Source organism: Olea europaea, chromosome 1, assembly GCF_002742605.1.
Source record: "Olea europaea var. sylvestris chromosome 1, O_europaea_v1, whole genome shotgun sequence".
Classification (NCBI taxonomy): Eukaryota; Viridiplantae; Streptophyta; class Magnoliopsida; order Lamiales; family Oleaceae; genus Olea; species Olea europaea.
This window is the reverse complement of record NC_036237.1, coordinates 15,292,985-15,365,073: the sequence shown is the minus strand read 5'-3', so window position 1 is coordinate 15,365,073 and position 72,089 is coordinate 15,292,985. Positions and strand designations below refer to the sequence as shown.

The following is a 72,089-nucleotide window of genomic DNA, read 5'->3' as shown; positions in this document are numbered from 1 at the left end:
AACTTCAGTGGTTAGAGTTTTCCTCCCATATTCAATTGCATTTTTAACATCTTTATACTTATCACTTATTGAATTTAACAAGACCACAGCCAACTGATCTTTTGAGAGTTTCTCATCACAGTCGGCTAGGTCACGGGATAGTCTATTAAATCTATCAATATTAGCCTCAAGGTCAAGAGATGAGTCAAGTTTAAAACCAAAGAATTGTTTTAGAAGATACACCTTATTTGGCATAGATGTAGTCAAGTATGTATCTTCCAACTTTTTCCACAACTCAGCGGCAGTCTTAGTCTCACCAATTTCACGTAATACATTATCAGATAAATGCAGAAAAATTGAACTCCAGGCAGTTTCATCAAGTTCAATTTTCTTGGTTTCTTCTAAATCATCAGGCCATGTTTCATCAATGGCTTTAGCACACTTTTGTTGTAACAAAATTGCCCTCATTTTCTGGCGCCAGAGACTGAAGTCTCCTTTGCCATTAAAAACATCCAATTCAAATTTTGTATTTGTCATTTTAGAAAAAAAATTTGAATGTAGTTTCAGAATGTACAGATCAAATAGACACTTCACAGTTATTTACAACTCAAAATAAATTCAAGTATCACCACTCAGGGGACATGAATATACTGTAATTATAAGTTGTAAAGTACTCCAATTATTTCATAGGGATTGTTCAAAGTCTAAGAGTCACAACATGTTTTTTCACAACACAAATTACATTTGAGCAGCAAGAACCAAGATTATACGCTAATTAGTATCACAGCAGTGTAATAATATCAAGACCTTTGACTTATGTCAAGGTAACCCTCAGATTCCAGAGAACTCTTAGGGTTTCTGGACAAAGGAATTACCGAGGTAGTCGCAGATCACGAGATTAAATCACAGTAACAGCAGCTCAAAAATTTATACAATTAATTTGCAGTATTAATCGTAAAACTAGAACAATCTCACCAGATCCCTTCAATAGGGTTTCAAGAAATAACGAAGGTTAGGAAAAGCAAGTGTCACAGTTTCAGATCTACACGAGTTAGAGTCAAGAACCTCCTTCCGAATGCTCTGATACCACTGTAAAGAGGAGGTTCCACAATATTAGATTTAATCAACAAAGAAAAATACACCAAGACAGTAACAAGATGAAAGTATTAAAGCACAAAATCGGAGATCTCATTTAAGATGCCCTAAGGCAGTAACAAGATGAAAGATTCGGACAATGAATAAGATGCTTCTTCCACCATCAGACCACTATGAGTGTTAATCACACACCAAGGCTTAGATTTTAGGGTATTTTCGCACTCAGACCAAAGATCACCCAAGATCATAGAAGATACAATCTTCTCACTTCACAAATCGGTTTACCGAAGAACACAATACACTTCTCAGTGATAATCACTCAAGATTACAAAATCAGTTTTGAGCAAATGTTGAAAATCAAGAAGATCGTTGATTTTCAGAGAAGAAGAAGGAGATGAAACTCGAACGGCCAGAGTAAAATGAAGAATCTAGAAGAATGAAACAATCACGTGTCTCAAACCCTAGGACTCTCCTTTATATGAGTCACCAGATGGTCAAGCATCCAACGGTCAAGGAACTGACACATGGCATCATCATGAAGATCCAAAAGGAGAAACACGGTTTTGCAAATATAAGTGCATTTTTGTTTAAGGGATCATCTAACACGTTCAAACAGCAAATAAAAGGTCAACTGATCAACTCACACTAATAGCATCATTGTGCCATACCCTTTCATTAAGATTTGAGATTTTATCTTAAAAGGTCAACCTTGTTAAGAGGAATAGCCTAAAACCTTGTAAGTTGATCTATATTTTTACCTTTATTCGATGTGGGATTTATGTCCCTTAATAGTAAGTACTTTAGTCTATTTTTTGGTGAAATTTTGATATAAAAGATTATTTATTTTAGTTGTAGTTGCTTTCTTATTGTTAAAATACACACATTTACAAACCATAAGTTTGGGTGCATACATCATACCTCTAAATAAAAATTATATGTGTGTGTGTGTGTGAACATGCTCATAATAACTCATTTGACATGCGTATAGAAATACCTTGTTTAGTCTAGCATAGATTTTCTATATTTAACATGAACTCCCCTGCATAAATTAAGATTTTCAATAGTCCAAGCAAATAGGTATTTAAATAAAGGGAACATCACATAAATCCTCCACTCAAAAATCACATTTCAAAACTTACAAACTTTTAAAAATCTTTCAAAGTTCATGTGATAATTAAATTTATTAAATATTTAATTATAATATAGTATAATTAATCTACCTAGCCCACCTCGCATCCAACACACCTGTCCATTACATCAAACCCTTCTCTTTCTCTCTTTACCTATGGTGACTACTTCGTCGACCCTACCCCACCTCGGACGACCTCTCCAGTGACTACTTTGACGACCTCTCTGGTGACCACTTCGACGATTGCTCTGACGACCCCTCCGATGACTGCTTTGGCTCCGACTCCGACGATAGAAAAATCTCTAAAAATTGAAAATAATTTCTCTCTCTATTCCACTGTAGAAAAACCTCCAAAAATTTATCTATGACCAGAATTATTGTTTGTGGCTATACCTGTGTTTTATGTGACTATTTGTGACCAAATTTGTTTTCTTGGTACTATATGTGATCGTCTAATTTGTAACTTTATTTAACCAATTTATTGACTTATGTTATCTGTAATCAATTGTGACCAAATTTGTTTTTGATGTGACTATTTGAAACCAAATTTGTCATGAGGTCACCATAAACAAATCCGCACACATCTCAAACCAATATTACAATCCACCACGCCCCCAGGGCATATTCTAATGGTGCAAAAGATAGAAATAAAGTAGTTTCAACCTTGCTGCTAGACGCAGTGTGAGGGTTTTACTCCTAATATATGGAATTGGACTCTTTGTGGGCACCGGTGTACATGCAAACTCTTATTCCTTGGTTTGCTGGGGCACATCTTGCGATTTACCTCCCTCACACTGCTCCAAGGGCGGGATGGTGGGGGCCTTCAAGGTTGGAATTCAACCTTTAATATCACAATCTACCACCATTCATTACCACCATCACATCCATTAAACCACCATTAACACCTTTAACGTAAATAGACAACCATAGATGTTAAATTCACTTCAAATCCATAACAACAATCATCACCATCATAATTTCCACCAACGCCTTCAAAAAAACACCAACCAAACCATCGTATTCTCAGATGTAGATCAATAGAACTGTAAATTTACATCACCGGCAAATCTGCACACTACAATCACAGATCTGGTCGCAAACAATCATACTCTTCAACTCATCCCTTCCTAACTGAACCCGTCTCCATCCCCACCCCACTTGACTATCATCAGCATTACCCAAGATCGTCACCACCGTCTCCACAATCAAATAAATGAGAAGACCCCAATCATCGTCACTACAATCACCACCTCCTCCTTCATAGTCAAACCAACACCATGTCATCAAAATTGCCTTCGCCCATACATATCACCTTGTATAGATTTCCCAAAAAATGAATATGGTTTTGCATCCCACTTTTGTAACATTCCGTTAAAGCAAGAGTTAAGGGAGATTTCTCTCATAGGAAGAAGAAAGTGGCCAAACCTTTTGTAATCGCCACCACCTCCATAGTAAAAAAAAGGTGAGAAGACCCGCAATTGCCTCTACAACATTTTGTCAAAGGAAGAATTAAGGGTGATTTATCAAGCCAAAGAGCAACACATTTACTTTCTCGTCTGAGAATTCTAATCAAATTCCATGGGAATTCTAATCAAATTCCATGGGTTCAAGAGGGAAAAAAATTGCAGAATTTTTTGTCATCTTCATCCCCAGAATCTCAAAGAAAATGGAGATTGAAGGATTTTTTAGCCACGGTGGTTTTGGTCTGGGAAATGATGATGGATTTGAGAAGAATCTAATTAAAGGATAGGGCTGAGGTGGTGTGAGGTGCATGGTGGAATCTAATTAAAGGATAGGGCTGAGGTGGTGTGAGGTGCATGGTGTGGGGCACCTTGGGGCGAGGGTAAAAGCACCTGAATCTTGAAATATAAATTTTTGTACTTTGATATATGAAATGTAAATTTAAAGGGTCGGTTTCTAGGTAATTTTCCCTTCAATAAATATTATTGTTAATCAAAAGTTAAAATGCATTAATTATATTGACAGTAATACCATTTACTAATTTTTAAGTAAATAGGTTTTACTCATAAGTAAAAGTAATGTACTTAATATTTTAAAAAATAAAAGTTACTTTAAATTAAAATTAGAAACATAGTAGTGGAGGTCCTAACTTATTGTCTGAATTACAATTTTGTCCTCACTCTTTGAAGAGGAACTTGTTCCGACCTTAAATTTCTTTGGATTATATAATTATGAAGTATTGAGTCCAAGAATTCCTTCTTAAAAGAACAATCTTGCTATCAAAAGTATGAGCACGAGCCCATGTATATTGACTAAACCAAAGATAGATCATCATGAAAGTTGACTATCGAAAGCAGTGGCAAATCCAGAATTTTTGGTCAACTAGGACGGTTGTCCACCATCCGCCGTCATTTTCTACTTTTCATTCAACCAAAAAAGGGTCACTAGATGCAATTTTTGGGTGCTTTTGCATATGTCCAAAAGACAAACTTAGCCATCTTTCTTCCACAAACAACGTATTAAGGAGCATATTACATAATGCAACTAAGTCTAGTGCATTTTGGTTTATGAAAAGAATATAACAAGAAACCAAGGATAAAATTCAAATCATTTTTATAGCTTCAAGTGTTGAATTATTATCTTTCTACACACAATTCCGAAGGCACCAAGCTTAAGAAGTCATGAGATAAAAATAGAATCTTCAAACGTACATAAAAGCCTGTTCAATAACATAATTCAGCACTACCTATTAGTCTACCACCATAATTTGAAAAGAAATAAACAATTGCACGAGAACAGCAAAAAATACTCAGAATTTAGTCCAAAGGGCTCAAATCATTTAAAGTCTCGTTCAATAATTATAATTCGTGCGAGCACAAAAACAACTATCCTCCAACAAAAAAATTCCAATAAAACAAACATACACACATGTACAACAAAACATCATCAGTGCTAAGACATAAAAACCTTGTATAGACACTGTAAAATAACTATCATACACCTACATATAAATTTGCACTAGTAAATCATAAATCATAACTCGTGACTCACACTTTCACAGTCATAACATAAATCATAAATTATAAAATGATAAATAAAAAAATAAATTAAAATCTAAAAGAACAAAGACCAAAAATTGAAAAAAGAAAAGGCAGTCAACTAAGACTCACGGGGTCAGTAGCAAAGACCAGAGAAGCTCGTTCGCGACTCGGCGCAGCCAATAGCAGGTCGTAGGGGCATGGTAGGGAGGGATTGAGATGGGGTTTGGAATTACAATTCGTTCTCTCAATTTGCAATTGAATTAAGGGTGTGTTTGATTGCGAATATGAAATTTGTATAGAAAAGAAATAAGTTCTAAGCAATTGAACTTATTTCTATGGAAATTATTAATTAACTGTGTTTGATTGATTTAATTTTCAACCTAGAAATTATAATAATTGTCCATTTTTTATTGGTGGGTAGATGAAACAGAAAGGGAATAAATGAGAGAGAAAGAGAGAGTCAGTTACTTGGAAAATAAAAATCACCCCTCCCTAAAAAAAATATTTTTCTTGTTTTTGAGGAAAATATGTCACGTGATCAAGAGTTGGAAAACATTTTTTATGAAAAAATTGCAATCAAATATCCAAAAAGTAGGAATTTGAATAGAAAAATGACGTTTTGCATAGAAAATAATGCCAATCCAACGCACACTAATTGTTATAATTACATAATATATACCCAGCAGCTACATCCAATATTTTGGGCCTACATTTAAAAAAAAAAAAAAAAAGGAAAGAGAGGCCCAACAGAAGAAAAGGCCCAGAATTAAAAAGAAATAGTACCTGTCATCTTCCAAGTTCCTCAATTCCTCTATGCGCGGCGCCTGAACTTTAATCTTCACGATTCTCCCTTGGCTCCGACAACAACTGTAAATTCTAACGAAGCCAGCACACACTACCGCGCTCTCCTGCTGAGTGCTGGCTCCGCCACTAATCGAAAGCCTTTTGGTCTCATTTAGTGTTCACAACTTGTGGAACTATAAGAAATAGCCAACAACATGGTATTAGAGTAGAAGCCTAGGTTGATCTTGTGAATTCATATTTCATCAATGTGAGAGCTCAAAGTTAACATGCTCCATAAGATTGTGTTCGTTTGAATCTTGAAATTCGAATGTTTATTTAAGATTTTAGATGGTTCAATAGCTCATTTGAACTTTTTAGATTCTAATATCATATGGAATTTTGTAGTTTTATATTAAAATATCAATCTTATTGGGAAGAGAGATCTGAACCTTTAAACTATTTTTCACATATTTAAATAATGTAAAACTTTAAGCTGGATACAATCATTCAAAGTTATGTTAAAATATCAAGTGAGACGTGCATGTCTGCCTTTTTTAGGGGTATACTTGCTGAGAAGAATGTGCACGGACTAAATTTAGGAGCCAATAAGATAAAGTTTTGAGTGAGCGAAATCCAATGGATTCCTCGAGCCTTTGCTACCTTCTTGGATAGGTCATGGTTCAACGTGTTCATTAATTTAGCTCATATTTGACGGACATTATTGAGAAAAATGATATTTTCAATAATAATATTTTGGAGAATTCGTGGTTAAAAAGTAGAAAAAATTCGAATTTACGTGTAAAATATTTTATTATATGAATATGTGATTGAAAATGAGTATAAAAACTAAATAATTTTATTCTAAAATGAGACAAATAAGGACGTGATATCAAGCTCACGGGCGGTGCTAAAGTTACTGTACAACTGTGGCAGACACGTTTGAAAAGAATGCTACTCAGACCATTCTAAAACAAATAAAAAAGAGAAAGCAAATGGTATAATTTTTTGATAAATATGGAAAAGGAACTAGATAGAACCCTTTTTTGTTCAGGAAAACTTGCACTTTTTGTTCCCAATCTTTGCCAAAGGTACAAATCTATCATCATTTTTTATTTAACATAATGAATCCCTAATCTTTTAATTATGAAAAGAATCAAGCTATAAGTACATCGAGCTTGAAAGCTCGGTGTACATTAGACTCACATTGGAGGGGTCCGCGCCCAACGTAATGAATCCCTGATCTTTTAATTATGAAAAGAATCATGCTATAAGTACATCAAGCTTGATAGCTCAATGTACATTATACTAATATTGAAGGGGCCCACGCATTATTTTATTGGGCATGAGCTCCTCACGCTTGTGAGGAAAGTGTCAACTGAGTTGTCAAACTCGACTGTGTAAATGCCTTTTTTGAATTTTTAAGAAGTCCCTTTGCAATCAGTATTTTCTGTATATTTTCCCTTGGATTCCCTGTCCGGTTATGGTTCACGGTAGAATTATATACGCAACTAGGAGATAAACGAATCAACGGTTGGATTTGGAGAAGAAAATTATCCAACGGTATAGACTGAAAATAGACAGCTTTAACTGTCCTTAACATCAAATCAGATCAAATCAATCAATCAATCATGTTTGCTTGTGCAGTCCATCAAACTTTTCAGAGTAGCCAAATTCTATGTTCCTTAGCCTACGATTTTAGCCTTTGAATTAACCACAAACCATCGTGCCCTTGTTCGAGCTGGGAAAAAATGTAAATAGTGATTTTTTATTTTTTTTTAAGAAAATATATGATTAAAAGATAAAAAAAAAATCGATTTATGTATAAAATTATTTTATTAAAAAATATGTAATTAAAAATAAATTAAAAAAAGGGGGGGCTCAAACAAGGACATATGTAAAAAATACTAGAGTTTGTTTGGGAAAAGTTTTTAAAAAATATATATTTTTTAATTATATATGTTATGCAAACTTTAAATTTTATTTATTTTTTAATTACATATTCTTTGAAAAATCACTTTCAACTTTAAAAAATACTCCCAAATAAGCTCTTAGTAAACCCAAATTATTTTTTTGTCTAGTTCTCAAAATAATGGACTTCTCTCTCATAAAAATAACAAGAAAGTTGTTGGAAATAATCGAAGAAATTAAGGTCCGTTTGAAAGTGATTTTGAGAATTGATTTTGTGATCGTTAGGAAAAAAATGGGAAAAAGTCAAATTTTACGACTGAGTAGTGAAATACCAATCAAAAATCAGTTTTTTGGAGGTTAAAAATCACTCCCAAACAAGCTCTAATACTAGGTTCCATTTGGCAAATCCAATTAGATGGTATAAATTTTTAATATAAAATTATATTGTTTCACAATCATTATTTGGACAAAATGAAACTTTGAATATTAACTTTTAGAGAATGTACAATTAAAAAATAAGGAAAAAAATTTAAATTTACGTACAAAGTATTTTATTATATGAATATGTGATTGAAAATGAGTAAAAGATCCCACACTAATTTATGATTTTATATTGAACTCTTTGTACGGTCTAATAACTTGAACCAGGTAAGTGGAATTGACCGTTTCAAAAAAGAAAAATAAAAATAAAATTTATAGATTGTATGGTATTGTATATCAATTATGTGTGTGTATCATAAAACTACAGTTTTTTTACTCTATTTATTCATATTGGTAAGTTGGTTTAAAATTCCTTTTGAGTACATCCAAATGTTCAAGTCCCTATCTATTCATGCTATGGCTATGGAAAAAATTACCTAATTTGTAGGTTAAGTTGAATCGTAATCATATTATGAACAAAATTTAAATAGGAAGTGAAGATAAATTAAATGCATCTCATATTAAAAGGTTGAACCCCAATCCTTGAGAACCCCCATCGTTCCGTCACTAGAGTTTTGTGAGGGATGTAAATCGCGGGAAGTATTCCAACAGGCTAGGGAACAAGAGCTACCTATACATTGCGCCTACAAGAAGTCAAATTCTATGTTTCAGGAATCGAACCCCCACACTACGGCTGCCAGCAAAGCATGAGATAACCTCAATCCTATTCCTTGCACCACTAGGTTATGCCCCGAGGGACGATTAAATGCATCTCATATTGATATTACTTAGAGTAGCCATAACAATTTTTAGCTATTTTAGAAAAATTAATAAATAAGGGCGTTTTTAATTTCTAAATAATATTTTAGTTTTTCAATTTACTCTCTCTTTTTTTCTTTCATCCTCATCTCATTATCTAATAACTCAACAAAGAGCGCGACTTGGATGCCAAAGCCCATATACCATATGATTTCTCAACATGATTGAGAATCTTAGGAGTTCAAATTTAGGTCATGTATGGGTGAAATTATAAGTTCTTTATAAAATTGAGATGCAATCAAGTGAAATATAATAGTAAAAATATATGACTAAAATTTATGTTTGATTTTGAAAGATAAATTAAAAACTAGAATTGGGCAAAATAGGAGGCCTGTTTGACAACCGTTAATTTTTCTTATGATTTACTACATGATCATTTTCAATTATACATTTACACAAAAAAATATTCTTCGTGTATACCAAATTTTTTTTCTTATTTTTAACCGCACATTCTCTTAAAAATCACTATTCAAAATCTTTTTTCTACAATAATGATTGTCAAATAGGCTCCTAGCGTGGCATGCTTTCGGAACTCGTGAGTCTTGAGATGCTTTATTTACGCTATCAAAGGCTAATATGACAATGTTCTAATTATATTTGGTCAATGAAATTTTATGTATTGAAATTTTGCTCGAATTGAGTCGAATAAATCATCATAAGTCTTTCCCAACATTAAATCAATTATTCTGTGTGTATAAAATAATATTTGACAGAAAAATTCCAAATTACTGACATGGGGTCCAAAGTACCCACGCACTCCTCTCATTGTGTGTGCGGTGTGCCTTGTTTAACCTCCATGAAATCAATTTCGTACACAAAGTCGTCCCCAGGGCACATTTTCAAGTGGTAAAAGGGGAAAGTGGAGAAATTCAACTTTGCTTGAAGTTGCCGCGTCAAGGGTTCGAATCCTGAAATATGGATTTGGCTTTTGGGTAAGTGCAAGTGTACAAGCAGTCTTCCACTCTATATCGTTGGAGGCATAATCTGCGATTTACCTCCCTCACGATACTCCAAGACAGGGGAGGTGGGGGACCCTTAAGGTTGGGGTTCAACCTTTTAATTCTGTACACAAAATGCAATTGACATTAAATTAATGATTAGAATTTAATAGCTTTGAATATTTATTATACTTGTAAACCAACTAATAACAAAATTAATATATATTTCGTATATATTCTTAAATAATATAATTATAAGATATAAGTAAAATTTAATATATAAAAAATCCCCTAATATTTGGGTCAGTTTGAAGTCAAAGAAGTTTGGGAATAAGGCACCTTTTGAATAAGATTCATGCTTATACTAACAAAAACAAATAATAAAGTTCATATTCAATTAATGTTACATGGATGTTCACATGTTTAGTCTCTATTTCGAGTTTGATTGAGGTTTATATGTCTTTTTTCAAAAAACAATCTTATACAACAAATTCAACACTCAAATTATAGTATTTTTCACTTTCATAAATTAAATAATTTAGATAATTATATTGATTTATATTTGATCTTCTACAGTGTTTTCACTCAAATTTAATTTTTTTCATCAAATATAAGCAATTAATTCCATATATATCTACATTTTGAATATCGGAAATTAGACTGAATTCATTGTTTTTAAATTAGTAAAAGAACCAAAATAAACACTATTTTTTTACTACAAGTGGGCTGTTTGATGTACCTATTGAAGCTTTAGTTTTTTTTTTTTTGGAAAAGGAATTTTCCATTTATTTAAAGAGGGTATTTTTCTTATTCTAATTTTATATGATAGAGAATTTTCCTTTACAGCAGCATGTTATACCTTATTCATGCAAATCAATTAACATATTTTAATAAACTCGAGTAAAGGTAGAATAACTTTATGTTGTAACTTCTTCTAACAAGTTTGAAATCACAGTCTTCTATTACTTAATTCAATTTTTATTTATTTGTTTGTTTATTTATTTAAATAGTTTGGCTTCTTTTTTGATATATCCTAAATCATCGTCTCTTTCATATTTTACCTTATATATATATATATATATATATATATTTTCTAGTTAGAAGTAATAGAGGGAGAATACTGTAAAAAAAAATTGTTGAACTATGAGAAAATATATTACTAATTAGATATTCATATTAAAAATTTAGTTATACTTGTAAATCTTCGAATAATTTTCACTCGTTCAATATTTAGCATGATTATTTTGCACAATCCTAATATTCATTATGCCACTTTTCTTGAGACAACCTTATCCCCACCTCAACCTTTCTTGTTTCGTTATGCATCACATGTGAGCCTAGGAACAAAATAGATATACCTATATTGCCGGCCTTTGTGGATTACTCTATTGAGATCTACCAACGTGCTAGGAAAGGTGAGGTAAGGGATGGTCGTTATTGCGGAGGTGGAGAAGATAATAGAGCCAAAATTCAAAAATGAAGATTAAAATTGATCTTACGTTGAAGGTTGGATAATATTTATAAAATTTTATTTCGAGTATGCTAGAACATGATTTGAAACTTAACTTTTATCATAAACAGAAGTGCTTCCATTTCTAACCCTTTAAGGTGGTAATGTGACAATTGTCCCCTCAAACTTTAAATAGTTTTCCTTAGAAAGCTTCTATGCATGTCAATATAATCTATTTCCACTATTCATTTAAGTGTGGTAAGGGGGGAAAAAAAAGGAATAAAATGTTTGGAGGTGAAGAGAGAGATTCTTTTAATTTTTTGAATTAGGTTCGAGTGCAGAAAGCAAAAAGGATATGGGATCAATTGTTGGTGCAGTTAACCCTTACTGTGCATTTTTATATATTAGGGAATAAATGGGCATAATCCCCAATCCTAATTACGGCGCAAAGTTAAGATTGTCTTAAAAAGATACTATATGTGCATATGAATTTGCTCATGCTTCAAATTTTATTAGTAGTTGCAATTCAAAATAACACGCAAAAGCTTATACTACAATAAAGTAGGACTTAAAAAAAAATATATATTAATAGCACTACCTTTTTATTGTTGGTAGTTTGTTTTTTACATTTACAATTGGGGAACGGTAAAAGAAGTAGTATGAGAAAATTTAAAAATCTTACCATCAGCTGTGATATTAAAATTCGATACATGTGGCACCCGGGCCATAACTTAGTGATGCAAAGAACAGGAGTGAGATAGTCTCAACTTTGTTGACAGCCGCAGTGTGAGGGTTCGATTCCTGAGATATGAAATTGGACTCTTAGTGGGCACCAGTGTATAGACAAACTCTTGTTTCCTGACTTATTAGAGCACATTTCTCGATTTACCTCCCTTATGATGCTCTAACGATGGAACGATGGGGACACTGAAGATTGGAGTTCAATCTTTTTAAAATTCGATACATGTGTGGTGCTCTAGCCTGTTGCACCAATGTCAATCATGCAATAAAGTTTTTAGTGCTGAACTGCGGCTGTTTTTTATAGTAATAAATATTATATATAGTGCACCTGAGTTAGGTAACGAAATTTAGCCCCTGTTTGGTTTCATTAAATTAAACTTCATTTTTTTCTTTCTCTTATCAATCATATATTTGTTAATAAAATAATATTACACGTAAAGATTTTACCTTCTTTTTCAACCACATATTTTTCCAAAAAATTACTATTTTCCTCGTTAAAATGTGGAATAATGGAGCCCAAACAGGGTAATCCAGATGCAAGGTATCTTATGAGAGGATTGCTCTTCATTTCTTTTTGGCAATCACGAACTCAGCTTAGTAGAGAAAAGTAAAGCTACCTTAAGTCAATGAAAAAAACCAAGAAACAAGAAATTAAACAACTCTAAAGAATTACGAGCACAATGGAAATTTCAGAACATGCTTCAAAGTTAATTAATGAAAGTTGAAACTGAATAACTGTTTCTCAATCATTTGGTTGTCAATGCTATTTAGTGCTTTGGAGACTTCTCCATGGATAAGGATGATTTGGTTCAAGCCTAAATCATTTATAAATGGCTATAATCATATTTATAAATGGCTAAAATCATATTCAATAACACATGATCCAATGAACTCACGAGTTCTATTGACTTATCAACTTTTAATTTTTATCTATTTATAAATCCTTTCCAAACAGAGGCAATGTAGTTTTTTCTTATTCTATTTGAGAATGTTTGAGAAGTGTTCATGAATAATTTAAATTATAAATAGATATAAGTGAGTTGCGAATAATATTTATGGATCTTTCAAAATGCATGGATAAAAAATAATTTGAATTTTTATACTTAAAAAATATATTACTAAATGTAGCCCAAAAAATAGTTATTGCTTTTTTCAATTTTTTATTTTAACTAGTTTCTCTCCAAATTATTATATTATTTGTCTTTATTGAAAATTGAAATACTTTGAATGAATTTAATTATAGAGAGTGATTTGACTCTCGAAATTTGAAGAGCAAAAATCATTCTTTATTTTTAAATATTAATTTGAAGAGTCTATTAAACATAATTTTAAGAGTTGACTCTTTAAAATAAAGAATAACTTATATTTAAATAGTCTCTTGAAAATGTTTTAAAACAAAATGAATACTAATGCTACAACAAGCAATAAGTTCAAAAAAATCAATGGAAGTACATAATTAAGAGCAAATCCAAGTGATTCTTTATACGAAAATAATCTCTAAAGCATTCATGCTTAGCTTATGTTAAGTATCGACAACATGTCACAACATTTAATTGATAAATAAGTTAATGGTAAGTCTCATGTATTTAATGATTCGCCAATTAAATGGTGTACCATACCACCGATACTTAACATAAGTTAAGCACCGATGCTTATATATATAAGTAAGAGTATTTTATATAATAGATAGCATATTTGAGTTTAGAGAGTAGACATTTTTATACATTTCAACGGTACTCTCTTTTTGGATTCTTAATTTGACCTTTCTCAATAAATATTTATTGATTTATTCTTATATTTTATACATAATTTTTTATATGTCAATGGCTAATAATTTAAATGTGATTTGAATAATTCAAGAAGTTAGTAGTAAAATCTAAGCTTATTAGATGCAATATTTGTAAATTAACATTTGTTTGAGTTCCATTATTTTCATTAAAAAACATTTTTCAACGGTGATTTTATTTCATTTCAACCACACATTCTTCATTAAAATAATATTACACGTAAATTAATTTTTTTTTATTTTTTATTCACACATTTTTTATTAATATACTATTTAAAATTGCATTTTTTTGGCAAGCAGGAAGCTCAAACAAGGGCTAAAATAAAGATCCGTTCTTTATTTCAAAAGGTTAAAATAAAAATTCTCTTATAACTTATTTTAATATTAACTCTATTATATTTTGAGATTTTATATTCAGAAAGTGTGTTGAAATGCTCCGATTTTAGTAATGGAAAGAATGGGCCTCACTCTCATGAATTGAGCATCTCTCTTCACGAACACCACCATTTCTCTCACTTCATCGAAGTCTACAAATCTCCACACATACATAATATAGATATACACTACCTTGAATTTTAATGTCGTTGTGTTAGAGAAACAATTTTCTTCTTTGATAATTCTTGTGATTTCAAGGGTCATATGGATGAAATGTATGGCTTTCATTCGACGTCTGACTATGCAGACGAGGCGTTGATGTCACCGGAGAATCTGATAATACCGGCGGAGTATCATCAGCAATACTATAGCCTTATCTCATCATCAGTTGATCATGAACATCATCGAACAGGAATGGTTGGATCCGATGATTTTGCTGGAAGTGGTTTCCAGTATTCTGTGGTATCAGATGTGGCGTCTGTTAATATTCAGAGGGAAACAGGCCCTGGGGATGATCAGGATGAACAGGGTTCGAGCTTGATCAAGACTAAAATTGCTTCTCATCCATCATACCCCAAGTTGCTTGATGCTTATATCGATTGCCAAAAGGTTTAAGCTTTCAAAACTTGCTCTAAGGGCTTTTCTTTTCGTTTGATTGTATGATCGAATATTGGCCTAAAGAGCCATCTTCTTCCTCGTCAAATTGCAGTTTCAAGTTATATTTGATCATTAACACGAATTCGGCTGCATATTTTGTTCAATTTCAGGTTGGGGCACCCCCAGAAATAGCATGTTTACTGGATGAAATCAGACGAGAAAAGGACTTCTGTAATCGAGATGGAACTTCTACATGCCTCGGAGTGGATCCTGAGCTCGACGAATTTATGGTCGATCGCTCTTACAATCACACAGTTTTTATTTTTTATTTTTTAATTTTCCGCCTTCAAATTTTTCTGTTGAACTTCTGGTTTCAAGTTGTATCAAGTGTTGAATCCTTCTTGTTTTCTAGGAAACCTACTGCGAAACATTGGTGAAGTACAAGTCGGATCTATCAAGGCCTTTTGATGAAGCAACGTCGTTCCTCAACAATATTGAAACACAACTGGGCAATCTTTGCAAAGGTGCGCCTCTCTCCCACGCACACAGTGCTTCAGTTTATGATGTTTGTTCTTCTCTGTGTTGTTCTTGTGTAATTGCTAAAGAATTTTGGCGCAAGTTTTTATAATCAAAATCCTTGGCTATGAAATAATAACTAACCAAAACCCTAACAATGGAAGAATCCACTTTCTTGAGTTAGGGACTGTTTTTTTATCCTTACAGTTCTTACTCTGATTGAATTTGTGAATCTGAAGTGTATTATTTGGGTATAATTCTAATAAGCGTCTTTCCTGTTAGTATAGGAAAGAGTTCCTTAGAAGTTTGAACAAAAAGTCAAGGGAGTCTGCCTTGCAACAGTGATGAAACCTTTCCCTTTTTCAGTTTAGTTTCATGAAGGGGTTGATTCACTGCTGTTAAAGATACAGAAATAATTCCATAATATTCTTCTGGATCATAATATTATCTGGGCTAATTTTATGACTGTCTGAATTATTTCCACAATAGTTTGGTTGTGCAATTAGCCATTGATCTAATTGTTTGAGGTATGTCTCTTTTAATTGTTTTCGACGAATAAATCTTGGAAAAGAACCATATAAGAGAATGCAGATGCTCTTTTAGCTCACCGAAATTTGAATACCATGTCAAAGATGACATTTTCGTAGTCTAAAATTTGATAAACTCTATTCAAGTGTGGCTGAAATATACTCCTCTTGATACATTTTTGGTTTCGTTTTAAATTACTTGACCACAGCTTTGGCCCAATAAGATTTATGATATTCAAAAATCTCGTTGCATTTTGAATGGTCATAGACCATTGTTCTAGTATTTAAAGGAATTTATTTTTTCTTCGATCTGTGAGATAGAATATAGTGTGACAACTATGATTATATGGTATTTTGTTTTTTCTGTCGGTTGGAAGGTTTTTATTTGATTGAAAGACATGTTGATGAAGGTACTCTTATGTTGTACTTAATTGTTTGTTCATATTCCACCACTTGCCCAATAAATTAAAATAATAAAAATACTCTTCCAGTTTTGAAGTAATTGATCCGTATCTTGATTTCTTGAAATGTGATGTTATTGCTTTAAAAGATGTCTGATTACTCTAAAAAAATGTTTCAAGTTCCAATGGATACGATTGGCCAAGTGTTGATGCAAGATATAAATGAAATAAACATTGGGAAATGTCTAATTTCCAATTCGTTGGCAGTTAAAGCTATGTCTTCTCTGTAAGAAAAGTCATGTAGGCAGTTATAATTTATAATAAAATTAAAGAAGATCATGGTATCTGACTGGTCTCACGTGACATTCTTGATCTTGTGCATGCTACCTAGGTTTTGCATGTTTTACATCTAATTATTTATCTTATGATCTCCTTAAGTTTATAGCCTGGCATAGTTTGTGCGGTTATATAATGCCGACAATGTGTACTTCAAGAATGTTAAGTACGATTAGTACATCTATTTAATTTGGTTGCTTATACAAATCCTCACTTTGTTTAATCTTCAAATCTACATGAACTGTATAAAGTTGCACTGTTTTATGCTTCTTTATCTGAAAGAAAGCCACCGATTTTGTTCATCACGAGGGTTGTGCATTTGGCATTAGTATATTTATGGCAACAGCCTTAGAAGTACAGTGCTAATCTGGTGATGAATATAATAGAATTATCGAGGAAAGGGTTGTCGATTAAGGTATAATTAAGGCTGGTAATGGTTGAAAACTACAATTAGTACTTTTTGTTTTAAAGTATAAGTTAACTTTTCAGTTAGCCTCGTCTCCCCATTCTTTTTGTCTCCTTAATCTTCATGCTTTACACTTGTAACCTGTAGCAATTTAGATTTTATGTAAAGATGTAGATTTTCGCTCGAATGTTGTATTAACATTTATTTATATGCATTTATGATAATTTTTCTCTTCAATTAATGGTGGAGGAGAAAGCTGTGGAGGGATACTTAGTTGTAAAACTAATACAGGTAATTCTAAGGATTGGGAGAAGCTGTGAGAAGTTCAGTTTCAATAAGACATGATTAAGATATATATATTTTTTACAGATTACATGAAGAATATCTTTGTAGAATGATAGGACTTGAACACATTCGTGACATTCTTGTGTAATAGTCATATATGGAGTGTTAAGAAGCTGAAAATCTTTGTCCAAATAAGTAGGATTTACTAGCAATCTCTTGAAGCTACACTGTTGGCCAAAATTTTCCCTTGTGATATCCTCCTTGGATCATTTTGTTACAGACTCTCAAATTACACGAGGGTTTCGATAGTTCTTAATATGATCATTGTTTTCTGCAAGTTTTGCCTATGCCGGCATTGTTGGTGTCTATTCATTAGTCAAGTGTTAGATACCTTTATAGTCGGTTTTTGTGCTGTTAACGAGGCTATCGATGAAACTTAAATGAACACAAAATATCAATGCCTATGTCTGGACCAGAGTGGCTGATTATCCTCTTGGAATCAACATTTTTGCTTTCAACTAGCTTATTGGAAGTTTGTTAATCCGACCAGGTATTTTTTGCAGTAATAAGCTCTCGTTTGCTATTTCACTTTTTTCGAGTTTCTTGACTGTTCAGTGGGTCTTAGCTGATAGTACATATTAGATTTATCATTGGGATATTTTATCTTACAAATCTATTTACTGTCTCCTCTCATTTGGTCATGTTTATGTGGACCTTCTTGTATAGTTTTGTTACTGTATCTTGATATGATTATTGATTTGTGCACAAGTTTAGAATTCAAGCATATTATGATGCTTGTGCTATGTTAGATGTAGTTGTATTGCACACTACCAAAATTAGCCATCATTTCGCTTTTGGGAAGATTATTAAAACCCTGTTTTACTAAAAAGAGTTGGGAAAATGAGTTTTGAAATAGTGATATTTTTGGAGAATGTGAGTTTAAAAAGTAGAAAAAATTTTGAGTTTACGTGCAAAATATTTCATTGGGAGAATGTGTGATTGAAAATAAGTTGGTAAAAAAAAAAATTTGGAGAATGGTAGACAATCAAGGTTAAGCGTTTCTTTTCCCCTTGGGAACAGGACGTTCCTAGGCTCAGGCCCTTTGGTTAAAACTCCGAAAGGACTTTTTCCTACGGGTTTTTATCAAAGTAACCACTTTCCTTCCTTAGAGTCGTTATTGGTAAATGGTCATCAGAGTTTGTGAACCATTCAAACCGAGGATCCTCTTTGTTACCAGACGACAAACTTTGACTCGTAAGATTTAATATCATTTTCTTTATAATCGTGTCAATTAAAGTCGAGTTGTGACACTTCTCGAACACACTCTAAATGAATAGGGAGGGACATGTAGATGATAGATGAATAGTAGAGAGGAGGGTCCATAGAAGTGTGCAGGAGTATATAGTGAGGGCATATGGATAGACAGAAAAGGTGGGGTACCCTAAACTTTATTGGGTAGCCCGGATAGGACGGGTGGTTAACTTATATGGACGCCCGGGTTTTGCGCTTCGGGTTGGCCCACTTCAGATTTCAAATCAAACACATTTTACTCTGTAAACGCACTGAGTTTGTTGATAAACAAAACCTCTTTTGGCTAGTCATGGGCCTTCGTGCCGGATGATATAAATAAAACGTGTTTTTAGCCAAATAGCGTTTTCAGTTCCTTTTATGTACATTTGAGATTGCGGTTTAATTATTTTCTTTTATTTTTTTCCCCTCGAATAATTGATACCTTGATTTAAAATTAACCTTTGACGTGTTTGGTGTTTTGTTTTAGATGGGTTATAATGAATAAATTGTGTCATCTTCTACTTTAATTTATTTGAGCCTCATGCATATTTAAACATTGTTTTGAGTTTTGACATCATTTCAATCATACATTTTTCAATAAAATAATATTATACACAAATTTAAAAAATTTTCTTATGTTTTAATCTTATATTTTTCATCAATATACTATTTAAAAATACATTTTTCTCCCAAAATGGGGCTCAAACAAGGGATTGTTTAATAATGTATCTCCTCTATCTTACCAAACAAGGAAAAAAAAATATAATTAGCCAATAATCGGTTTTGTATAGCCCATTTTTTAGTGCTTGTTCGGTAGAAATTATATTTTGATTGAGATTAAGTGTAATGGGTTTCACAAAATATGTAAATAAAATTAATAATTAACTTTGACTTCACATTATAAAAAGATTGTAATTTTGCTTTATTTTATTCAGCAATTTTAGTTCTTTTTCCATCATAGTGAGAAAACGTCCTAGGATAAAATAAGCAACTTATGAAGGTCATAGCAATTGGCCTCCGTTTGGTTTTGATTTTTCACCAAAAAATTAATTTTTTGATCGTTATTTTTCTAAGTCAGTCGTTATTTTTAACTTATACATTCACAGATGGAATTCACTTTTCTCTTTAATGGTGAAAAAATTGATTCTCAAAATCACTATCGAATAGGCCATTTGAAAAGAAATGGAGAGAAGTTGAAGCCAAACATTTTAGGGTTTGGCCATTCAAACAGAGTCAAATCACAGACCCTATCAACAGGACATGAGTCACCTCGACCCTTCATCTGAATCTCATTTTTTTATCAAAGGCCAGGCCGAATCACTTATTTGATACTTAAATGCTTATTTTTTAATCACTTATTTGATGCCCCACATATCCCATATTGTTCTCTTTTTGGTGGGAACAAAAAATTGACCAAATTCACCACCCACTTCAGTGGGCATTTAGATAAAGAAACTGTGTGGGGCATTGGGGTTATGGAGTTCCATACAATTGATTTTCTGGTGCTGTCTCTTCGATAAGATTTGTCTTACAGTCTGCTCAGGCACGACATAGTTGTCTAGGAACCGGGACCCATAAAAATACATAATTAAAAATTATAGAAAAAAAGGCCAAATAAAAATTACTATAATATTATTACTGATTCAACGTAGCCATTTTAAAATCACCAAGCCCTGTTTCACAATCGTTATTTTGGAAAAACAGAATTTTGAATAGTGATTTTTTGAAAAATGTGTAATAAAAAAAATAAGAAAAATCTTTTAGTTTACGTGCAGAATGTGCGGTTAAAAATAAATATGTAGAAAAAAAAGTTTAAAAATAATGGTTATCAAACAATGGCAAAGTATGATATAGAATATAGGTCCAAGTTCAAGTGTGTTATTCATTTATGAAAACCGTGCACATGTTATATTTTTTTGATGTATTATGAATTCGGTATGCAAGAGAGCAGAGTTGTTGAAAAGTCAAATTTAATGTGGAAACTTTCTAGCGAATTAAGCTTTTAGACGAGATATTGAAACAATAATACGATCTTCTTTCATGCTAAGAGGTGTTGATGCATTTTGGTATTGGTCCCATGCGCAGTTGTGGTTTGCACAATGAAATGGTAAATGCATTATGTTTAGTTTTTGCATTTAGAGCTTGCTCTTTATGTACTTGTCCATATATATACGTAAAATATTTCAATTTCATTAACTTAAATGTATGCAATGATTATCCATATCATATTCAAGCAAACTTGAGGGTATATTTTTTTGTTTGATTTCAATTACTTCTTATGACTTGTTATGTACTTAAAAAACATTTACAAATAGGAAATTGCTGCTCAAACAGGGATAAAATCCTGTGTTTGAATCTAGGGGCCGAGCTGGCAAAACCTCGACCCCCGTGTGAATCACGTAGCCCCCACATGATTGAAGATCAAGGGCTGAGGTGTTGCCACCTCGATCTCGGATTTAATCCCGGGTTCTGAAGTTCTGTTCTTACAAATATTTGATATTTGTCATTAAGCTTTGTATAGTACTAATTAATCCCATGTTTGATAACCATTATTTAAACACTTTTTTTACATACTTATTTTCAATCTCACATAACGAGATAAAATATTCTGCATTTAAACCAAATAATTTTTTCCTACTTTTAATCACACATTTTTCTAAAAATCATTATTCAAAATATTGATTGTCCCAAGCAATGGTTGTCAAAATAGGGGCTAAGTCACTTTAAGAAGGAGAGATTGGAGAGGATCCAGGATTTTTTCATGGCACGTCTTGTTGAACTTGTTGTTGGCTTTATTTTGTGCTCCAATGTTGATTATGCGGACTATGTTGATTTTTGCTCGAAGTAACAAAACCATCATCTATGGTTACCCTTTTTAATTCTTTGGCTAGATGATGGTGGTCTATCCTCAGACGAGGAGTTCAGTGGAGGAGAAACAGAAGTGCAAGACACACAGGCTAAAAGTGATAATCAGGAGCTCAAGGATAGACTCTTGGAAAAGTACGGTAATCATATAAGTAGCCTAAAGCTAGAATTTTCAAAGAAGAAAAAGAAAGGAAAGCTACCGAAAGAGGCAAGGCAAACATTGCTTGAATGGTGGAAGGTTCACGATAAATGGCCCTATCCAACGGTTAGTATACATTCAGCCTTGCATTCGCACAAATTTGTTTTCTCAACTCTTTGGCAAAATTGTGCACAATACATTCAGGGTATGTTTGGATAGGACCAAACGGGATTAAGGCATTCAACAAAACTTTGCAATGGGAGTTTTTGTTACTTTTTAACATTTTATTACGCGTTCAAATTTCACATACAGGAAGCTGATAAAATCTCTCTGTCCGAATCAACTGGTTTGGACCAGAAGCAAATCAACAACTGGTTTATAAATCAAAGGAAGAGGCACTGGAAGCCATCAGAAAACATGCAGTTGGCTGTAATGAATAGTCTTTCTGGCCCATTTTTCTCTGAAGACTGAGCAAAACATGCCCATTGAACTGAAAATATTACTGGATTCTAATGTTTGGCTCATGTATATTTTTAGATCAAGTTATTACCAGATTACTGGATAGAAATGTTATGCATTTGTATAATTTAATACTTGGGGAAAAGACTTTAGTATTTATTGATGAAGTTCAATATTGAGGCTTGCAATATTTTTTAGAGGCTTGACTGTCTACTTTTGTCATTTTTTTCGACCCTGTTTGCTTATATCTAGGGTACTAGATAATTAATTGTTTTGGAATTAACAATATTTACTATGATCATGAAATTCCGGTGAACAACTCAAAAATTACATAACTCTTCAACAAAGATGTCGAGTCTTTCGAACGGAGACCAACTAAGATCTGTAAAAGAAAAAAGAGTAGACGAACATTACTAGGATCCAGACTACCAGGAACTCCCCGCTAGTTTATTTATGCCCCTTTGTGTATGGTGAAATTGCAAACAATTATGAAGCGAAACCATTAAGAGTCTAATTAGAACCGTTAAAAAAAAAAAATTGATAATAGACCTTAATCTCAGCTCGATTGACTCTTGATGAATACTTCGAGTGGTATGAAAAGAGAGTGTTCTTTCTGTTAGCATGAAACTTATCAAACATAGACAACTCGTACATGTTATGTAAGATCAATTGAAAAAGTAAAAAATGTACCATCCTATCGAACAATTCTTAAACCATACCCCCCTCTCCCCTATTAATTGCTAGACTTGATCAAGGATAATATTCCTTTATCCCCGTTTTGTCCTTGCTCTCCCAAATATTGTACGGCCATGTCACACTAGAAGTAACATAAATTCTATTAAGTGTACTACTTTTAATCAACATGGTTTTGAAACCAAACCTAGCTAGGAAAATGAGAATGTTGATCATTGCTTATTGAAAACCCTAACCACGAGGTTACCCCTTTAACTAGTGGCAGAGGGGGTTGGAGGCCAGGCGGGGGAGTGGTCATCCATCCACTGGAATTTGGCAAAAAAAACATATTTTTCTTAAATAATCTTTATTTCGGACAATTTGTTTGGAAAATTAATTTCTTTTATTCCTTGCTCCATTATCTGATAAAGAAACACAAAACTGGTGTTGAAGATGAAAATTTATGGATACTATAGGAAAAACCCAAAATTTGCTGTGACTAGTCTATATATATAATAAATTGAGGCAGATGATAAAGCTTTAATTACATTTTTCCAGCATTATTACAAGATTAAACACCAAAAATAAATGATTCTCATCTCACTCATCATCGTACATAAAATACCGAGCAAGCTCCACGGCCTCACTTTTTGTGCCGTTGTTGCCAAGCAAATAGATACTTATTGGGACAGTTTCTTGGCCAAATTAGCAAGAGGAAAAGTTTCGCCAAAGTTTGAAAGTTCAAGGCTTACACCGTATCTAAGGCAGCGTTTAATTTCGTTTGTAATGTGCCATTGTCACAGCTCCAAGTGAAAGCATATTTGATTCAAGTTCTTTAGCGAGTGATAGTGTTGCACTAATGACATCTCCAATGGGGACTTGCTGGTTGCTCCATTGACAATAGTGTTGCAAAGGCCCTTCGTTTTGAGAGCTTTTGCTGAAATGACTGATGTGGAATTGTGTTGCTGCTTTTGGAAACTGGAACAAGAATTAGCCAGGAAATAAATAAATATTTTCTTTGATTCAATTATTGTTAGATGTTCACGTGAATGTAAAAGATGGATTTAAAATTTGTTCAAATCAATATTCAATTTCTTGGTTAGATTTTGATCACTAACCACCGGCTTTTAATTCATGAATTTCCAACTTTTAATTCAAGAACTCGACACTTCCAACCATCAAGTCTTCTATGATATCCTCAAAATATAGACTACACGATATATTGGCACCTTTTCAATTAAGCTCTGTTTTTAGGAATTAAAAATCAGACTTGTAGTAGATTTTGATAGAATTTAAGAAAATGTGTAGTGGAAAAGTTGTAGATCCAATGAAATATATAATTAAAACTAATTGTTGACTTTGACTAAAATGAAAATCTGAATTTTAATTTCTATCGAAACAAGAGCTATGTACAAAAAAAAAAAAAAAAAAAAAAAATTCCCCAAATTTAGAGTTGAAGAATCAAGAAAAATCAAGCAATTTTTTCCAGTTTTCTTTTGCAAAGAAAAGGCCCCATTAAGCCCTCTAATTAAGTACTAGACTGGGAGTTTCAATCCAAGTCTCATCATGCCATAGATAGTTTAATTGCACATTTAGATCCTCAACCTTAGTCTGAATCTTTCAAAATAATTGTAATTGAGTACAAAACTTTATAAAGCTACTGCTGGGACCTGCTCGAACATATATTTTTCAACCCCCAATAGTTAGATTATGTTTAGTCTACCCTAAACCATCAAATCTAATGATTAGTCTCCTTTTTTTTCTTTTTTTTTTTTTCGTTAAAGGCAAAAGACTGCACTATCAAAATATATAAAATTACAAATGTTAAAATATCTACAATATTTTCTGTGACATTGTGTGTATGTTTCATCCTCATTCGAGTTTTGATAATTAGGTGGGGGCAAAAATGACTGCTTTTCTAATTTGATTATTCTCACTAACTTAAGTTGCATTTTCTTCAATGGTTGAAAGAAATATATCAATCACTTAACCAATGTGCGCGAATTAGTTTTGGAGTGATTGAATTTGTAGAAGTAATATGTGTTGATTCCATGCATGAATTGTATTTGTGGAGTGTTTTTGTCTATAAGGTGGAAACTAGGCATTGATTGTATGCGAGGGCTCTAATCCAATTACTCGTTCTAATAATGGGATTCATAACAAAGAATACACACACAAACACACACTATAATGGGATTTATAAGGAATTGTATGACTGTTCTTAGTTTTCTATGGCTAAATACCACCCAACTTACAATGTATGGATGAGTAATTCAAAGTTCTCTTTCGATTGATTAAGGCATAGATACGTTTACTTAAAAACAGATAGTGTTCAAGGAAGTTTTTAAAATGAAAGGATAAACACAGAGAGATTGATTCATAGGTCAACAACATATTGTAAAACAAATTTTGTGTGATTCAGATTTCGATTCTGATATAAATCTGTTTAGTGTTATTTGACTTCATATTTAAATGGTATAATTTTAATTATATCTATTTGTTTTATTTGTTTGCTTAGTCCTAATTAGAAGTAATGGGAATTCATTTTCTGAAGTTCTTTTAGATGAAAGTCCAAGGAACATCTAGGGATAAATTAATGTTGATCATGGCTTTAATTTAAGAATAATGTTATTCATAGTCATCCTACGTGATAACTTATTATTTGAGGCATTAACGAATAACAAACTAATAACAAGCTATCACATAAGATGACTATTGACAGTTGCTGACTATGAATAATATTACTCTTAATTTAATTCTTATTTTGAGGATTGATTATTTATTATTCCCTTATTTCGTTTTGAGCTTAATCATTATTAGAATGTGTTTGTAATTTACTATTGCTTTCGAAAGATTTGATATAAATTAGTATAGAATAGTAAACAACATAGGGTCCTATTATAGATGAATATATCATTATGCTCTATGAAATTGCTGGGTAGTGATCTTTGTGATTTAGCTCATGCTTATATATTCGTAGGTTAATTAGAGATAATTAAGTAAATAATATTATATATTGACCTCGAAAGAGGCTATTGATTAATATCGGATCACTGAATTTCAACGCAGGGCTATAATATATGAAAAGTGGTAATTGATAATTTTAGTGTTTTATATGAAAATGGTGGAAATTTTAGTGCTTCATATGATTATTAAAATTGGATAATTGATTTTTAACCTAGACAACAATTAATCAATGACGGATAATTTTAATCATATGTTTCATAGGACATACATCTTTTCAATCATACATTTCATCGACTTTTATCAAAATATATTCTATATCGATTGTGGTAAACTAATAATACTATACATGATGTAATAACTTGCATTTATATTTGAAATTAATTCAGAACTACCTAGAAATAAAAGTTATAAGAGTCCAGAAAAGTAATTGCACCCTTTTCTTATTTATGATCATTGTCTCATAAAATTTAACTAATAGTATTGAAAATGCTTATTAGACGAGTAATTCAATAAGAACTTTCACTCCCACGGTTAGCGGTAAATTCACACTTGCAAGTAGCAACAAAATATCAAGCAAAAACATACTACAAATGTCATAAAATAAAAATAAGAATGTTAATAAGCACTGTGTTAGACATCATGTTGTCAAACGACCTCCCGGACGATGATGTAAACCAGTTTTATTAGTCGACATGAATGACTGAACGATAAATTAACACCGAATAATGGGATAACCCGACTTAACGTTGTTTTACCTATTGGATGGCTAATAAACCTTTGTGGCTTGTTGGTGTGCTATTGGGCCATAACCCTAGTCGAGCCTACTTACCATATGTATAACTTACCTTAGTTTGTCATTGGTCTACTATATATATTGGTAACTCTCTTGCCTTCTATTTGTCCCGTTTTGAAAGAACCCGAGAGAGAGAGAGAGGCTGCCTTCTTCTTCATGCACCCTACTGATTGATCTTCTCTATCTCTTGCTTGTGTCTTTGTGACCCTTACCTATGTGGTATTCATCCTTTGTGAGTGAGCAAACAACAAGCAAAAGGAAGAAGAAGCAACCATAGGTAGAACGTGAGGCGGCGGTCGGGTACCTTCGGTTTTGGTGTTGATTAGGTGTTTTAAAGGTTAACTGAGCCCGAAAATCACCTTGAGCAGCTAGAGGAAGATCCTAACATCTGGTATCAGAGCGTGATTGGCAAAAATCGGCTCAAAATCGGTTGATTTTCGCGTATTGTACCCGAATCTGAAATTCTTCAATTACTCACAAACCAAAGCTCGGTTGGACAAACGAAGGCCATACCCATTACCAGCAGGTCGAGGCATCCCTGGTGAGGCGGCGCGTGGGCGGCAATCCGACGAAGCTGTCTTCAGGTAACTTGCTTGTTTCGATCTCCTGAACACGCTGATATACTTTGTTTTGTGTTTCAGGTTACACAGAAAAAGTTGGATGATTTTGCCCCTGGTGTGACGCCGACTGAAATTGAACAGCAAGCTCGTTTTTCTCCACTCTACGAACTCAGATAGGTCCGCTCTGGTAAATTGGCTTAATCCATTTAAATTTAGCAATAGCAAGATCATCGTGTGGGGTGATCGTTAGGTTTTGGGGTTACCGTGAAGGAGTAACCATTGCTTGTGCTAGAACTAGGATTACTTACATTAATTGAGTGCTTGTTCTTTTGATTTAAGTGCTTGGTATTTCTTGGTGGACATAGCGTTTAGGTTCATTGTTACTTTTGTAAAGAATTAACAAGATATTACCTTATCACGCTTCCCAATACTATTTCGTATGGTTTAATTAGTGTGTTAACTAATGACATTTGGGAATATTTAATGGTAAAGGGGACTTCTCTATTTGGCAACAAAAGATGAGAGGTATATTAGTCCAACAAAAGGTGTCAAAAGCCATCGAAGGCAATTTTGCACCTGACATCTCAAAAGAACAAAAAGAGGAAGTCGATGAGCTTGCCTATACCTCAATAATATTACACTTGTCTGACGCTATCTTAAGAAAAGTGGGAAAATTAAAAACCACCAAAGAACTTTGGAAAAGATTAGAAGACTTATACTTGCTTAAATCTACACCGAATAAACTCTACCTACTCGAACGATTCTTCAGCTTTAAGGTGGATCCTTCAAAGGATCTCGACGACAATTTAGATGTATTTAACAAATTGGTGCAAGATATTGTCAATTGTGACGAAGCCGTGTCTGAGACCTATAAGGCTATTATCTTGCTCAATTCAATCCCGGACTCTTATAAAGAAGTTAAGAATGCCATTAAGTATGGTAGGGACACGTTAACACCTGAAATTGTCGTGGATTCTCTTAGGAGTAAAGAGATGGAAATGAGGGTTGAAAAACAGGATAGGAAGAGTGGAGAGTTGTATATGATGCGAGGTAGAACTCAATTTAGGCAAGCCAGTCATGATGGATACTAAAGTAGTGGCGAATTAAGTAGTAATAGTTGGAAAAAAAAGGGGAATGGTAGACCTAGGTCAAAGTCTATAACTAAGGCTAGAAAATGCTATGGCTGTGGAGGCACAGGGCATTTTATAAAAGACCGTCATAAAGAAAGGGGAAAACAAAAGGTTAAGAAAAGAGATGAGGTAAATGTGTTATCCTCTACCTCCGATACCGAAAACGGTGAAGTCTATGTGAATACACTACTGAATTGAATCTAACTACTAATTCTCACATGCATGAATGGATATTAGATTCTGGTGCGTCTTTTCATGTGACGTCTGAAAAGAACTGGTCTGAAAACTTGCAAGAATCTAATGATGGGCAAGTAGTTCTGTGTGATAACTTTGCCTATATAATTGCTGGAATTGAAGATATAAAGATAAAATTTAACACGGGTTTTGTGTACATGTTAAAGCAAGTTAGATACATTCCTGAATTATTTGGGAATTTGATTTCAGGAGGAAGACTTGAGAAAGACAACTTCACCGGTAAAATTGGAAACGGTATGTTTAAAATGATGAAGGGTGCGTTAATCTCTATTAAAGGAATCAAGAAAAACGATATTTACATCACTACTGGGGAAGTGATTAGAGGATTAAACTCCTCTATTTCTTCTGTCAAAATCGATCACACACATACGTGGTATAGAAGGCTTGCACACGTAGGCATTAAGGGACTTAAGCTACTTAATGAAAAATGTGCATTTGGTAATGACTGTGTGTCTGACCTATCGTTCTGTGATCACTGTGTTCTTGAAAAGCACCATAGAGTGTCGTTCTCCACTAGTACACATAAGGCTAAAAGCATGCTTGAATATGTGCATTCTGATCTGTGGGGTCCTGCTAGTAATCCTACATCGGGTGGGAATAGGTATTTCCTATCTATCATAGATGACTACACCAGGAAAGTGTGGGTCTATCTATTGAAAGACAAAACTGAAACCTTCCATAACTTTAACAATTGGAAGAAACAAATGGAAAACCAAACTAGCAAGAGGATCAAATTTGTAAGGACAGATTACGGCCTAAAATTCTGTAATGCTGAATTCGATAGGATGTGTAAAGAAAGTGGAATAACAAGGCACAAAACGGTTCCTTATACTCCCCAGCAAAACGGGGTAGCAGAAAGAATGAATAGAATCATACTAGATAAAGTGCGCTGAAGTTCTAGGGTTCCTAAGTCATTTTGGGGTGAAGCCGTTGTAACTTCCTGTTATCTGATAAATTTGACTCCATCGGCTGCATTAAATGGTGATACTCCACATGAGAAATGGTCTGGAAAATTGGGTGACTACTCAATGCTTAAAGCGTTTGGCTGTGCTATCTTCTCTCATCAAAGTGAGGGAAAATTAGAACCTAGAGCCAGGAAGTGTGTCTTTCTAGGATATCCCGAAGGGGTTAAGGGCTATAGGCTATGGGATAGAAGCCAAAAAGGAGTTAAGATCATCATGAGTAGGGATGTCACATTTAATGAGAGTGAGATGCCTTGTCTAAGGAACAAAATCGAACCTGTAAGTGAAACTGAATCAGGTGAAGAAAGAAATCGGTTTAAAGTGGAGTTAGGAAAATTTAACACATCAGTAGCTAGTACTTCGAGTGAGGTGGAGATTCAGGTCCAAGAACCTGAAGAGGAAAATGAAGTAGTGATAAAAGAGCATCCTGAAGAAGAAAATCCATTAGCTAACTATAATTTAGTTAGGGATAGAGAGAGAAGACAAACGAGAGAACCTAGGAGGTTTGGGTTTGAATCTGAATTGGATTTTGCATACGCTAGTTACGAAGAACTAGTTGATAGGGAGCCAAAAACTTTTGAAGAGGCTATGAATAGTGGTCAATCTAAGGAGTGGCTTAAGGCTATGAAAGAAGAGATGAGCTCTCTAGAAAAGAATCAAACTTGGGAGTTAGTATCGAGACCTAAGAATAAATCAATCGTTGATTGCAAGTGGGCCTTTAAAGTTAAGGAAGGTACTAGTAGTACAGAACCCTTAAGATTTAAGGCTAGGTTAGTAGCGAAGGGTTACACACAGAAAGAAGGTGTTGATTATAACGAGATTTTCTCACCAGTTGTCAAGTACACTACTATTAAGGTCATGCTCGCATTGGTTGCGCTCTTTGACTGGGAACTTGAACAACTCGATGTAAAAATCGCTTTTTTACATGGAGAGCTTGATGAACAAATCTTTATGAATCAACCAAAAGGTTTTAAAGACAAGTTAAAACCTGATTATGTGTATTTTCTGAAGAGATCCCTATACTGTCTAAAGCAATGACCTAGACAGTGGTACAAGAGGTTTGATTTCTTTGTACTCACTATAGGATTTCAAAGAAGTAAATTCGATCACTGCCTATACTTTCAACATAACGAGACTGATAACAATTATTTGTTCTTGTTGCTCTATGTGGACGACATGCTTTTAGTTGGATCATCTCCTAAGTGGATAAATAATATAAAAGCAGACCTTAGTGGAGAATTTGACATGAAAGACCTAGGAAAGGTTAAAAGGATTCTAGGCATGGAAATAGAATGAAATAGGTCAAATTCCATCGTATTCTTGCATCAGTCTCCATACATATCAAAGGTGTTGAAAATGTATAATATGAGTGACTACAAACCTGTCACGTTGCCTCTTGCAAACCATTTTGTTCTAATTAAAGAACAAGCTCCCTGTAATGAACGTGAAGTGGAATACATGAGTAAAATTTCATACTCAAATGTGATTGGTCCCATAATGTATTTGATGGTTTGCACTAGACCGGACTTAGAATTCGCTGTTAGCACTCTCAGTAGGTACATGTCTAATCCAGGTCCTGAACATTGGGAAGCATTAAAGTGGCTTTTAAGATATTTGAAGGGTACAAGTGACGTAGGTCTAAAATTTAGTGCTAATAAGGAAGACGTGAAATTAAAGGGTTTTGTAGATGCTGACTATGTAGGAGATAGGGATGGTAGGAAATCAACTTCCTCTTACGTATTCACCTTATCAAATTCGTGTGTTAGTTGAAAATCACAGTTACAACACATAGTTGCACTATCCACTACAGAGTCAGAATATATTGCCACCACTGAAGCAATTAAAGAGGCTCTATGGCTTAGAGGTCTACTTCATGAACTAAGTGTCTTGAATGAGTATGTGGTCTGTATTCTGATAGCCAGTCATCCATACATCTGTGTAAGAATCCTGTTTTTCACGAACGCACTAAACATATCGATGTTAGGCTACACTTCATTAGGGATATAATATCACAAGAAGTAGTAAGACTTGAAAAAATTCACACACAATATAATCCTTCGGATATGGGCACGAAAGTACTGCCACTGGTAAAGTTTAGAAGTTGCAAGGAGCTTCTAAACATCGGTACAAGTAAATGATTTCCAATTTTATCGATTTTCTGTTAGAGGTGTCACTAATGGAAAACGTTCTCTCTTTGCAGGTCCTTTGACATCAAGGTGGAGGTTGTTAGACATCATGTTGTCAAACGACCTCCCGGGCGATGATGTAAACCAGTTTTATTAGTCGACATGAATGACTGAACGATAAATTAACACCGAATAATGGGATGACCCGACTTAACGTTGTTTTACCTATTGGATGGCTAATAACCCTTTGTGGCTTGTTGGTGTGCTATTGGGCCATAACCCTAGTCGAGCCTACTTACCATATGTATAACTTACCTTAGTTTGTCATTGGTCTACTATATATATTGGTAACTCTCTTGCCTTCTATTTGTCCCGTTTTGAAAGAACCCAAGAGAGAGAGAGAGAGAGGCTGCCTTCTTCTTCGTGCACCCTACTGATTGATCTTCTCTACCTCTTGCTTGTGTCTTTGTGACCCTTACCTGTGTGGTATTCATCCTTTGTGAGTGAGCAAACAACAAGCAAAAGGAAGAAGAAGCAACCATAGGTAGAACGTGAGGCGGCGGTCGGGTACCTTCGATTTTGGTAGGTGTTTTAAAGGTTAACTGAGCCCGAAAATCACCTTGAGCAGCTAGAGGAAGATCCTAACAGACTGTTTGATGGCCATTATAAAAAGAAATTGGGGGAAATGATATTTTGAATAATAATTTTTCTGAGAATATGTGGTTAAAAAGTTGAAAAAATTTAGGTTTACGTACAAAATATTTTATTATGTAAATGTGGGTTGAAAATGAGTATAAAAAAATAAAGGGTTTTGAAGTAATTGTTGTCAAATATATTATTATTTGGGGGAAAATAGTGTTTTGAATAGTGATTTTGTTATAAAATTGATTTGTAGAATATAATATTAAGTATAAACTGTGCGACCAAATCAATAAATAAAATTACAGATTTGGGAAATATATTGCGATAGCATATACTGAACAAGAAACAACCTGAAAATTAACAATAAATGAAAACTACAAAAATGTATGAACAATAGCAAAGAGAATATGCAACCGAGGCTTGTATAAACACAGTGTCATTAAAACAAATTTGTTTCCTCATCGTACGTGCTTGAGGTTTCTTCTGAGAGTCTATCTTCCAGGATGCAACCGAGGCTTGTATAAACACAGTGTCATTAAAACAAATTTGTTTCCTCATCGTACGTGCTTGAGGTTTCTTCTGAGAGTCTATCTTCCAGGATATAACGAAAAATCAGTAAAAACTGAGCACTTAGTTTTTACTTCGATGAATTGGAATTCTATCAGAACAAGACCACCAAAATTTTGGACAACAAAAAATGATTTAGCAAACAAAATTGGAAATTGTATAAGAGAACTTTGTGTGTTCTGTATAGGAGGAAAAAGACTGCATATATAAGTTGTAATATAAGGCATAATAGCTCGGAGTTAAAAGTGTTATAACATCTAACATCAACATTAATCCGATTGTATAATTTTCAATTACATAGGTAATAAACATAGAACCCTGCTTGGAATACAGAACCCTGCTTGGAATACAGGAATTTTTTATCAAGGCTTTTATAGGTACACATTTGGCTAACTCTCATTGGGAGTTGAAAAAAAACTGCCAATACAGGGCTGCCATTTCAACCTTGTAAACTGCACCCTGGCAATCTGCCCTGTACAAAGGGCAAAATCCATAAATATAAGAGTTCAGAAGTTAAAAGCCATATGAAAGAAAAAAATTAAAGAATTTATAGGAAATAAAATTGAAATGTGGACACTTTCAATGGGCCAATTTTTGCTTAGTTCAGTCTGACATTTGTATATGCATGTTATGCTTGTACACAAGTTCAAGGTCCAATGTACAATTTTGATCCTTGATTTGCACCTCCATGCTCACGCACGTGGAGAGACCCTCTATATTACAAATGTTTATATCATTCCAAAGTGTAATTATATATAAAGTGAACATAGTTGTCCCTTCAACACAAAATCATCTTTCAATGTATCAATTTTAAGCTTCAATTTTTCATTCACCCAAGCATCAATTTTTGGCAAGTAAATATATGATTTCGATATTCTTCTGGACGAGAATACAAGTCAACTTTGATATTCTAAAATGATCGAACGGGTCCCATTCAAAATTATCCCAAAAGTAGTCGACTAGTCAGCTATTTTCAACAGATTTTCAAGAGGACGTATGGTTATAAAATAGGAAAAATTTTAGCTTTACATACATAATATTTTATTGTATGAATATGTAATTAAAAATGAATATGTTGTAAGATCACGCTAGAATGTTGTAAGATCACGCTAGAACACTTTGAATACTACTTGTGAGTTCGGGTCTAGGACGCTACACACTACTTCAGCTTTTAAGATTACCAAATTTACGTTCCAAGTTTCCAACTAGTTCGACCTTACGTGCGGAATTGTTTAATTAAAGTAACAAGTCACTTTTAATTAGTTTTTAGATGATTAAACATACAATCCAATTTTTCTAAGTTTGAATGCCACAAATAATAATATGGAAAGCAGTAAAAATACAAGATTTGTTAACGGAGAAACCCAATGTGGGAAGAACTACGGGACCAAGCCAGTTACCTCCAATTTAGTCAATCAGGGTTACTGTGCGATTCTAGTCTAGCAGCTCTCTCTAGTTCTAGCCGTAGTAATTCTTGTAATCTCTAAGACCTGTTGTCAATCTTCCAATCTCATTATCTATTGTCGAGCCATTCCAATAGACCTCTCGATCTACCTCCTACAGCCTACAAGATCTGCTATCTTTTTCAGCCTCTTGATCTTAAACTGATTGCCTATTCCAAGTGAAATTCCCTAGAACCTCATTTTCTGGTGCTTTTCCTGTGCTTGAAGTCCACATCTCTCAATTCCCATTAAGAGAGTCTATTCCTCAATGAATTAAGGAATTCAGGTGTTTTGGATTACAAAGATGTGATATTTTTCCAAAACTTGATTTTCGGATCACAAGAATGAATATAATGGATTCACCAATGAATTGCGCATTGGATCTCTTGAATAATGATATGGAAATGTTATAGATATGAAAGCACAATGAGCAACATCAGAAAAATCGTCCATGGTATTTATAATTAGGGACGAATAGATGTCATAAGCCATGTGAAACTCTTCAAATCGTGACCAAGTTTTTGGTCGGATACAATTGTTGCTCGAGCGACATCCTAGCGAAAAGCGAGCAACGTGTTTGTTGCTTGAGTGACGGAGGGGCGAAGAGCGAGCGACAAGCTCTCTGTTTTTTTATGCTCGAGCGATGATCAGCGAGAGCTAGGCGAAAATCTAATACATCTCCAACCTTGTTCCACACTCAATTTCGATCCCTAACTCAATTATATATATATTTGCAACTAAGTCTTTGACTTTTACTAATGCTCATTTTAGTCCCTTTTGTTCACAGATATGCAAATTACAACATTGAAGGTAACATATGTATAAAAAAAGGGTTGTCAAATAATAATTGTCAAACAAGAACAAAGTAGCATACATTACAATTTCCCATGAACATGACTGATAGTTTAGCACCTGAGTGACATGATACATTGAATATTACAACATATTGTGGTTCTTAGCTTGCTCAGGAAATCAATTCATGGGAATATATTAACAAAAAATAAAATATCAAAGAAACCAATAACGTAACCCGTACTCATGAACCCCATGCCTCCCATCTTGTGCACCGCATGAAAACTCGCACATACATGGCTTTAATTGATTGGCCCACCCATATCACGCCGTGTGTCCCCATACACCACCAAATAATTAGTTAATTACCTACAGTAATTTCCATTCTAATCATAGTTTACCCTCCAGCATATAGATTTTTACTCTGTATAAATACAATTAGAATTTCTGTGCAATTGTATATCAGCTTCTGAATTTGAGCTCAAATTGAGGTAAATTCCACATATTGTGTTTTGTAATTGGTCATCCGCTTCATTTTTTAACTGTTTACACTTTGATTTGAATTTTTATGATTATTTAATGTCGATTTAACGCCTGAATACTGATTATGTCATGTTGAAGAATTTAAAGTTTGCCTATTTATCAAGTGGTGTTAATTGTGTTCAGATTCATTAGTATTTGCTAAATTGGGTAAACGAATGTATTTTATATACATGGGTGTTTATGCATATATTTGAATTTTAGGCTTAAACTACATGTTTCGAATTTTGAATTATGCAGTTGCGATTGTGACCTTTTCTGTTATAGAATTTGGATAACGTGAGCACTTCAATATGGGTGTTTATGCATATATTTGAATTTAGGCTTAAACTACATGTTTTGAATCTTGAATTATGCAGTTGCGATTGTGACCTATTCTGTTATAGAATTTGGATAACACAAGCACTTCAATAGGAAATACCTGCTAAATCAGAGTTTGTTTTCTCCAACTTTGTTGGAGCATCAGAACAGAATGAATACTTCAACCTGCATTGGGAAAATTCATCTTTTCAACCTCAAAAGAACAGATTGATTGCGAAGAAGAAGAAATCAATAATGGGAAAGCAACAGTCTGTTTCAAGATCTCCTCAGATAGTTTTAGCAGCTGATCCTTTCCCTAAGATAAAGTTACAAAATATAATAGTTTATTTCTATATAAAATATGCAGTTTAAATATTATGAAAAAGAAAATTAGCGGTTTAATTGAAGAGCTGTTTGGTACTATAATTCTAGCTGTTCAATAAGTGAACGAGTATGAGTGTTTTGGAAAGAGTAAAGTTATACATAGTGAAGACTATTGGTAGTCGTCTTTTGTAGCATACATATATCGCTTGTTATTTGATGCATTAATGCGGTTGTTTTTTATTGCCCCATTTATCAAATAACAAAGAGACATATGTATGCCATGTAGGACGATTATCGACAGTCTTAACTATGAATAACATTACTAATGCAGAACCAATTGGAACAATTAATTGAAATTGAAAACAGATCTATGGAGATTAAGGGAAGAAATAATAGACGAAGAAGAATCAACAGAAGCTATAGAAGAACATAGAAAAGCGGAATTTCACTCCAAGTCACAAAAAGTTTTATTCATTCATCAACTGAGGGAAATTACATGGTAAATTAGATTTAAATAGTAAAAACAAAACTCTAAAGAGAATATGTTGGGCCAATACAAGTTTAATTACATAAATAAGAGTCCAAAACATAAACAAAGTCTAACTAGAAAAAAAATGGATGTCCTCATCAACTCTAGTGGGGTGGGAGAAAAACTCAACTCCATTGAGTGGACAGATCACGAGAGGCTGCAATCATGCTCCCAACCATAAGTTGAGTGATTGGGTAAACTTCTTCTGACGTTTGTAAAATGTCAGTAGAGGTCTAATTTGGTGTCCTCAACAACTCCTCTTGAGTGGATGGGAGGCGATCTGGGCAAAGGAAGATCTTGCTGACTTCGATAGAGCTCCAATAAATCTGGGTCAATTTTCTATGGTGACTCCTAGGAAATCCATATACAGTCAGAATTTGGTCGATCAACCCAACGAATAAGGAAACGTTGAACCTCTCCATCATTAGTCAACACAATCTGTTCATCTAAACTATCATCAATTTTATTTATATGCTATGAGAGGTGGTATTCGATTAGAAGTAAAAAAAAAAAAAAATTAAGATCAAGGTCCACAGAAGGAGGTAAAAGATGATCATCAGAGGGATTGAAATGACCTTTATAACCAACTACGTCCTCAACATTGAAAGTAGAGTGGTATCCAAGGTATGGTGGGATGTCAACAACTTATGCATTTGGAACAACTTGCTTTAAAATTTTAAAAAGATCAGCATTACGGGCTTACAATTTGGAGACAGGTCCAGGTAGACGCCGCTCTGGCCTAATTCGGACCATAACATAATCCCAATATTAAACTCAACATGTCATTTATGCAAATCAACTTCGGAGTTTATTGAAGGTCCAAGAATAGCTAACCAAGAGAAGATAAATTGATTATTTTAAAACTTTTTCAAAAATAATTGCGAACACAAATAAAATAATCGGGCAAGTAAAATATCACAAATAAGAAAGTAATAAGTGAAAGGGAAAAGAATGTGCAAACGATATAATTATGGAGGTTCGATTCAATCAACGATCTACATCTCTCGTTACAAGTTCTCCATTACGAGTAAGGCCTTTTTTCACTATTATTAATTGACTTATGGCGCAATCCAACCCTTACAATGCTTCTGATGACTTATAACCAACGAGCATCGATCCTTTTACAACGTTGAAATATTCAGGACTTCAACACGACCTACAATTCAAACAACAAAGTAAAATTACAAGTAAAAGTTTCTTAATAAATGATATGATTAATTAAATATCAAGAGAGAGGTAGGTTAACACTTAAATAAATGGCAATAGGTATAGACTGTATAGTTCGATTGTTAGTTGTTGAAAAACTTTAATGAGATAAAAGATTTTAACAAAATTTGATCACTCAAAAAGTTTTTCAAAGAATCAACGTTTTGATTTATAAAGATTGTAATGCAAAGTAGTTGAGATCAATAAAACCCTCACTTAAATGCTCAAAGAAGGTTATTGCAAATGAAGAAAGAAATGTGGTATTTATAGTACTAAAACGGGCAAATTGTCCATCCGAACGTCCGGTTGGAGTCCAAACAGTTAAAAAACTAGTAGTTTGAGTCAATAGTAAAATGGTCAAAAAAAGTAACCATTGATCATCCGGACGTTTGGATGGTGTAGAAATGCCTTCGGACATCTGGTGTTGTGCAAATTCTTCAGCTGACACAGGCACTCTAGCATGTATGGACATCGCCCATGAACAACTTCAAATGGACTCATACCTAATGATCGATTCATGAAACTGATATATGCAATTTCAGCTATAGGAAGAATCAAATCTCAATTTCTAAGAATTTTTCGAGCCAAACATCTCAACAGATTACTTAGACTACGATTAACCACTTCCGTTCGACCGTCTGAGGATGGTAGGCCATAAAAAATTTCAACTTGGTACCTACCTTTAGCCACAGGGTTCTCCAAAAAAGGCTAATGAAACGAACATCCCTATCTGACACAATGGTTTTACGAAGTCCATATAATTTGACAATTTCATTAAATTACAACGTGGCAACCTTGGAAGAACATGAGGTCTTGCTACGAAGGATATAATGGACCATTTTTGAGAAACGATCGACAACCCCAAAAATATAATCATTTTTTTGGGGTGCGTGGAAGTATTAACACAAAATTCATACTAACATCTTGCAATAAGCAACTAGGGATGGGAAGAGGTGTGTATAGACCAGTGTTTTGTCTATTCTGTTTGGCCAATTGACAAATATTACATACGCTAACTATCTTGGTTACATCTTTCTTCAAACTAAGCGAATAAAATAGACGTTCAACCTCTTCTATGGTCTTATCACGCCTAAAGTGATCGATTAAGCCTTCCGCATGAATTTCCCATACTTTGAAATCTCGTATTGAAGTTCAAGGGATGTACAATTTATTAGATCTAAAAAAAGGCAACCTCATCAAGATGAAAACCATCCAGATTGTCGGATCGTCCACCTTGCACATCAAGAAAGTATCCTTAAAATCAGGATACGTTTCGAAATCTTCCTTTAGTCTTTTAAAACCTATGATTTTGACATTCATGATCGACAAAAGGGAGGTATGACGACTTAAAGCATCAGCCGCTTAGTTCTCCACACCCTTCTTATGTTTCAAAACAAAAGAATAGGCTTGCAAATATTCAATCCAGCGACCATGCCTAGAATTCAATATTTTCTGGGAGTTTAAATGATGGAGGGCCTCATGATCTGAATAAAGAACAAACCCTTGAGACAGCAAGTAATGGCGCCAGTAGGGAAACGCCTATACAACCGTATATAATTCCTTGTCATAAGTTGAGTAACTTTGTTTGGTATCATTTAACTTCTCACTAAAATAAACAACAGGATGCCATTCTTGACTAAGGACTCCACCTATACCTACCCTAGAGATATCACACTTGACCTAAAAGACTTTGAAAAAGTTCGGAAGATGCATGATAGCTGCTTCTGTCATTCGCTTCTTGATTAGCTTAAAAACCTTAGCTGCCTCTTGCGTCCAATGAAACTCCCCTTTCTTCATACACTCCGTAATAGGCACCATGATGGTTCTCCCTTGATAAAGCGACGATAAAATGTATCTAAGCCATGAAAGCTCCCGACGTTATGAATAGTCTTAGGTTCAGGCCAATCAACAATCGCCTGAATCTTGGCAGGGTCGGCAGATACCTCTGTCGAGGATACAATGAATCCTAGGAAAATGACTCGTGAAGAAAGAGTATTTCTTGATGTTAGCATACAAATTTGTTACCCGAAGGGTAGAACAAATATGTGTGAGATGGTCTCAGTCTTATTCCTTAGTCTTACTATAGACAAGAATGTCATCAAAGTAGACAACGAAAAACTTACGCATGAAAGGTCGAAGGGTTTGCGCCATTGCCCATATAAAGGTATTCAGAGCGTTGGTTAGCCCAAAAGGCATGTCCAGCCGTTCATAAAGACCATATTTCATTTTAAAGGCTGTCTTTCACTCATCACCTCGACGGATCCTGATGGTATCCACTTTTCAGATCAGTCTTCAAAAATATTGTAGCACCAACCATCATGTCTAACATGTCGTCAAGTCCAGAAATGGGAAAGTGATACTTCACCGTGATCCTATCGATGGTACACCTATATACACACATTCTCCATGAACTATCCTTCTTAGGAGTCAACAAGGCGAGGACTGTACAAGTGCTTAAACTCTCACGGATAACTCCTTTGTGAAGGAGTTTAGCATGCTTGGTAGGATTCATCCTATAATGAGGCAAATTTGGAAGACACTCACTAGAACAAAATCTATGGCATGTTGAATGTCCCGTAGAAGAGGTAATTGGTCAGGAAAGTCCTCCGGGAAGACATCCCGTAACACTTGAAGGAATGACTGAATTTCAGTAGGGTTCTATATTGTGGATTTCAATGGAACCTCTATAACGGCCACAGCAAGCTCCATCGAGTCACCAACATGTGAACATTCAAACTCTATAGGGCTAATAATATGCAACCCCTGTCATTCCACACTTTACTTTGTTTTCTGTGAGCCAACAGGCTTTGGGGTAGTGGGTTAATATGAATCTTCTTTCCATTAAACACGAAAGAACAAGAATTGGATCGACCATAGATGGTTATGTTCACAAAATTATTTTTCGATTTTAAATCACTGCAAGTATACGGTTCGTTAACAAATGATAAAGTGAAAATTTTGAGTCGGAATGTCGTCCCATAAAGATTGAGTAGTTTAATTCTATCTACTTGACCCTAACCGAAATCGAAAGATAGAACAAGAGTTGTGATAATGTAACTTAACCCTAATTTTGACCTAATAAGCAAATAGATATGACTCATGTGAATTTGAATGCAAAATACGATGAAAATTGTAACGACCAAAATCGTCATAATTTAATTCGCTACAATTTTTATTTTTATTTTTAAATCCCTCAATTTCTTATGAACGCGTAATAATTCTCACTAAATTTCAACACAAGTAACGTGATAAATTGCCTTTACAATTATTGCACGTTCAATTTAAATTTGGTATGCATGGAAAACGGAAGCCACAAACTAATTCAAAATAAATAGGTACTCACAGCATGTATAGTGACTGCCATTCACCAACCAACATTTAAGTCTCCATTCCTGATGTATTGTAATACCCAAGTAGCCATATGAAAAAAAAGTGATGTGACATTGCTTAGACAATACGTTTTCATTAATTCTGGGAATGTCACAGAATATACATAAAGATAATCTTTAACATGAACCAAATAATAAAAGCATACCCAGTCATTTTTACAAGAATACTAACAGAGAAATCGAAAAAAAAAATAATGTTTAATTCGAAATCTTTTTTTAAAATGCAGACTACATATATTCATCTGCATATAAACATGTACAAAAATTTATTTATAAATAAATGTTCATTGCAATAAATTTAAAATAAATTAAATTACGTGCTAACTTTGATCTTTAACCAGCGAAACAAGGCACCAACACACCAACAAACCACCACGCTTCGACATAACCCGATCTACCCTGTGAGGTGCAGGGAAAAAGGGTGAGTACATGGGAATACTCAGTAGGATATAAAAATTTTAATGGTGCAATCCCGAATAATAATTTTAAACACATGTATCAGAATATCATACAGTCTCATATCTTTAAAATTCGGTAAGAGCTCATAACATATCGTATTATATCATATCATTGTACCGGAATGGCCATATCATTCATATCATAGAACATCATATCATAGCATTAACTTTCATGAGTATAAAATCCATCAATATGTAAAAATAATAATTAAACAGGACAAAAAAAACTTTGCACCTCAATATCCTACCTTGATTGATGAAAAGAGTTTTCTGGTAGAAAAGAAATAATTCCCACATTCTACAGTCTTTCTCTGATGTCCCGTGTGTATGTGCGTTTTTGAATAAATAAAACATATCATAATTTTTTTATCCATAATATTTATATTATATTCTAAAATCACGTATTTTTCATAAAATGGCTCAATGTGTGTCTTTAAATTTTGCACGTTTGAAAGTCGTTTCACAGTCAAACAAGGCAATTTGCCTAATTTCAAGCCAATGATGGTTGAAACATTGATAGTATAGGACCATGATTGCCGTGTACCATTATTTGCTCTTTTAATTGATGAAAGTTATCAATTTTCCAGAATGTGTGCTGACAAGAATTCAGCATTTCACACACCAATTTCCCATATTTGTCCTTCACACCAAATCTCACCAAAAGTTCACGTTATAAAAGTGAGGCAACAAATAAGAATCCACGTAAGTAGCCAAACAATAGAAATTCAAATAAGAATCCATACTAATTTATAATAAACTACAACTTATTTAAACTTCGATAGCTTGAGCTTAACTTATTCATATCAACTTTTCCTCAAGCCTAACATATGTAATTAATTACGAGCTATCCAACTAGCCCAATATTGATAAATAAAATCTCATTCTATCGATACTTACTTATTTGGCCCAACTAAAATATGAATTTAAAATATATTTCGTTTTAGTCCTCAATTTTCTAAAATATAAAAGTATTATATACACTTTTATTCTAAAATTTTCGAGACGTTACAAAAATAATGAATAAGAATCGTACTAGGATCACGAATCCCCACACAATGTCTAATTTTAACCTTAGTTTCACATATTGACAAGAAGTTGATATTTTGATGAATCGATGCTCCTAATTCTATCCAGCAATCTCTCTCGAGTAAGGTTGAACATATTCTCATATCTCACCAACTTATATCTCTATGACTGGTGCAAGTATACAAGAATGCATGTAGTTTTATGAGTATTTAAGGATTCATGCAAGGCATAGCGGTATATCTCTATCCCCTATCGGACTCTACGATGATTTATACCCTGTCAAACGTATTCCCCTCCTCTTGAATGCATGAAATAAGTCACCTTATTCATATAATTACGTGCACATAATTATTGAACCAATTAATTGTATATAAATCATTCAAAATTTAAGCACGTGTTTCAATGTCAAATTTGCAAAAACTAGAAAGTAAAAAAAAATCACATCACGAAGTTCATTGATCCCTTAGTACATGAAAACCTAGCCTAACATGGAGAAAAGAACAAAATACACAATAATCATAAGAAACGCCATTACCGGTGAATGAATTGGCGTGCAATCTCCTTGATCTTTGTGTTTCTCCTTGTGATTATGGTGTGAAATCCTCTCCAATATGAGTTATTCCTCTTCCCCAGACGTTCTACCTTTAATTTTACGATTCTAGGGTTTATATATCACATTCCGATGAAGTTATAAAAGAGTTTTAACGAAAACAAAAAATTGCAGACGTCGGCCCCAAAATTGGTCTATGCGACCACATAGCTATATGCTATGCGACCGCATAATAGAAAATATTTTGGCCCTTAATTTCTCCGATAATTTGAATACAACCGCTTGTTCTCTTTCATTTTGACCCCGTTTCTTGATTCTTCTCATTCCATCACTCCATGAAAGGATCCAATTGGTACTTAGCTTGTTTAGGTTGTCGATTCCTTCTTTAGGTCATCTTTTGGATAATTGCACATTAGGCCCTAAACTTTTATTTTTCTTCATTTTGGTCTTTTTTCTTGTTTTTTTTCCTTTGATCATCCCGTATTATTCCGGAGTTGATACTCCACTTGTTTGCATTCTTGATTCACCTTTAAGTTCAAATTTTGGTTATTTGCACATTAGTCCCTAAACTTTCATTTTCTTTTATTTTGGCCTATTTTCCCATCTTTTCTCTTGAATTTCGTTTGCTCCATCAATATAGTTTTACAAAAAAAAGATTTAATAGGAGTAAACCATATTTCGCTATATTTATCAGGAAATAGTCATGTTTTGTGGTTCTAATAAGTGTGTAAAAACACAAATATCAAGTTACATCTATATCAAACAACCAAGGTCGTCCCAAGATGATGTGCTCAACATCCATTGAAATGATGTCACACCATATATGATCCTATACTCGACGAACTGGATAGAGATTAGACAACGCTCTTTGACAACTATAGAAGACTAATTAACCAAGGAGACGCTATACGGCTAAGGGCAAGGGACTGGTTTCAACCCAAGATGGGATAGAATAGCCATTGAAACTGAATTGATACAACTACCATTGTCCACAATAACTTTACAGCCATTATTATTGATCTTGATGTAAGTGTGGAAGATGACATAACGACACCAATCATCGGCATCCTTGGGTTGGGTAAGAGTACAATATACGACAACGACTCTAGGCATGTATGGAATAAGATAACTAGTCTGAATACAATCTAAGAAGGTATCTTCACTATCATCCAAGTCATCAAACTCTTCCAACTTATGTTCGTAAACTTGGTCTTCTAATGGTTCGTCTACTATACCTCACGTTCTTCCATAACTAGGGCTTGGTTAGGACACTTAGAAGAAATGTGACCAAAACCCTTACAGTTAAAGTATTGTAAATGAGTGGACGTCCTTAAAACTTCAGGACCTTTACCTTTGCTATCTGATAAAGTGATAGTGTTAAAAGGAGGAGACCCCTAGAATAGACTTAGGGGAAGGAGTGGATGTAGAAGAGGTTACGGCGCGAACATCATTACGGGTTCTATGTGCCGTCCTAGTCACTAACTAGTAATCCTAAACGAAGGAATATGTGTGGTTAAAAGTGTTGACACCTCTAAGGACAAGCTCACGCTTCAAATCATCCCCTAGGCCTTGCCTAAACCTACTTAAGGTCATGACTCCATCCTCAATGACCTAACATCTTATTCAAAACTCGACAAACTAAGCGACATGCTTGATCACAGGTCGATTGCCTTGCTACCTGTATTCCATTGATCCAACAAGTTATCCCTGTAAGATTGGAGTAAGTACTTATTTTGAATGCGATGCTTCATTTCATCCCGGCTTGCAACAGGAGGAGCATGACATCTCTCAAGGAGATCCTCCACACTTTCCCAAAAGAGTTGAGCGATACCATTTAATTTCAGACTAACAAATTAAACTCTCCAATCTTCTAGGACCCCATACCAGTTGAAGAAATGATCCATTTCTCAAACACATTGAGTAAATACGCTAAGGTCCAGGCAACCATCGAATATAGGGACATCCAACTTAATGTTTCGAAATAAACGCTCCTCATGGTGAGGGAAGACTAAGTACCATGACAACGATGTTCCCGCTCTCATTCACGTACTTGATTTCCATCCCTACGATCATGTCTAACATGGGGTCGAGTACCTTATGGATGATGATGAGGTCTATTAATGAACGCTTCAGAGTTTTCAACTTCAGACGAATATGGGGTTTGATTTTTTTTTTTTTTTTTTTGGTAAAGACATCCACACATCCTTAGTGACTTTTTAGGGTCCACCAAGGAAGGTCGATGGGGGTTAAGGGTTCCCCAACCATATTTATTTCATAAAAATCAAGAATACACGGAAGGAGGAGGGCATGAACCTGACCTCCAAAAAGCAGTGATGCAACAAATGAATATAATAAATGAAAGCAATAAATGAGGAAGTACTACTTCCCTATACAATAAAGAATAGCCTAAATTACGAACCTCTGAAACTGGGCAATCCATGTCTGTCGATCCGCACTATCGCCCTAATATGTCGAGGCAGTTCTAGTGGTCCATACTCTAGATAGCGCCGATGATTCCAGCCTTCTGTAGCAAGAGAATCAGCAACCTGGTTGCCTTCTCTGTAGATGTGTGAAATCGTTCTAGAATACCGCCATCTCTGGAACCTCTGTCTGACCCCCTCCCCTGAAGTCATAGGTATCTGAAAGATGTCTCCAAAGTGCTGTCATACCTGGTCGGAGATGCTGCTGCTCGTGAAAATATGATTGATGGTCTCAATCTCGGAGCAACACTGACAACGAGAAGCCAACTGACATCCAATTCTCCTCTGAATAACAACATCTACTGGAATGAGATCCTGCCACAGTCTCCAGCAGAAGAATGAAATAGTGGTAGGCAAGATAGAGCTCCACAGCAGTCGATATAAGTCCTGAGGCTGGCGAACCGAACGGACTAGTTGCCATGCTGATTTGGTGGTAAAGTCACCATTCGAAGTAATTTTCCAAACAATTCGGTCCGTGGCATCTGCACATAAAGGTATCGCCCCTACCTGTTCCGCCATGTGAGAAGGAAGGGCCTGTAATAACCGTCCAAAATCCCACCCAGTGTCGTCAAAAAAGTCCTGTACCCTCGCAGATGTGTGCTGTCTGTGGGGGAATAGTGATGCCAACGTGGACTCGCCCATCCAACAATCATGCCAGAAGAAAATCTGACCGGTTCCAAGGTGCCAAGCAATGTGTGGATCCGTCTGTGGGCCAACTGATTTCAGCCTCTTCCAGGTAGGGGAAGCTGAACTGGGAACTGCTGCAAGTAAAGGATGCGTCCCCTTACAATACTTGCCCAGTAAAAACTGAGCCCAAAGTGATCTCTGAGATCGAAACAGCCGCCAGAGTTTCATGGAGAAGGTGTCCACCACATCCTGTAATCTCCTAAAGCCGAGGCCTCCCTCATCAGTAGGAAGGCAAATCGCCTTCCAACTCCTCCAATGTAGACGTCATGCTTGATCCTTAGAAACCCATAGAAATCGGGCAAAGATGCTCTCAAGTTTCTTCAGCACTGCCTTGGGCGGCTGCATAATCTGATTATGGGGTTTGATTAAGGGTATTCAACCTAGCGGTTAGGACTCTATTTTCTTCTTGAGTAATAACTACCTCAATTTGGACAGTTGCTAATTGATTTTGTAATTGTTGTTGCCCATTGACTAGTTGTGTCAACTATCGGGTAAGAGCCTCAATTTCGAAAGGGTCCATGGCAAGCGTACTAGAACTAGAGGTAGTAACATGACCACTAAGTAATTGCATACACAGTAATACTAACTAAGTGAAGTGCACTAGAGAGATCAATAAATAACGAGTACTAACAGTAAACTAACAATTTGATTTTTTTTAAATTACTTAAAAGATGGGATTATGTAAATCCAAAAGTGGCAAGCTAATAATACTAATGAGAATAAAATAAAAAAGTAAGGGTACAAATGATGAATCAAAATCTCATGTGGGGTAAGTGGGGAACCAATGGGAGTCAATTTGTTCAACGATTCTGATCAAGTGGGGTTAAGGCTAGTATTATCAAGGTAACAATAACACATATTTTAATTGATGCAGTTTTGAAAATGAAGCAGCAGTATAAACCATAATAAATAGAGATCAAGGATTCTTTGTTGTTTAGTTGCAGTAGTCATGCCCACGAAGCTTGAACCTGATGGCGATGTACTCTGAGACCCAAGGAATCAAACAGTGCCCAATTATAATTTTCCAGTTGGTACGTCGCCAGTGGAATATGGCAAAGAATACTCTTGATTTCTGAGCAATTGAGTGAGGTGATAAGATCAATCTAGGCGTCAATTCTAGCTACTCTCAAATCTGATGGTGGTTGGGACACTTTTGAAGATGATGCCTCGGTAATTTAAAACTGGTCCTCCTTATGTTCTATAATTTAAACTGGCCCTCCTTGTCTTCAGTGGCCATGGTCGTATTTGTGTATATGCGAAGGCAGGATAGTACAATGGTTAAAGGATTTGGGCCTGCCTCCAAATTAAGGTGGTTGCGTTGGTGGCAGGTGGTGGGTTGTGAGGTAAAGTCAGCGACGTGACTTTGATCTTGATGTTGAGATAAAATGGTTGACCGTGTCTGGCTATTTGGGATTATGATTGGTTGTTGACTGTGATTTATGAGTGATATGTTGATTGGTATGCTGGTTGTTATTGTTAAGTGGTGTTGTGTAAGAGAAGAAACAGAGATGGTGGCTAGTTGCAATGGTTTGTAGTGATGGCTTGTGGATGTTAGAGGTGAATGAGGTGGTGCAGCAAGGATACGTCGGTGGTGCAAGAGAGTGGTATTGTCGGCGTGGGTGGAGTATACGATAAGAACTAGAAACGAGTCAAGAGGTTGCAGACGATACAAACGATAAAGACAGTGGTGGATTTTGGGCTGAGTGGAGTTGGGATCCTGTTATGGAGATGGTTGGGGTTTGCATTGTGTTATGGAGATATGATATGATCCAGGAGTCGAGCCCGATGAAGGCAAGTGCGAGATGAGACCCGTTGATAGTCGATGGCGGACCAATGACGCGATCAAGGGCAAAGCAAGTGAAACAAGCGATGAGATTGCTCGTTCAAGAACCATTGATGGAATCATGTTCAGGACTCAAAATGGAGCAACTTTCATGTTCGGGTCGAAAGCCGAATCAATTTGGATCAATTTGTTATCCAGCGACGAAATCGGAGGCTGAAAATAAGCATGTGCGAATGCACAACAAAAACACCATGCGGCCGCATGATGGCATACTGAAACTTAAATTGAGATTTTTGTTGAACCATGCGACCGCATGGAAATACACCAAGCGGCCGCACAGGCCAAAACCAATTTTAGCAATTTTTCATATTTTGTTAGATTTTGATTCTTTTCCATATTTCGGAGATTATGCTCGACTTTTGCATGATTTTTACCTAGTTTTTAGGTTTAGTATAAATAGGAGTTTCCATTCAATTGTTAAAAAACCTTTTGACATTATTGATATTGAATTAAATTGAGGCGTATTGTCTTCTCTTCATCGTTCTTCATTGAACAATTTCGAACTTATCAAGTGTTAACTTGTGGCATTCAAACTACCGGATTTAATTCTTGGATTATGTGATCAAGGGGTCTTTCAAGCGTCGTTCTTGTTGGGTTTTTTTGTTCGACTTTCTTTTGGGTTAATCCTAAACTTTGGATTAATTTGGCTTTCTTGGGTTCGTCAATCTCGTTGTGGGTTTCGTAGTCAACGTTGCTACGGGGTTCGTATCAGTTGGTATTAGAGCTTTGACTTCCAAATTAATTGAAGGTTATATCTTTTCTTTATTTGTTGAATCGTTAATTTTATTTTCTTAGTTTCTTCTTCTATTTTATTTGTTCTTTCTTAGTTCTTCTTCATCTTTGTTTTTCTTTTCGTCGTTTTGTTTAGTTGTTGGTAGTTTAATCATCTTCTTTCATCAAGGAGTAAAAAAAAGAGAGTACAAAAACGAAAAAAAATGTTACTGTACATTCGAGGTACTGTTCATCTCAAAGTATTATTCACAAAAACAAAAAAATATATATATAAAAAAAAAATTTGATATCACTATTTGATTTTGTGTTTTTTTCTACCAACAACAATTCCTACATTGTGTTTGATTTTTGGGATATTCAATTGGGTTCGAGTCTTTCATTCTTCTTTTGAGTCTATTCACATATTCGTGTCAAAACATTTATCTATTCCACTTATTCAAGTCCTTTGAGTCTCGTGGTCTTTGATTAATATTCGGTTTGTTTGAACTACCGGTAAAACAATTGATTTAGTTCACTTGGTTCTTTGAAGTGCTTGGAGGGAGACTTTGAGTGGTAAAAGGCCGAGTGGTGAGTTTAATTGAGGGGAAAAAGCCATAGTGAGTGTTTTCTGAGTGAAATCTTTGTGAGGCATAAAAAAATTGTGTGATATGATATCGGAAAGAGAAGGTTCTAATTCAAGCCGAAATGGTAATGACAACCATGCATCGGAGGATATGATAAGGAGGTTTGAAAGGATACATGGTGATGTTAGGGAGAAGGTGGATAGGCAATGGGAATGAATGGCACAAATGGGTACTACAATTGCTAATCTTAGTCGGGGACAAGTGGAGATGTCTAATGCTAGGGGACCGGGTAGGCGTGAATCTAGGAGAGGAAGGCGGGATGAGTATCGTAGTAATGATGATGATTTTGATGAAAATGACATTGATATGGGTCGAGCGAGGCATAGGGACGATAGGATGGAAAGACCGGATAGAAATAACTTGGGAGATGAAGTAGATGAAAATTTGTGAAATATTAAAATGACTATTCTGCAATTTAAAGAGAGAAGCGATCGAGAAGCATATTTAGATTGGGAAAGGAAGGTTGAGATGATTTTTGAGTGGTATAATTATTCGGATGAGAAAAAGGTAAAATTGGCGATGCTTGAATTCGTGGATTACGCGATATCGTGGTGGGATCAAGTATTTACATAACGGCGTAGGGGTCGGGAAAGGCCAATTAGCACTTGGGATGAGTTGAAGATGTTGATGAGGATGAGGTTTGTTCTGAGTCACTATTATAGGGAAATCCATAAAAAATTGCAAGGTTTGTATCAAGGATCGAAAAGCGTAGAGGATTATCACAAGGAGATGGAAATTCTTATGATTCGGGCTAATGTGGAGGTAGATCGGGAAGCTACCATGGCACGGTTCTTGAATGGGTTAAATCGGGATATTGCAAACATTGTAGAGTTGCAACATTATGTGGAAATCGAGGACATGTTACATGTGGCAATAAAGGTCGAGAGACAATTGAAGAGGAAGGGGACATCTAGGCAACCGTTAAGTACTTCGACTCCTAATCCAACATGGAAATCGAAGTGGGATGACAACAATAAAAATGGGGCTGCACCTAGAGCTAAAAATGATTGGCAAAAAGGCAAGGATTAAAATGCTAGCAAACTAATATCAAAACTGGAGGCACAACCATCGCGCAATCGGAACATCAAATGTTTTAGGTGTTTGGAAACGGGGCATATTGCTTCTCAATGCCCAAACAAACGTGCAATGGTGTTGCGGGATAATGGAGAGATTGTGAGCAATAGTGATGGTGAGTTTGATTGGGGATCTATTAGTTACAAGGCAAGCTCTCACTACTCACGTCAAAGTAGATGACTTGGAGTTGCAACGGGAGAACATTTTCCACACTCGATGCCGCGTCAACAATACGGTATGTAGTGTTATAATTGATGGTAGTAGTTGCACTAATTTTGTTAGCGTATCTCTTGTAGAAAAATTGGGTTTAACATTGTTGAGACACCGGAGACCTTATAAATTACAATGATTGAATGAGAGTGGCGAGGTGAGGGTAAATCGAAGAGTGTTAATTAATTTGTCAATTGGGAGTTATAAGGATGAGTTAGTGTGTGATGTGGTGCCAATGCAAGCGGGACATATTTTATTGGGGCGACCATGACAATATGATAGGAAGGCTATGCATGATGGGTACAAAAATCGATATAGTTTCATTAAGGATGGAAGGACCATTACTCTTATGCCATTAGCACCGGCGCAAGTCTATGAGGACCAATTAAAATTAAGAAGTGAGGAAGAGAGGAGAGCAAAAGAGTTAGAGAAAATGAGAGCAAATAGTGAGTTGGAGAAAAAGAAAGAAAATGTTGAGGTAGCCATTAGAGAGAAAAATAGAGAGCAATCACAAGAGAGAAAAGAAAGAGAGTGCCCCGAGAGAAGAGAGAAAACACGAGTGAATTTCTTTGCAAAAGAGAGTGATTTGAGGAGGGCGGTAGTTGGGAGAAAAGAGATGATCTTGTTCGTTTATAAGGAATCACTCCTCAATTTTGAGGAAACTAACCCACCTCTCCCTAGTTTGGCTAAGTCTTTGTTGCAGGAATTTGATGATATATTTTCGGAGGATACACCAAGTGGATTGCCGCCTATTCGAGACATTGAACATCAAATTGACTTCATACCCGGAGCTGTCATTCCAAATCGACCGGCTTATCGAAGTAATCCCGAGGAAACTAAGGAGCTTCAAAAACAAGTGGAGGAATTGATGAGCAAAGGATACGCGAGGGAAAGCATAAGTCCTTGTGCGGTACCGATTTTGCTTGTACCAAAAAAGGATGGAACACGGCAAATGTGCGTGGATTGTAGGGCTATCAACAACATAACGATAAAGTATCGTCACCCTATACCTAGGTTAGATGACATGCTTGATGAATTACATGGTTCTTGCATATTTTCTAAAATTGATTTAAAAAGTAGGTATCATCAAATTCGTATGCAGGAGGGTGATGAATAGAAAACGGCTTTTAAAACTAAATATGGTTTATATGAATGGTTGGTTATGCCGTTTGGACTCACAAATGCATCTAGCACTTTTATGCGTTTAATGAATCATGTTTTACGTACTTTTATAGGAAATTTTGTTGTGATTTATTTTGACGACATATTAATCTATAGCAAAGACCTAGGAGAGCATTTGGAACATTTAAAGTGTGTGCTAATTGTTTTAAGGAAAGAACAACTTTATGCTAATCTTAAGAAATGCACATTTTGTATGGATAGAGTTATATTTCTTGGATTTGTGGTTAGTGCTAATGGGGTAGAAGTAGACGATGAAAAGATAAAAGCTATTAGAGATTGGCCAACACCTAAGAGCATAACGAAAGTTGAGTTTTCATGGTTTGGCTAGTTTTTATAGGCGATTTGTGAAGGATTTTAGCACTATCACTGCACCACTCACGGAAGTAGTTAAAAAGAGTGTAGGTTTTCATTGGGGTGATGAACATGAACTTGCATTTAATACTATTAAAGGTAGACTGTGTGAAGTACCTGTTTTGGCATTACCTAATTTTGACAAAACATTCGAGATTGAGTGTGATGCATCAGGAATAGGGATTGGAGCAGTTTTAATACAGGATCGAAGGCCTATTGCATACTTTAGCGAGAAATTGAGTGGAGCTGCTTTAAATTATCCTACATATGACAAATAACTTTATGCACTTGTTCGAGTTTTGGAGACTTGGCAACATTATCTATGGCCGAAGGAGTTCGTAATACACACCGATCATGAGTCACTAAAACACTTGTGGGGACAAGGTAAATTGAACAAGAGGCATGCACGGTGGATGGAATTCATTGAGACCTTTCCATACGTCATTCAGTATAAACACGGTAATGAAAATGTGGTGGTGGATGCGTTGTCTCGAAAGTACTTATTGCTAACTACTCTTGATTCTACGTTACTTGGGTTTGAGCATATTAAGGAATTATATGAAAAATATGTTGATTTTTCGGATATTTATTTGTCATACATTAAGGGGGCGGTTGATAGGTTCTTTAGGCATGAGGGGTATTTATTTCGGGAAAATAGGTTATGTGTTCCTAATTGTTCTATTCGAGAATTGTTAGTAAGCGAGGCACATAGTGGTGGATTGATGGGACACTTTGGGGTTCAAAAGACTTTAGATGTATTGAAGGAGCATTTTTATTGGCCTAAGATGAAAAGTGATGTTGAGCGAATATGTAGTCAATGCATAGGTTGTAAAAAGGCTAAATTTAAGGTTTTACCACAAGGTTTGTACACACCTTTACCTACTCCCAGTGAGCCTTGGGTTGATATCTCGATGGACTTTGTTTTGGGTTTACCTAGGACTAAGAGAGGTTGGGATTCTATTTTTGTGGTTGTAGATAGGTTCAGCAAAATGACACATTTTATACCATGTCACAAAATTGACGATGCTACGAACATTGCTGACTTATTCTTTAAAGAGATTGTGCGTTTACATGGGGTTCCTAGAAGTATAGTGTCGGATCGGGATGTCAAATTTTTGAGTCACTTTTGGAGAGTTTTGTGGGGTAAGTTAGGCACTATGTTACTATTTTCCACAACTTGTCACCCACAAACGGATGGGCAGACCGAGGTAGTGAATAGGACTATAACACAATTGTTACGCACAGTAATCAATAAAAATTTGAAGAGTTGGGAGGAGTGTCTACCATTTGTTGAATTTGCATACAATCGAGTTGTTCACTCTACTATGTCATATTCTCCATTTGAAATTATATATGGTTTTAATCCACTAGCTCCTTTGGATTTAATTCCTTTACCAGTGAATGAACGTGGTAGTTTAGATGGCAAAAAGAAGGCGGAATTGGTTAAGTCACTCCATGAAAAGGTAAAAGTGCAAATTGAAAACAAAAGTAAGTTGGTTGCATCGCAGGCGAACAAAGATAGGAAGCGTGTGGCATTCGAGCCAGGAGATTGGGTTTCGGTGCACCTTAGGAAAGATCACTTTCCAGAGCAAAGGAAGTCCAAGTTGCAATCGAGGGGCGATGGTCCATTTCAAGTGATTGAAAAGATAAACGACAATGCTTACAAGTTGGACCTTCCAGGTGAGTACAATGTTTCGGCTACTTTTAATGTATCTGATCTCTCTCTGTTTGATGCAGGTTCAGATTCGAGGACGAATCCTTTTGAAGAGGGAGGGGATGATATGATCGAGGAGTTGAGCCCGATGAAGCCAAGTGCGAGACGAGACCCGTTGATAGTTGATGGCGGACCAATGACGCGATCAAGGGCAAAGCAAGTGAAACAAGTGATGGGATTACTCGTTCAAGAAACCATTGATGGAACCATATTCAGGACTCAAAATAGAGCAACTTTCATGTTCGGGTCGAAGGCCAAATCAACTTGGATCAATTTGTTATCAAGCGACGAAACTGGAGGCTAAAAATAAGCATGTGCGACTGCACAGCAAAAACACCATGTGGCCGCATGGTGGCATACCAAAACTTAAATTGGGATTTTTGTTGAACCATGCGACCTCATGGAAATATACCATGCGGTTGCACAGGCCAAAAATTTGGCGAATTTTTCAATTTTGACAATTTTCCATATTTTGTTAGATTTTGATTCTTTTCCATATTTTGGAGATTATGCTCGACTTTTGCACGATTTTTACCTAGTTTTTAGGTTTAGTATAAATAGGAGTTTCCATTCAATTGTTAAAAAACCTTTTGACATTATTGATATTGAATTAAAGTGAGGCGTATTGTCTTCTCTTCATCGTTCTTCATTGAACAACTTTGAACTTATCAAGTGTTAACTTGTGGCGTTCAAACAACCGGATTTAATTCTTGGATTGCGTGATCAAGGGGTCTTTCAAGCATCGTTCTTGTTGAGTTTTTTGGTTCGACTTTCTTTTGGGTTAATCCTCAACTTTGGATTAATTTCGCTTTCTTGGGTTCGTCAATCTTGTTGTGGGTTTCGTAGTCAACGTTGCTATGGGATTCGCATCAAGATAGGAAGAGCCTGTAGGGTTAGGTCACTGTATTGGTTAAGGCTGGACTTGTGTTTTGGAGTTGGGCTAGTTATAGCTGGCCCTTGTGTTTTAGAGTTGGGCTGCGTGGGTTATGGGTTAGGGAGTAAGGAGTATCTGTAAGTATATATAGGTTGTTATAGGATTTGGGTTAGTAGGAGTTGGGCTGGTTTTGTATGTGGGCCAATTGTAAGTAGGGTTTAAGTGTTAGGGTTAAAATTTATGGAACAGCACTGTTTATTTAGCAGCATTAACAGCCAAAGTTTTTTTTTCTTTTTTCAGAAGCTGATTAAAATGCTAAACTGAAATTTTCGGGCGTGAATAGAACTCGTGAACATTAACTTTTTTTTTTTTAATAACAAAGAAAGAAAATTGGAAAAATGGAATCTGCTGCTCTTACGCAGAAACTCTTTTCCACTTGTGCTATTCCAACAATTTTAGGTAGGAGGCAAGAAGAAATTTTAGATAGTAGATTAGGCTTACCTAAGTTTTGACTCTTATATCAAATTTGATGCAACACCAATTGGAACAATTAATTGAAATTGAAAACAGATCTATGGAGATGAAGAGATTAAGGAAAGAAATAATAGATGGAGAAGAATCAACAGAAGCAATAGAAGAAATAGAAGAATATAGAAAAGTGGAACTTCACCACAAGTCACCAAAAGTTTTATTTATTCATCAAAAGAGGGAAATTACATGGCAAATTAGATTTAAATAGTAAAAACAAAACTTTAATGAGAATAGGCTTGGATCAATACAATCCCAATTACATAAATAAGAGACCAAAATAAAAATAAAGTCCTACTAGAAAAGTAAAAAAAAAATGGATGTCCTCGTCAATTGCTCTTTTGGATATGGTACATAGTCTAGCAAGTGGCGGTGAAAGAAAATGTTAGTATGTGAAATGTGGGTATTTGTCAAATTAAAGTGAATAAGTACCAGAAGTGCGAACTTTAAAAAAGTAGCCGAATTAATTGTGGTACTTTTGAGTACAAGGAGTCCACATAATTACAGCTTCGATAAAAGAAAGGAAAAAAAAAAGATTCACTGGCAGACACTTCAGCAGAAAATGTTCATGCTTACTTATGTATGAATTGAATAAAATGGTAAAAAGGAATGTTTAATTAGCTGACATGGTAATAGATATCAGAAATGAATTAAGTAGCACCAAATATTTGGTCTTTTGAGCATTTATTTGGAATGAATGTCAATTATTTACTCCACTGAGATTATCCAACATGATCTTCAGATGATGGCAAGAAGACTTTTCTGGTTAATTATCTCATTCTGGTTTTCAAAGATGCTAACTATTCTAGTATTATATCAAGTTAAAGACAATCATTTGATATGTTTCACAATTTAGCACTACTTTTTCTAACATTTCCTACAGCAGGCTTTGCATATTTTATGGAGTTATTTTGGTCACCATGTAAAAGAGATCAAACTGATTAACTTTAGCGGTATCAAGAACTATTTGTTTTACCCACTAGTGTCCCCTTTTCTTATTGTATTGATTTCCATTTAGAAAGAAGGCCTCTTTTCATTTTATGATAATTTACAATTATGTTATATACATCAATAAAGAGTCCATTCTGTATTGTCCTGAGTACTTCTATCAATTGCAGAAACAAAATCTCTCATTTACTTAAAGTCCAGCACATTACAACGCAGCTAAGGCGTTGAGGCAATATAAGCATGATCATACTCTTTTTCTTCCATTTTATTCTCTATGGATGCATTCCACATAGATGGTTAACTTGCAGTTTGTTTAATTTGATTATTTTTGTTCTATAGCATCTTGGCGAAAAGTTTAACCTTGGTGGAAATGTTGAATTACAGGTACTTGTAGTTCCTTGAGTTTTTTTGAGTTGGGATGATGTGATCCAATAGCCGCAAGCGTCAAGGTCAAGTCCAACGTCAAGGCCAAAGAAAGATTCATTGATAGTCGAGGGCGATTGACTCGAGTGAGGACGAAGTGAGTAAAAGAGGCGATGAGATTGCTCGTTCAAGAAACCATTGATGGAACGATGTTTGGGACGTAAAACGAGGCAACTTTCATATTGGGGTCAAGAGTCGAATCAAATTGGATCAACTCAATACAAGCCGACGAAAACAGAGGCAAACTGGTCTACCATGCGACCACATAGTAGAATGGGGCTTGTGGTCGCATAGGGTGTGGCAGGGCCAATGCGATCATAGTTCAAGTGAACTATGTGACCGTACAGGTTTATACTATGCGGTCGCATAGTGTTATTTCGGGGACAAAATTTCTTTTTTTCGCGTTTTTTCCATATTTTGTTAGAATTTATTCCTAGTCAAATTCTTATGATGTTGGATGGTTATTTTCGAGATTCTACTAGATTATTAGTATTTTATTCCTTTTTGACTTCTATTCTAGGATTTAGTATAAAATAGAAGTTTATTTATTCATTGTAAATGAACTTTTGACATATTGATTAATTGAAAGGTTTTAATTGCTTTCTCTTTGTTCTTCAAATTGAACAACTTTTGAACTTATCAAGATATAATTCTTGTGGCGTTCAAATCAACCGGGTGAGATTCCATAATTTTGCATAATCAAGAGGTTAGTGCATCCTCGGCGATTCGGGTTGCTTGATTCCAGATTTATTGAATTCGAATCCAAAACCTTGCTTTGGCTTTCTTGGGAAGATTTCCATTTTGTTCGTGGGTTCCGTAGCGTTTGCCTACACGGTTTAATCAGTTGCGTTCTTAAGTCAATTTTTTTACTTGTCTAGTCTGAATTGCCAGTCAAATTGTTCTAAATTCATTGGTCTTGTAATCTCACTCACACCGGTTTGAATTCCATGTGATTAAATTTTTGATTGAGTTCCAAAATTGTTCTTTTAGGGACTTGGTGAAAGCAACGAGTGGTAAAAGGCAGAATGGTGAGAACAATCGAGGGAAAAAGCCATATTGAGTGAAATTTCGAGTGAACAATTGTGAGGCAGAAAAAAAACTTAGATTTAGAATGTCTGACAGGGAAGGATCGAGTTTAGGAAGAACTGATGATCGGGTCTCCATGCTAGAGGACTCGGTGCAAAGGATTGAGCGGATATGTATAGATATGAAGGATCGAAAATGGATAGGCAGGATGCGCGGGGGGAAAGATAAAATTCATTGCCTGCCAATACATGAAGGGGAGGTCTGAATGCACGGAGACAAGGTAGACGAGAACCTAGAATGGAAGAACTTAGTGAATTTGAGGTTGATAGTGGGATGGATGAAGATGCGATTGTGGATGCGAATATTGGAAAGGGTAGAAATAGAGGACTTAGGCAAGAAATGAGAGGTAGGAATCTCGATGGAGACAAAGTGGATAGGAATTTGAGTAACATTAAAATGACCATTCCTTCGTTCAAAGGTAGGTGTGATCCGAAGGCCTACTTGGACTGGGAGAAGAAAATTGAGTTAATCTTTGATTGCCACAATTACTCGGGAAAGAAGAAGGTAAAAATTGCAATTCTTGAATTCACGAACTATGCAATCCCTTGGTGGGATTAGGTGGTGACTTTGAGGTGGAGAAATGGGGAGCCCATAATTACTCGGGAGAGAAGAAGGTGAAAATTGCAGTTCTTGAATTCACAGACTATGCAATCACTTGGTGGGATCAGGTGGTGACTTTAAGGCGGAGAAGTGGGGAGCGACCTATCAATACGTGGGAGGAATTGAAAACTATAATGCGGAAGAGGTTTGTACCTACTCAATACTATTGGGAGCTTCATCAAAGATTACAAAATTTATATTAAGGCTCCAAGAGTGTGGAAGATTACCATAAAGAGATGGAGGCACTAATGATTAGGGCAAATGTGGAAGACGATAATGAAGCTACCATGGCTCGGTTTCTGCGTGGATTGAACAAGGACATTGCAAACACAGTGGAACTACAACACTATGTGGAAATTGAAGACATGTTACATGTGTCAATGAAAGTCGAGAGGCAGTTGAAGTGAAAGGGGACAACAAGGTACCAATCGGGATCTTCGGGTTCTAGTTCTTCTGGGAAATCGAAGTGGGAAAATAACAAAGGAGAAGGAACTGTTGCAAGAGGAAGAACTGAGGTACCAAGAGGCAAGGAGGAGAGTGCTAGCAAGGCTGTGCCAAAGGGGGAGTCATAGCCATCAAGAAACAAAGACATCAAATGTTTTCGTTGCTTGGAAGTGGGGCACATTGCTTCTCAATGCCCAAACAAGAGAACCATGATTCTGCGGGATAGCGAGAAAGTGGAAACTGAAAGTGAGAGTGATTATGCAGACATGCCAGAATTGGAGGATGTTGATGAAGAAGATACAACGGAGTATGCAGTTAACAGTAAGTTGTTGGTCACAAGGCGAGCTCTTAGTGCTCAAATCAAGGCGGATGACTTGGAGCAGCAACGAGAAAACATCTTCCACACTCGATGTCACGTTAATGGCAAGGTATGTAGTATGATAATAGATGGCGGTAGTTATACTAATGTGGCCAGCACTAACATGGTGGAAAAATTAGGTTTGACACTGTTAAAACATCCTAGACCTTATAAATTACAATGACTAAATGAATGTGGGGAAGTTAAGGCGACAAAAAGGGTATTGATTAATTTTTCCATTGTAGATATCAGGATGAGGTAATGTGCGATGTTGTACCTATGCATGCAGGGCATATCTTGTTAGGGAGACCATGATAATATGATAGGAAAGCAATGCATGATGGGTATAAAAATAAGTATGGCTTTGTATAAAATGGGAGGTCTATCGCTCTGCACCATTGACACCGACACAAGCATATGATGATTAAATTCAATTGAAAAATGAAGAAGAAGTGAGAGTGAGGGAGTTAGGGAAAAAGAGAGAAAATAGTGAGGTGGCCAATAGAGAGGAAAAGAGAGTGGAGTCACATGAGGGAAAAGAAAGAGAGTCTTCCGGAAGGAGAGAAAAGCCGAAACAAAATTTCTTTGTGAGAGGAAGTGAATTGAAAAGGCAATAGTTGAGAGAAACAAATGATACTGTTGGTTTACAAGGAATCACTCCTCAACTTTGAAGAGCATAACACATTCCTCCCTAGTTTGGCTATTTCTTTGTTGCAGGAATTTGAAGACGTGCCTAGTGAGCTACCACCCATTAGAGGAATTGAGCACCAAATTTATTTCATACCTGGTGCTGTCATTCTGAATCGGCCGGCTTATCGAAATGATCCAGATGAGACAAAGGAGCTTCAGAGGCAAGTTGAGGAATTGATGAGCAAAGGATATGTACGGGAAAGCATGAGTCCATGTGTAGTACCTGTGTTACTGGTGCCAAAGAAAGATGGAACTTGGAAAATGTGCGTAGATTGCAGAGCGATCAACAACATTATGGTAAAGTATCGTCACCCAATTCCTAAGTTAGATGATATACTAGATGAGCTACATAGTGCATGTATTTTCAGTAAAATTGATTTTAAAAGTGGGTATCATCAAATTCGCATGAGCGAGGGTGATGAATGGAAAACGACTTTTAAAACTAAATATGAATTGTATGAATGGTTAATCATGCCGTTTTGACTCACAAATGCACCAAACACTTTTATGCGGTTAATGAATCATGTTTTGCGTGCTTTCATTGGAAAATTTATTGTAATTTATTTTGATGAAATTTTAATCTATAACAAGAATCTTGATAAGCATGTAGAACATTTGAGGAGTGTGTTTGTGGTTTTGAGGAAAGAACAACTCTATGCCAATTTTAAAAAGTGCACATTTTCCATGGATAGGGTTGTATTTCTAGGTTTTGTAGTTAGAGCTAATGATGTAGAGGTAGATGAAGAGAAAATAAAGGCTATTAAGGATTGGCCAACACCTAAAAACATAACTGAAGTTAGAAGTTTTCATGGATTCGCTAGTTTTTACAAGCGTTTTGTTAGGAACTTCAACACGATTACCACGCCACTAACTGAGATTGTCAAGACAAATGTGGGATTTCAATGGGAGGTAGAACAAGAACATGCATTCAACATCATCAAAGATTGTTTGTGTAAAGCATCTGTTTTAACACTTCCTAACTTTGACAAAATTTTTGAGATTGAGTGTGACGCATCAGGAATAGGTATTGGAGCAGTCTTGATGTAGGATAAGAGACCTATAGCCTACTTTAGTGAAAAGCTAAGTGGTGCAGCTCTCAACTATCCTACGTATGATAAAGAGCTCTATTCACTTGTTCGAGCTTTGGAGACATGGCAGCATTACCTATGGTCAAAAGAGTTTGTAATTCATTCTGATCATGAATCACTGAAACATTTGAGCGGTCAAGGTAAGTTAAACAAACGACATGCATGCTGGATGGGATTAATAGAAACTTTTTCATATGTCATTCGTTACAAACAAGATAAGAAAAATGTAGTAGCAAATGCATTGTAGCTAAGGTATGTGCTTTTAACTACTTTAAGTGCAAAATTGCTTGGTTTTGTGTACATTAAGGACATGTATGCTTATGATTCTGAATTTTCCAACATTTACAATTCATGTTATAAGGGGACCGTAGATAAGTTCTTTAAACATGAGGGGTAATTGTTTCGGGAAAACAAATTATATATTCCTAATTGTTCTATGCGTGAATTATTGGTTAAAGAAGCACATAGTTGGGGTCTAATAGGTCACTTTGGGGTAGCAAAGACTTTAGAAATATTAACTGAGCATTTTTATTGGCGTAAAATGAAAGTTGACGTGGAACGAATTTGTAGTCGATGCATAACTTGTAAACAGGCTAAATCTAGAGTCTTATCTCATGGGCCTTATACACCTTTGCTAGTACCTATTGAACTTTGGGTAGACATCTCAATAGATTTTGTGTTAGGTTTGCCTAGGACTAAAAAAGGTCGAGATTCAGTTTTTTTAGCGGTGGATAGGTTTAGTAAGATGGTACATTTCATTCCATGTCACAAAACTGATGACACCACTAACATTGTAGACTTGTTCTTTAAATAAATTGTACGCTTGCATGGAGTACCTAAAAGTATTGTGTCAGATATGGATGTCAAATTTCTTAGTAACTTTTGGAGGGTCTTGTAGAATAAGTTGGGCACGGAATTACTATTTTCTACAACTTATCACCCACAAACCGATGAACAAACTGAAGTGGTGAATAGGACCATGACACAACTATTGCGCACCGTGGTTAATAAGAATTTGAAGAATTGGAAAGAGTGCTTACCTTTCATAGAGTTTGAATATAATAGGGCCACACACTCCACTATATCGTTTTCTCCATTTGAAATCGTTTATGATTTTAATCCTATAACACCTATGGATTTAATACATTTGCCTATGAATGAACGAGGTAACTTCGATGGGAATAGGAAGAGCTGGTGAAGTCACTCCATGAAAAGGTGCAAGAGCAAATTGAGAAGAAGAGTAAGCACTATGCAGGGCAAGCAAATAAGGGCAGGAAGATTGTTACATTCGAACTAGGAGATTGAATTTCGGTGCATTTCAGGAAAGAGCGGTTTTCAGAATAAAGAAAATCAAAGTTGTTTCCACGGAGAGATGAACCGTTTCAAGTGGTCGAGAAGATCAATGACAACGCATACAAATTAGATCTTCCAAGTGAGTATAATGTTTCAGCAACTTTTAATGTGTCTAATCTTTTTCTCTTTGATGAAGGTTCAAATTCGAGGACGAATCCTTTTGACGAGGAAGGGGATGATGTGATCCAGGAGCCGCAAGCGTAATGTCAAGTCTAACGTCAAGGCCGAAGAAAGATCCATTGATATTCGAGGGCGGTTTGATAACTCGAGCGAGGACAAAGTGAGTAAAAGAGGCGATGGGATTGCTTGTTCAAGAAACCATTAATGGAACGATGTTCGAGACACAAAATGAGGTAACTTTTATGTTCGAGTTAAGAGCCAAATCAAATTGGATCAACTCAATATAAGTCGATGAAAACAGAGGCAAACTGGTCTACCATGTGACCGCATAGTAGAATGGGGCTTGCGGTCGCATAGGGTGTGGCAGGGCCAATGCGGTCGCGTAGTGTTATTTCGGGGACAAAATTTCATTTTTCCGCTTTTTTTTTCATATTTTGTTAGAATTTTATTCCTAGCAAATTCTTATGATATTGGATGGTTATTTTCGAGATTCTACTAGGTTATTAGTATTTTATTCCTTTTTGACTTCTATTCTAGGATTTAGTATAAAATAGAAGTTTATTTATTAATTGTAAATGAACCTTTGACATATTGATTAATTGAAAGGTTTTAATTGCTTTCTCTTTGTTCTTCAAATTGAACAACTTTCGAACTTATCAAGATATAATTCTTGTGGCATTCAAATCAATCGGGTGAGATTCCATAATTTTGCGTAATCAAGAGGTCCATGCATCCTCGGCGATTTGGGTTGCTTGGTTCCAGATTTATTGAATTCGAATCCAAAATCTTGTTTTGGCTTTCTTGGGAAGATTTCCATTTTGGTCGTAGGTTCCGTAGCGTTTGCCTACATGGGTTCACATCATGAGATATTTAAAATTCTGAAAATATTGGATTCGAGACATCATATTTACAAAAGATTTTTTTGTGTAATTAATCAGGTTGATGTTAAACCTCCTACTTCTGGTTATGACTCCATTATAGAAATCTGTGTTACAAGTGGTAGTGATGGTCGACTTCTACACTGGGGAGCAATTAAAAATCAAACCGATTAGGTCCAGTTTCATGCAGAAACCTCATTGTTAGCTTCCACAATTCACTATACTAGCAAACTTGTACCTTATGTGATTTTCTCATTTCTTTTTCTTTTTTGCATAGAAAATGGACACTTCCCAATGGCCATCCAGTTGGAACTATGGTGTATAAGAACATAGCCCTCAGGACTCCATTTGTAAAAGTAAGTTCTTTTATTGCATGGTGAAAATTGGAAGAATTCTTTTTGAGAGTACTATATGGTAACCACTCTCGTTTTATGTAGATGATATTCTTACGGTAGGGAATAATGTTGATTTCATCACGAAGTTCATTAATCAACTTGGTAAAGAGTTTGCTATCAAAGATCTTGGGGCATTGAGTTACTTCCTTGGAGTAAAACCTTTCCCCAGTGGATTATTTCTTACTTAACAAAAATGCATTTATGACTTCCTTTAACGAACTCAGATGTTTCAAAGTACTTAGATTGCAACTCCGATGGCAATGAAGGAATCTTCAACTCAATTTGACAATGATCATATATGATGCAGGAGGATTCGAGTCGAATGATGCTGATCTATCAGATAGCACGTTGATGGCGCGAGATACCCTGAGATGGTGGATCGGCGCAAAGATGGAAAATAAATGCAACATTTCCTTAATTGGGGCAATATTGACACGTTTTGGTAATTTAACTATAACTTTGGCCACGGTTATCAGAATCGCTATTATGACCCCCAATCTGAAAAGCTCTTTTCGGCACGCACGTCGTGGCCACCAGCTATGCTCGGTGAACGTCAATTTCGATCCCAAAATCTGTTGTTTTCCTGTTTGAAATTCAATTTTTAGTTATTTTTTGCTATTTATGGTAATATTTTGTTTCCTTTTTTCTATATGTAGAGAATTTGGATTGAGCCAAATTTTTGGCTACTCTTTTGTTTCATATTTTATTTCGGTATAATTTTTTGGATTTTGCCATTTTTGGTAAATTTTCCATATTTTCGAATTTTCTTATCTATTAATCCCGGCTTGTGGGTTAATTTTTGTCATTTTGTATTGATAATAAAATTAAGTTAACTTTAGAGAATTTTTTTGTGTTCTAGGGTGTTTTTTTTTATATATTCTCTTTGTGAATCATCTGTTGCAACTAGCTCACAAGATAATCGCTATCCTGCCCGACGTCAGTATAGATCCTTTTATCTTGCACAACATTGTTGGAGCCTTGCAATACTTAACATTCACGAGATCGGACATTGCTCATGCCGTCAATCTAGTATGCCAATTTTTTAGCAATCCAAACTTATCTCATTTGAAGACTCCAAAAATAACTTTAAGGTACCTTAAAGGTACGAAAAGCTATGGTCTACGCTATCTTTCCAACAAATCAAATTCTCTTTATGGTTTTAGTGATGCCGACTGGACAAGATGCCCAACAACTCGTTGAAGTACAACAGTTTATGTACTTCTTGGTGTAAATTGTATATCTTCGCGTTCGAAAAAGCAACCAACAATCTCTCGATCCAGTTTTGAAGTTGAATATCACTCTATGGCATCAACCACTGCTGAACTCACTTGGATCACTTTCTTATTATGAGATATTGGTATTTTGCTTCCACAGCCACCTCAGTTATTTTGTGATATATCAGTGCTCTCTATATGTCCATTAATTCTATGTTTCATGCTCGTTCTAAGCATAATGAGCTTGGTAATCACTTTGTTCGAGAGAAGGTTGCCATGGGTCTTTTCATTACTTGTTACATTCTTTCATCGGCTCAATCGACAGATATATTTATAAACCCTTTACCAAGAGATAGCTTCTACACTTTTCAAACCAAGTTGGTTGCTCATGAATCTTCCCCCTCCAACTTGAGGGGGGGATGTTAAGAGAAGCACTGATAAGGAAAGATTCGGAAATGGCTAAAAGGATGGCAACACAATTTGCTAAGGAAAGAAATAAAGAATGGCAAACACGTTTTGTCAAGGAAGGGAACATATATGGCAGCATATCTCTTTACAAATAATTCTGAAAAATTCTTAGTACACACTTCATTTAATCGCCCCAGAAGATGAAAAGAATTGTTGTATTGAGAAATTGTAATGGAAGATTTATTTCCAAAAACAGTCATCTTTCCCGTCAATAATTTATGTAAACTAGTAAGAAAAGTTTGAATTTCGCCACTGTAAAGTTTAAAGTGTAGTATATAAAAGATTTTTACAACTACAATGTGAAATAATAAACTCTCAAAGTGTAAAATCGAACCAAAATGACCCAAAGCTTCCTCAACACCACCAATGAAGTGTTCTTGATGTTGAGCTCAGATTTGTGCCTCACCGAATCATGCACCATCGTCCACGGGAATGACAATGGATATACCGAGAAAAGATCCACCGGAAGCCACCAAGAATTTTGCCGGAGTTATGGAAAGCTCCCACCTGGTTACCTCTCTATGTTCTCTCTCAAATGTTATGCCAAATCCAAGAACGAGAGAATGAAGATGTCTTGTAATTATAGAGTCAATTCATTTGATTTCAAAATTCAAATATTATACTATGGTCAACAAGAGAGTGACAACACTAGTATAGATAATTGACCACAAGATTAAATCCAACCATTGGATTTAATCTATGGTCCATATTACTACATAACTAGCACAATCCAAATCACATTCTCTAGACCAATCAACTTGCACCAATAGTAGGATGTGATCCACCTTAGATATCTTCATCTTGGATCACATAACATCCATCGCCAAATTCCCTGGTTACAAGTGATATCTATTAGTGTGGTATTATTTTTATCATCATCACACATTCCAGGTTAGTACCTGCACAACAATTAACCATTACCAATACTTAGTATTGATAAACATTTGTTGAACTTACCAACCGCAAGTACTTTTGTTCCAACATTTGCAGGGTTATCATTAAATGCAATTTTAAGCAAAATAAAATCACCAGAAGCTAATCTATCTCTAATGAAGTGATACTTCATCTCAATATGCTTAGTACGTTTATGGTAAATAGAATTTTTACACAACATCAACTATCTTTGACTATCAATAAAAATCATAGCATTATCATTCAAGAAGTTTAATTCACATAGAAGACCTTTCAGCCACATGCATTTCTTTATAGCTTCATTTAATACAACATATTCTGCTTCAGTGATGAAGAGCTAACTATAGGTTGCAACTGTATTTTTCAAGTGATACAATTATCACTTAAAGTGAAGAAGTAAGAAGTGGTAGATTTCTTCTGATCTGTATCCCTCGCAAAGTCAGAATCTACATATCCTTTAAGTTCTAATTTGTTACTTCTTCTTTCAAACACTAATCCCCTTTTTAAAGATACAGCTAGGTATCTTAATAGCCATTTAAGTGCAGTTTAATGTGATTTACCTGGGTTAGACATAAACCTACTCAAGTAACTAACTGCATATGCAAGGTCCGGTCTTGTGGTAATCATAGAATACATTACAGACCCAATGACATTAGCATAGGGAACATTACTCATTTCATGTATTTCTTCTTTAGTTTTAGGGCATTGTATAGATGATAAGTTCGTGTGTGCAGCTAATGGTATATTGATAGACTTAGCAAATTTCATACCAAATTTGGTTATCACTTTATCCAAATAAGAATCTTGATTAATAGTCATCCTATTATCAACCATATTCCTTTTAATAATCATGCCAAGGATTTTTCTTGCCTCTTCTAAGTCTTTCATGTCAAATTTCGATTTTAAAAGGTTTTTCATCTTTATGATTTCAGCTTTACTAGGACTAGCAAGCAATATGTCATCCACATATAACAATAAATAAACTTCACAGCTTATTTTAAAGTTATTAAAATATAGACATGAATCAAATTCTCTCATCTTAAAACCAGTTTTAAGCATATAAGCATCAAATCTCTTATACCATTGTCTAGGGCTCTGCTTAAGACCATATAAGGACTTTCTAAGCAAACACACAAGTTCTGATTTTCCCTTCAACTCGAACCCTTGAGGTTGAGACATGAATCAATTCATCTAACTCCCCATGAAGAAAAGCTGTCTTAACATCTAGTTGCTCCAACTTCCAATCATACTAGACAACTAAGGTTAAGACTAACGTGATAGTTTTATACTTAATAACCGATGAGAATACCTCATTATAGTCTATCCCTTCTCTATGAGTAAATCCCTTTGCAACCAACATAGCTTTGTATGTTAAAGGGTCTTTAGGTCCTACTATTTCTTTTAACTTGTAGATCCATTTACAATAGACTACCTTTTGATTCTTTGGTTCTTCAACCAACTTTCAAGTCTCATTTTTGTTTAGAGACTAGATCTCTTCTCTCATTGCCTTTTTACAACTTTCAAAATTTTTACAATTAACCGCTTCCTTAAATAAAGTCGGTTTAACTGACTCCAAGGCTTCACCTGAAACTAGGGCAAATTCCATCAAATTTGAAGAGATGTATTTCAAATTGGGCTTCAATTGTGTTCTTTCTCTATCCCTCACTAATTGGTAATCATCCAAATTAGTACTTGCAGATGTTTCTTGATTAGGGACAACAGTTTCAGAAATTTCAAGTTCAGGTTGTTCTATTACTGCTTCTTGATCAGATTCTTCTTGAGGTTGGATTTAACTATCCTCTAGATTATCACCTAATCTCTTCGCCTCAAATTCCATCTTCTTTCCAGTAGAAGATTCTCCTTCCTCAGTCTGTTTGTTCTGACTTACTATATTTTTAAGACAAGGCATATCAAGTTAATTGAACTTCACATCTCTACTGTTAATAATCTTAGTGCCCTTTACACCTAAAACCTATAGTCTATATCTTTTTACTCCCTTTGGATAACCAACATGATACATTTAGTAGCCCTAGGGTCCAATTTGCCCTCAACCTGATGTGCATATGCCGCACAACCAAACACTCTAATATGTGACAAATCTGGAGATTTTCCAGACCACAACTCTTGAGGAGTCTTGAAGTTAACAGAACTAGAAGGTGACCTATTTATCAAATAGGCAGCAGTGTACACGGCTTCGCCCTAGGAACCTTTAGATAACCCAAAATTAATCATCATACATCTAACTTTATCCATTAAAGTCCGATTCATTCTCTCCGCTACCCCATTTTGTTGAGGGGTATGTTTTACAGTCCTATGCCTCATTATACTCTTTTCCTTGCAGAGATTATCAAATTCGAAGTTGCAAAGCTCTAAACCATTATCCGTCCTAAGAGTTTTCACACCCTTTCCCATTTGATTTTCAACTAAGGTAAGCAAAGACTTAAACTTACTAAAAGTTTCAGATTTAAATTTAAGGAGATACACCCAAACTTTCCTCGAGTGATCATCAACGATGGATAGAAAAAATCTATTTCCTCAATGTGTGGGGTGTTTTTCAAGACCCCACAAATCTGCATAAATGTAGTCCAATGGTTTCTTAGTGCTGTGTTCACCTATCACAAAGCTAACCCCGTGTGACTTTCCTAGAACACACGTCTCGCAAAAACTTAAAGGTGTAACACTATCCTTATCAAGTAAATTATGGTCACTAAGGTATTTCAATCCTTTGTTCCCAATGTGTCTCATCCTCTTATGCGAAAGATCTTATTTATCTTCACAAACTAAAGATAATGCCGACTCTTTGCTGTCCAAGGTTTTACCTTGAAGGACATATAACCCATTCTTCTTGAGACCTTTCATAACCATTAGAGATCCTTTACAAATCTTTAAACTACCAGCATGAGATTTGAACTCATAACCTTCTTTTTCTAGAGTGCCTAAGGAAATGAGATTCCTTGCCAAGCCCGGGACATACCTAACACCTCTAGGGGGTCTAATAATGCCATCATGCATCCTAAAAGCAATATCACCTAATCCTTCTACATTGTGTGTACGATCACTCCCTAAATATACTTTTCTAGGATTCACATCTCTATAGTTATAGAACCAAGATTTAAGAGGACAGTATGAACAGTAGTACCTGAGTCTAATACCCACTCAGTGTCAAAATCAATATTAGAAACATTCATGACATGTATGTTATCACGATCACCATTTACCTCGGTGTCAAAATCTCCTGACATGGTCATAACATGTAGACAATCGAGGGAATCACTTACAGCAACTAAGTTCTGATCATCATTGTGCTACGGTCTTTGTTTCTTCTTAAGGTCATTACAGTCTTTCTTGAAATGTCCTAACTTACCACAATGTAAGCATTTCTTACCACTCTTATCTCTACACTTAGACCTACCCTTCGATTTTCCTCTACCCTTCTTACTTTGAAAATGGTTCTCCCTCGTCTCATTCCTCCATCTAATAAAAAACTCTTCTCTCGAGCTACCCCTCGACTCTTTCTTAAGCTCTAACTCTCTAGCCCTCAAAGCATCAATCACAATATCTTGGGTCAAAGTATCTCTAGCATACGTGATAGCATTCCTAACATCTCTATGAGATTCGAGCGTAGCATTTAAAAGTATAACCGCTAGATACTCATCATCAAATTTCTTGTCGTTGTGGGCCAAACACTTGACGAGTTTGTTAAAGTCACTCAAATTTGATTCAAGATCCTTCTCCGGGTCCAGCTTAAAGCTAAACAGTTTTTGAAGCAAATGTATTTTGTTTGGAAGAGATTTTTCCAAAAATAGCTTGTCAAGTGCTTCCCATAACTCTTTGGCAGTCTTATGTTGTTCAACTTGTCCTAACACATCATCAGATAAATGCAATATAATCAAACTATGTGCAATTTCATTTATCTCAGTAATTTCATCCGGTTTAGCTTTTAATGCATCGAAATATTTTTTCGGGTCGTCAAGAGCTTTAGAAACCTTTTGTTGAATTAAAATAACTTTTATTTTTTGCTTCCAAATGGAATATTCTCCCTTAGCATTGAATTGTGCTAATTCAACTTGAGAGGCCATATTAGCAAAATAATGTTTTTGAAAAAGTTTTACTTAGCCAATTTACCCACACACAAATGCAAGCTCAAACCAATTTATGTATAAATTACTTTCTAAGATGACATAAATGATGATATCATAACAAGTAACACATAATCAATATCACAAGAGTTAAGTAACAATATGGCAGCAAATAACACAATATTTCGATTGTAAAATTCGAGAGGGTGTTAGAGTGCGCAAATCGAGCGAACCAATCTATTGGTTTATATTTTAAGGAGAGATACGAGTCTTTATCGATCTAAAGCCTCCAGTAACTACCCTAAATCATCCAACAGCTGTTGAAATACCAAGAAACACCACTGAGCCGCCAACGAAAAAGTTTCTCTATTTCCACTTTTCTGCCCGAGACTGTATCTGTTTCCACAGTGCACCAAACTGAAATCCAACACCACCAGAAGGTCAGAAATTCATCAACGAACAATCTATCTTTTTTGACCTCCGACTAAATCCCCTCCACACCTCCTCACGCACCGAGTCTGTCTTCTGCACGTAGTCTCACGCGCCACCTCACGCGCTGCACCGGCATATACTGCTTGACGTCTGGTGTCTAGTGGTAGTCTCCGTTTGTCCACCAGGTGTGTAGCTTTTCCAGAAAATGGGTTTAAAGTTTTTGCTGAACTTGTTTTCGAACAAAATCGAACCCCTTCGACTTCTAATCCGATTTTCAGGTTGTTTTAACACTTTTTACCACTAGCCTAAGCTCTGATACCATTTGTAAAGTTTAAAGTGTAGTATATAAAATATTATTACAACTATAATGCGGAATAATAAACTCTCAAAGTGTAAAATCAAACCAAAACGACCCAAAACTTCCTCAACACCACCAATGAAGTGTTCTTGATGTTGAGCTCAGATTTGTGCCACACCAGATCATGCACTTTTGTCCACGGGAATGGAAGTTGATATACCGAGAAAAGATCCGTCGGAAGCCACCAAGAATTTTGCCGGAGTTATGGAAAGCTCCCACTTGATTACCTCTCTATGCTCTCTCTCAAATGTTATGCCAAATCCAAGAATGAGAGAATGAATAGGTCTTGTAATTATAGAACCAATTTATCTGAATTCAAAATTCAAATATTGTACTATGGTCAACAAGAGAATGACAACACTAGTATAGGTAATTGACCACAAGATTAAATCCAACCATTGGATTTAATCTATGGTCCATATTACTCATAACTAGCACAATCCAAGTCACATTTTCTAGACCAATCATC

At 35.3% G+C, this 72,089-nt stretch overlaps 1 protein-coding gene across 1 annotated transcript; it reads left to right on the top strand.

Moving 5' to 3' along the window:
• Positions 1–14,462: 14,462 nt before the first annotated feature.
• Positions 14,463–22,443, top strand: LOC111395394 (homeobox protein knotted-1-like 6). Its single transcript, XM_023021371.1, has 5 exons — positions 14,463–15,034; positions 15,193–15,312; positions 15,435–15,546; positions 21,675–21,913; positions 22,100–22,443. Exons 1-5 carry the CDS (start codon positions 14,690–14,692, stop codon positions 22,256–22,258), a joined length of 975 nt encoding a protein of 324 aa, XP_022877139.1. The 5' UTR covers positions 14,463–14,689; the 3' UTR covers positions 22,259–22,443.
• Positions 22,444–72,089: the final 49,646 nt, after the last annotated feature.

What these genes read in the sequence shown, in the direction of transcription:
- LOC111395394 (XM_023021371.1), top strand. Translation starts at nt 14,690, where the DNA reads ATGGATGAAATGTATGGCTTTCATTCGACGTCTGACTATGCAGACGAG. An exon ending in CTTATATCGATTGCCAAAAG is followed by an intron (nt 15,035 to 15,192) that starts GTTTAAGCTTTC and finishes GTTCAATTTCAG; the next exon opens with GTTGGGGCACCCCCAGAAAT. An exon ending in CTGAGCTCGACGAATTTATG is followed by an intron (nt 15,313 to 15,434) that starts GTCGATCGCTCT and finishes CTTGTTTTCTAG; the next exon opens with GAAACCTACTGCGAAACATT.